Source organism: Mus caroli, unplaced genomic scaffold (assembly GCF_978045245.1).
Source record: "Mus caroli unplaced genomic scaffold, Mus_caroli_1 scaffold_20, whole genome shotgun sequence".
In the NCBI taxonomy this organism is placed as follows: Eukaryota; Metazoa; Chordata; class Mammalia; order Rodentia; family Muridae; genus Mus; species Mus caroli.
Genome location: NW_028227275.1, coordinates 40433987 through 40494934, shown reverse-complemented (window position 1 = coordinate 40494934; position 60948 = coordinate 40433987). Strand labels below are relative to the sequence as shown.

The 60948-nt window shown below is 38.0% G+C and overlaps 1 protein-coding gene across 1 annotated transcript; it reads left to right on the top strand.

The window, feature by feature from the left end:
- The first annotated feature begins 7954 nt into the window (after positions 1 to 7954).
- LOC110286084 (aldehyde dehydrogenase 1A1) lies at positions 7955 to 49277 on the top strand. Its single transcript, XM_021152543.3, has 13 exons — positions 7955 to 8230; positions 17081 to 17185; positions 23687 to 23827; positions 25770 to 25899; positions 27402 to 27463; positions 29049 to 29177; positions 30388 to 30501; positions 34661 to 34763; positions 36253 to 36437; positions 40102 to 40266; positions 42409 to 42566; positions 45898 to 45972; positions 48709 to 49277. Exons 1-13 carry the CDS (start codon positions 8165 to 8167, stop codon positions 48779 to 48781), a joined length of 1506 nt encoding a protein of 501 aa, XP_021008202.1. The 5' UTR covers positions 7955 to 8164; the 3' UTR covers positions 48782 to 49277.
- Positions 49278 to 60948: the final 11671 nt, after the last annotated feature.

Below are 60948 nucleotides of genomic sequence, written 5' to 3'. Positions count from 1 at the left end.
ATACCTTTTTTTAAAGAAAAGCACTGATTTCTCATTTGAGTTCCACAAGGCGAGTGAAAGCTTGATGAAATCGGGAGTATCTGTCCATAGCTGCTACTGCTCCTAATTCTTTGGGTCATCTGTTTACTTCTGTAGTACACACAATAACCAATAACTGCTCAAATTGTCTCACCTTCAAAACTGATAGCATACCTATAAGCAATTGCCTCAAATATACTGAAAGGCACCGAGGAATCTAATTTATACTCTCAATGAAATGATACCGGCTAAGGTCAGTCGTTCACCTGCTGCTTTCTGTAACCCTCCATGCAGGCAACAATAATTTAGTTTGAAAATGACTTTTTACCTTCCTGTTCATTTGTCTTCAGTCACAAATTCTAGAATGAACATTTAAATGTCTATATTTCAGGCTTAACTAATATAAGGATCTTCAAAAACAGATTCTTTAAAAACAAACACAAACAAACACAAAACAGGTACAGGGACTACCAGTAGACAGACATTGATCTCTATATATTAATGCCATAATTATAAATTAAAAATCACTCTAAAATATGTATATTCACATTAATACACACATGTTAAATCAGGCAAAATGATAAAAATAATATTAATATAATAACAGTGAGGATAATGATAATAATCTTAGTAAAAATGAGTTAAAACAGAATATTAAAAATAAACTTACCGCAGGTTTGCAAGTCAATTACTTTGAGAAAATTCTGGATTTAAGATTAATGTTTTTCCCTATACTGCTTCAGTCACAAAATGACACTTTAAAACGGGTGATATACGGGCGTGGTGGCGTACGCCTTTAATCCCAGCACTTGGGAGGCAGAGGCAGGCGGATTTCTGAGTTCGAGGCCAGCCTGGTCTACAAAGTGAGTGCTAGGACAGCCAGGGCTACACAGAAAAACCCTGTCTCAAAAAACCAAAAAAAAAAAAAAAAAAAAACGGGTGATATAAATTCAGCTATCTCTGATGAACATATCCAACACAATTACACTAAATCAGAATGTACCTGGTGGGAATATGATAAAACATTGCAGTCTTGGGCAGAGCATCATTTTAAAATGATACTAAATACCCTGAGTGGTTATTGTCAAACCAAGATATTTTATATTTTATGACTATTATGAAGGTGTATTTCCCTAATTTCTTTCTCAGTCCCTTTATCTTTTACGTAGAGGAAGGCTGCTGATTTGTTTGAGTTTTTTTATCCAGCCACTTTGCTGAGTTGTTTATCAGCTGTAGGAGTTCTCTGGTGGACTTTTTGGGGTTGCTTGTGTATACTATCATATCATCCACAAATAGTGATACCTTGACTTCTTCCTTTCCAATTCGTATCCCTTTGACCTCCTTCTGTTGTCTAATGGTTCTAAGCTAGAACTTCAAGTACTATATTGAATAAATAGGGAGAGAGTGGGCAGGCTTGTCTTGTGGATGGTTTTTAGTGGGGTTGCTTCAAGTTTCCCTCCATTTAATTCGATTCTGGCTACTAATTTGCTGTAAATTGCTTCAATTGTTTGGGTATGTGCCTTGAATTCCTGATCTTTCCAAGACTTTTAACATGAAGGAGTGTTATATTTTGTCAAAGGCTTTTTCAACATCTAATGAGATGATCACGTGGTTTTTTTCTTTGAGTTTGTTTAGATAGTGGATTATATTGATGGATTTCTGTATATTGAACCATCCCTGCACCTCTGGGATGAAGCCTACTTTATTATGGTGAATGATCATTTTGATGTGTTCTTGGATTTGGTTTGCAAGAATTTTATTGAGTATTTTTGCATCAATATTTATAAGGGAAACTGGTCTGAAATTTTCTTTCTTTGTTAGGTCTTTATGTGGTTTAGGTATCAGCCTAACTGTGTCTTCATTGAATGAACTAGATAGTGTTCCTTCTGTTTCTATTTTGTGGAATAGTTTGAGAAGTATTGGTATTAGGTCTTCTTTGAAGATCTAATATAATTCTGCACTAAAACCATCTGGTCCTGGGGATGTTTTGGTTGGGAGACTTTTAATGACTGCTTCTATTTCCTTAGGGGTTATGGGAATGTTTAGATTGTTTATCTGATCCTGATTTAACTTTGGTGCACGATATCTGTCTAGAAAATTATCCATTTCATCTAGATTTTCCAGTTTTGTTGAGTATAGGCTTTTGTAGTAGGATCTGCTGATTTTTTGAATTTCCTCAGTTTCTGTTGTTATGTCTCCTTTTTCATTCCTGTTTTTGTAAACTTGGATACTGTCGGTGTTAGTTAGTCTGGTTAACGGTTTGTCTATCTTGCTGATCGTCTCAAAGAACCAGCTTCTAGTTTTGTTGATTCTTTATATAGTTCTTTTTGTTTCTACTTGGTGGATTTCAGCCCCGAGTTTGATAGATGCCAGGGAAGTGAGAGGTTCTCAGGACTCAACAGGGATTATGTTAGCTGAAATACACAACAAAGGGCAGATACAACCTATAGAGACCACCTCCAGTAGATAGACACTGCCCCCAGTTGAGGAAAGAGGCTACCTACCCATTTCAAAATTTTTTAACCCAGAACTGTTCGTGTCTAAAGAAAATGCAGAGACAAAAAAATGGAGCAGAGACTCAAAGAAAATCCATCCAAAGACTGCCCCACCTAGGGATCCATCTGGTCTGCAGACAGCGAATTCCCACCCTTGCTGATGTTAAGAAGCACTTGCTGACATGACCCTTGTATAGCTGTCCCCTGAGAGGCTCTGCTAGCACCTGACTAATAGAGATACAGACAGTCACAGCCAAACATCTGACTGAGCCCAGGGACCCCAATGGAAGAGTTAGGGGAAGGACTGAAGGAGCCGAAGCAGATAGCAACCCCATAGGAAGAACAACAATATCAACTCTCCACACACACTCCTCCCCCCTCCCGCCCCCCCAGAGCTCCCAGGGACTAAACCATCAACCAAAGAATATACATGGATGGGTTCTGGCATCAATGGCACAAGAGGCCCTTGGTCCTGTGGAGGCCTGGTGCCCCAATGTAGGGAGATGATAGGGCAGTGAGGTGCAGGGGGGTGGCTGGCTGGAGGAGCACCCTCTTAGAGGCAAAGGGGAGGGGAAATTGGATGGCCGGGTTATGGAGTGAAGACTGGGAAGGAAGTCATTTAAGATGTAAATAAATAAAATAACCAATAAAAAAAGAAGAGATATGATAAGTAGAAAAAATCCTGAATGGTCATTTAGCCTGCACCTTTTTGTAAGAGTTCCTCTATTAGGAAGTGTGAAGCCGGAAGAACTTGAACCTGGGATTCTCTTTTCAAGCAGTAGAACATGAGAATAATCATACAACAAACAAACAAACAAACAAACGAGAATTGTGATAGATGTTCCTAACATACATGTATTTGATTGTTTTCATATAGTAACATTTTAAAGTGAGAGTATGTGGACCTAGAATCTGAGCAGATTGGCATTTTGTTTCTCCAGTCATATTGTTGTCTCCTGGCAAATACCACAGAACAAAAGTCAGTGCTCTGACTTTGTGAGTTCTCAGTGCTCGGCCTGGGAAACGTTACTTGACAGAAACACAAACTGTGTGCGCTATGCTTCCATTTTTTTTTTTTTTTTTTTTTTTTGCAGAATAACTTATTGTCCATTTGTGAGTTTGAGGACAGAGTTCTCTATGAAAACAAACAAAAAATAAAACAATGTTCCTGTAATAAAATTAACCAACAAAGTAACCTATACCCTGTAATTCCCTGAAGCAAATATTTGGATATTTATTTCATTGATGACAAGTTCAAATAATCAGGGATTAAATAATTGGATGAATTTGAGGTTAGAGTACAGGTAAGTTGAAAGAATAGAAAATGGTTTGTGATCCCGAGTGAGGACCTAGCACATTGTGATGCTCTGACATGTTTCCAGGTGCAAGTGGTGGCTATCTTCTTTTTCCCTCTTATAGCTCCTTGTTGAGCTGTATTCTCGTGGATTTTAAACGTTCTGTAAATGGCACATTTAACTGCTAAGGGTTTGGCAAATCATAAAGGAGGGAAAGACCCCCATTCCTAATCATTTCTTGAAACTTCAATTCTGATTCAATGCTCTGTTTCCTGGACTTCTGTGCCTTGCCCAGTGAAAGACTCACTATTCCACTCCAATGGCTGAGCCAATGGTACTTAAGTTATGAGTGCAAAAGTGGAGAAGGAGAATTATTTCTAGTAAAATGATGACCATGTTTTAGGGTCTTTTACGCATTACCTAAATGTAGGAATCATGGGGCAGCTACAAATAAAGTATCCCCGAGCAGGTGACCTGCTCAGTGCGTCTAGTGTTTTTATTTTATTTTTCTCTCTACTATTATGAAACAAAGTGGAAAGTACAGATAAGTCACCGAGTATCGTGAGGGCAAAGTCATTTTTAAGCCCATGCCAGCCAAGTTCCAGGACAGGAGATGGCCTTAGGCCACAGATTTACCAAGAACTTCTTAAGCTTAAATAATTATGTTATAAAGTCTTTAATCCACAGTTAATTTTAGAGACCTTACTATCCTGTAAGTGCCCAGGTTGTATCAGATACTAGACTTATGTGCCATAAAATAACTTAGTCACAAGAAACAAAAAGGAAAGCGGTGATAAAATATGTGAGGAGCCAGAGAAATCACAGGCAGTGAAATATGGTAAAATAGAGAATAGTTGAGTGACCAGAAATTATCCCACAAATTCGTAAAGTTTGTTTAATATGTGCTTTTTACCATCAGCTTCTTCATGAAGCACAAGCAAGGGCTATTTTTTTTACAATTTATTTAAGCCTAAACCCTCCATATGACCAAGAGTTATATTATATTGGACAAAATTATAGTCTTGCAATGTAGAGGTAGATACACCACAGGGTTAACTTAACCGTGCTGAAGCCAGCAGGGGCTCAAGAGGTGGCACGTGGGACCCATGAACCATCCAGAGCGAAACTCTGAGTTCCAGTTAGCCATCCAGGATCTTAAAATCAGACATCCTGAAAAAGAAAAAAAAAGTCATCCTAGTCTTTCTGGGCTACTGCAACAAAATTCTAAAACCTATAAACAAGAAAAAACTCTTTCTCAAAGATATGGAGGCCAGAAGTCCTCCATTAGAGTTCAGCATTGTCAGGTGGTAGCAGACTCCAGACTTCAACTTGGATCTTCACATAAAAGAAACTGGCAGAAGAGGCTGGAACTGTGTGTCACTGGTAGAGTGCTTGTCTGGTGTGCAGGATGTTATGGGGTCACTCTCTAGTACCACAAATGGGCTTCCCCTTCACCACCCTCTTCATCCCAAAGACCCCATGTCCTCACTCCTTGCCACTGCCCGTGAAAGTTCAGCATGTGTGCTTTAGGGGATGCAACTATTTTGCCTGTTGCAGAAAATTTCATTTTGACTAGAAGTTAATTTTTGTTACTTAATCTTATTTTAATTTGAATTATTTATATGAGTAAGATGCTCGGCTACTCCTGTAAGGAAGAGATTTTATCTTGTCAGGCACTAATGGAGCCATGGGCAGAAGTGCAGTTTGATGAGAGTGGTTTTAGCAACAGCAGATGTTGTAGTCTCTGACTGTACTGGTGTAAGAACATACTTCACAGGCTAAAGAGATGGCTCATTGGCTAATAGTGCACACTCCTCTGGCAAAAGGGTACGATCTCTATGTGTAGCTTCCATGTCAGATGACCTACAACCACCAAGAGCTCTGACACTCTCTGCCTATATTCATGAGCATATACCTTCCTCTCACACTTGCACATATTGTTTTTAACCGAAAAATAAATCTAAAAGCAAGACAGCCATGGGAAAAGTTGGTGGCAATCATGTAACTATCATCTTAATATCTTTTTTTATCTTCTGTGTGTGTATGTGTGCATGTGTGTATATATATATATATAATTTAGCTTGTCACAGGAAAGAAAATGATGAAAGATTCTTTACTGAGGTCCCCATGTTAAATGACTAGCTCTGGCATATGATGGAAATACCCAACTCCGACTTCAGTCTGAAAGTAGGCATACTTGGTACCCATCATCTTACCAAAAGCTAGTTTTTCATCTGTAAGGGAAAGAGGAAAGAAACAGTTTTTTACTTGTGTAACCATTCCCGGAAACAAACTTTTCTAAAAAACTAAGCCTCAGAAATACATCTGTCAGGCTTGTGGTTTCAGGTAAGAAAAGATCAGCTCAGCCAACAAAGAAAATTTGAAGAAGGACTGGTGAACTGGTTGGGAAATTAAATGGGCAGGCATAGTAACTGTCTCGAAAGTTTCCTTTAGCTACATGCATAATGCTTTGTTTGAAGAGCACATTATTACATAATTATCCAAGAAAATCCAATGAATGATGTGCCCATTCAGAGAATAAGGTGGTATGTCAAGTATGTTGTGCAGCCTCTGTTTTTTTCCTTCTAGACATCAAATGAACCAGTTTTGAATCCACAAACAACTGTGACTCTGCAAAACACAGCTGTTTGGGAATTGGCCTGAGCACCACTCTGTGTTATGTAACAGCTGTTGAGAAATTACACATTTAACTCAAAAAATATCTATGAAAGAGAAAACAATTCTTTTTTTTTTTTTTCAAAAAACAAGGGGGGTGGGAGAGAGAGAGAGAGAAGCAGGCTATTCCAGGATAGCTGAATCAAGAAAAAACAGTCAATGTCATGGATCTGGCTTGCCTCCCATTTTTTACATATACAATTCCATTAAAATGAGAATTCATATACCTGTTGTCTATTGTTTATTTTAATTAATATAGAACACTTTCAAACAGGACTGATATGTCCCAGGAAGATGAAGATATTTCCCATCTGTTTCATAAGAAAAAGTTTTCTATTCTTCCCTGTTAAGATGCATAAAAGGTTAACCATAATTTCCATGTGTGTAACTACTTACTGGAATATCCCAAACTGAGTTGGACCCTATATGGGGATCATATTATCCATATCAATGAAGGTCTGGAAAAGAGGAATAACATCTTGGGGTACATTGCCTGAGGCGAATTTCCAGCCTTATCTTTCAAGGCCTGTGACCAAAGCTGTATTCCTCTCTGTATTTACAAATTGAGAAGCTCAGTCAAGGCAAAAAGAGAAACACACTTCCCAGGTCCCTGTTCCTCCCCTAGCTAAGTCCAAATGCAGGGGAGGTGGCAATTTCACTACAAAGAAGTTATCACTAATTCTTATAACCAGAGCATCCTAAGAATGTTATCTTGTTCCTTCCATATCTTGTGCTGGAGCTTCAACACAGAGACGCATTGTATTCAAAATGAAAATGCTACAGTTCAAATTTGTCCTTTCCAAGTTCCCAGATGAAAACATTCAGAATTTAAACTCTTAGGAGGTGATATTTACATTCTTTCCTTCGACACTGCTTAGAGTAATGATTCACAAGTGCACGCACTTCCCCAATCAGACATTACTTTCGCTTTAAATGAGTTTTCACAGATAACTTCGGTGTAATACTCTATGAGGGTCTGAGAGTGACAAGGAACTCTGACTGAAAAGTCCCACATCGTTTTCTGTTCCCACCAAAAAGTACAAAGACAATTTGAAGATTCTGATATAACATGAGTTTGGTGGAATTTTTTTTTTCTTTTAAGCTTGGGAGACCGAGTGTAGAAAAAGGGCATCTCTCCCTAACAGCACCCTGATCTGCTGGAATACGGATGGATTTGCTGGTATCCATGTTAGGCAGATTTGTGGTTCTCTGTTCCATATCTCTTCGTGAGAACAGAGGTCTCTTTAGACTCCTCTTCATTTCAATGCCTTTGTTCCGGAGTCTGTTAGAGAAGAAAAAGTTACACAGTAGCATAACAAAGCAGGAAAAGGGAATGGAAAAAAAATAATAACTGGCTTCCAGTGTCTGGAGCAGCTGCACACACACCCTTAGCACAGGTTTGGCTTGGTAAATTAATTCATCTGTAAATAGTGAGCAGTCTCCAGATAGAACTTCAGGGCTGGGGTGCAGGTTCCTTAAGGATTTACATTTAAAGGCAAAGGCTTTCAGCCCTAGGTGTTACAAGTGAGTGGTGCCCTTCATGCCCTGCCCTGAGTCTGCCCATCCAATCACATCCCGCTATGCAAATAACCCTTAGTGCATGCAGATAAAAAGGAGCAAGGGCTCTTTCAGAACCAATTTGCTGAGCCTGTCACCTGTGTTCCAGGAGCCAAACCAGCAATGTCTTCGCCTGCACAACCTGCAGTCCCTGCCCCACTGGCCGACTTGAAGATTCAACATACCAAGGTGAGTCACTAGTGAACAGGGCTTTCTCTGGGGGGCCTGGTTAAAACCCAGGTCAACTGAAACCTCTGGAACAGCTGTTTGCACACTTGAAGACAAAAGGCTTGCATAGTTAGTGGCCTGATTCAGGGGTGAGTTCTAAACCATATCGGACAATATCATACAAGCTTATCCCTTGACATATGTCCAGGAAAGGGTTTTTCTTCTGTATTCAAGGTTCTTGGGCCAGAGTGCAGTGAACCATAGAGAGCGGTTCTAATTACTCTGTGGAGTGGGCACTTATGGTAAGGCCCACAGGGAACTTACTGAAAGGAAACAGACTTGTAGGATTTTTTTTTCATTCCTTTATTCTCTCTCTCTCTCTTTCCTTCTTTCTTCCTTTCTTTCTTCCATCCTTCATTCCTTCCGTTTTTTTTTTTTTTTCTAAAGTAGAAATAGCACACTGAAACAGTATTACATGACCCTGTTTGATTACACAGGGTTAAGGCTGGAGGACATGACTCTGAGCATCCCATGGCAACTATTGCCAAAACCCCAAAATGTACTTGAGTTATTTGAGGTAGAAAGTACATTTATTTATCTCTCCAAGAAAGTTTGTTGCTATTGGAGAACACATGTGTTTGTTAGCTGATAAATATTTAGAGACCCAAGACTTGAAATTTTTCAGGCAGGGAGAGTCAGAAATGATCAGGCTGGGTTTGTCCTAAGATGCTCTCTGAATTTTTCTTCCTCTGGAGTTTCATGCCTAGTTTATCTAGTTTATCACACATCCTAGGGTTTGATATTTAAGTAGTTCTCTCTCTCTCTCTCTCTCTCTCTCTCTCTCTCTCTCTCTCTCCTCTCTCTCTCTCTCTCTCTCTCTCTCTCTCTCTCTCTCTCTCTCTCTCTCTCTCACACACACACACACACACACATTAGAAAAACCTCTTGCCTCTTAAAGTTAGCTGGGTGGTATGATGCAAAGAGTAAAGTAAGAGATGAACTTTTCAATGCTGGGGAGAGCTATGTTGACTTCTATATTTGCTAATAAAAACCGAGAGTATTAACCTAGATGCTGAGGGACCAAATGCTGTCTCTTGTTCATTTATTGTCTTATGCACATACTTGTGTGGCTTTGAAACCCGGAAGCCTTTTGAGTTTTCCTAAGCACCTGAAGTGAAGGAGCTGCCTGGCTTATGGGCTCTTTCCTTGGGGGCAAGATCTGCAGAGAGGAGTGAACTTCGGTTCTGGCTGAGGAGCAGCTAGAAATACAGTAAGCCTTATTTCCCAAGTTTTGAGAAAAATGAAAATGCCTTTTGATTTAGATTTTCTTTTTCTTCTTTCTTTCCTTTTTCTCCCTCCCCCTCAAACTGGTAGCTGCAAACTGTAGGGAGTGCACATTCTCTCTCCAACAGCTCACAGATATAAAAAGTATGTGCAAACCAAATGTGAAACTCTCAGCATCACTTCTCATTTGGGAAAGATTCCTGTCAAAATCTATACAGCCAGTGTTTCCTGAAGATTGGAATTGTTGGCACTGGTTATATCATTACATTTTAATCACCAAGAAGATTTTCATTTAGATGATGCCAGCTGGAAATGGCTTTGGGTAGTTGGGATGCTCCACCATTCTTTACCTCAGTTGTATTTATTTGTATGTACGAATTTTACAAAGGTTTTGAGTTTGTGTGGATGTGGATCTCAAAGAAGTTTTTAAAGTTAACTATTTCCCCACTGGGTCAAATTTAATTTAATACTTATTAAGGAAGCATGCAAATGAAAGTTCTTGAAAAGGGGGGTGTTCCTTTAAGTCTCATATACAAACACAAGACCGGTAATCCCTTAACACAGACAGATGTTTGCAGATTGAAACCTCTTCAGTTTCAATGAATTAGATAATGGGCCCAAGTATTTCAGAGCCAAGAATGGATCTGTTTGGTGTTCACATACTTCTCTAGTTAATAATAAGCAGTGCTACATGGTGGACGCCAGTATTCCACCTATCTTCTATATACATCTGCTCTAGTCAGTAAGTACTATACTGTTTGATGTGCTGGCTACAGCATTTTCACACTTGGGAGGACACCAGTTATGTATGCAATTAAATCTCAATGGGGAGCTTTCTCTATGCCTGTGGCCACTCCTTTTACTGTGTCCCACTGAAGAGCAGTATTAGATTCATACTGCCTAGATGGAGTGAAAGCAATGGCTGCTAACTCCACTCCTGGTTGGAAACTTCAAAAGTCAGGGATTAAAAGTATATGTCACCTTGCCTCTTCTAACCACTGTCTCAATTTCTGTATTATTTTTCCTATTGATTTTTTTTATTTCATTATTGCAGAAATCAAGTTGGTGTTTCAGGGGATAGAGAAAAATAATAACTAAAATACAAAGATTATCAACTATAGTCAAATGTCTGCGTACTCTTATTCTTCAGAGTGCTTCTCTCCAACCAGAGAACTCATTGATGTATCTATTTAGGATTTGTTCTCTAGTTTAGTTCCTCTTTGATGCTGGAGATAAATTATCTTGTAAGGCAATGTAAAAGCCCCCATCACATCCCTGTCTTCATTACCCGCTCAGGAGTTCTGAGTAAATGGCACATGTTACCTCCATCCCTGCTAAGGAGCTTTTGCAAGAAGGGTTCTTCTGAAAGTTACAGGACTCCTTACTGACTCTATCATTTCCTCTATCATCTCTTCCAATTAATACAGGATAATGAGGAGTCCCATTTCCTGAGGAGGTACAAACTGTCTCCACATTTAATTGGCAAGAAGCAGTTGAGGCAGGCCCCAGCTCACAGGGAGTGTCTAGCATTAGCAATCCTGATCCTGTGTATTTCTTTGAAACCTTTCGAAGTTAGGTTTCCACAGGGTCAATCTCATCTCATTTTCTCATACTTCTTCTGTTAATCTGTCTTAGTAGCATTGCTCTACTCGACTACCAGGGTAAAGTTCCAAGGTTTACCCAGGTTTTCATGGTTCGAAGGTTTTTTTCCTCTTGTAGGATTTTTCTCACTCCAAGTTTTCTTTCTCATTCCACACACCTTGCTTTAAAAATAGATTATTAAGAAATCCAAGAAGATAAATGTTTCCACAAAGACTCAGATCCTTAATACTTAGAATAATTATTGAACTTAACTCCTTAATTTAAACATCTTTCATACACAGGAGACATTTACAGCTCCTAGTGATATTTCTTATTATGTAAATAATTACAACCAAAGAACTCTACAATATTTTCATTTATTGACTCACAGCAGCCTTATCGGAGCTCCGCTTTCTTTTAGATAGACAAGGGAAAGAAAGGGGCTGAGTAACGTAAACTTGCATAGCTTGAGGATGACTTTGAAGGCTGGCTGCCTGTCACCACGTGCTAACATGGCCCCTACCATGACTTAGGGACGTAGAATTCACATGCTGTGCAGTTGTCATTTTGGCTTTTATTTGCCCATTCCTGAATCCTGGAGGATGGTGAGTGAACTGTTCTGGATGCTTCTCTCAGGCCATGGGAAGATATTGGACACTAGTTTTGAGAGAAAGGAGAGAATAAGAAGGGCAGACACAATTTTGTTCACTAGACTGAAAAAAAAAACAAGAGAAATTATATTCTTAATGGATTTATAAGGCAGCAAACAAGCAGCTAGAATACATTAAATAGAAAATTCTGAAATATGCTTACAGGAAGAAAGCTGAAGGTATTTGTCAAAGGGATAGATGTGGGCTCTGAGGATGCCTTTTTGGGCCACATTGACTAATGGAATCTGGGGGAAGTCTTGAACATGCTTAAGGGAGGGCAGAACTACCTTTTGGACACCAGTTTTGAGAGAAAGGAGAGAATGGGGAGGGCAGACGCAGTTTTGCTCACTCGACTGAAAAAAAAAAAAAAACTGTGAGGAAGGAGTTGAGACACAGGTGCACGCTTTCCATGTGCACTGCATCAGTTCAAGTCCTGTGGGTTAAATTTTAGTTATAGCAGGAGATAAAGCTAACTGTGCCATGTCAGCCTTTATTTGGAGAAATCATTTCTAACTTCTAAGTAAAAAAACTATATTTATTTTCTCAAAGGTTGTAAACTGTTGAACAAATAGGTGAATTTCTGTGAGATGTAGCTGCTTAACGTACACAGACCTGAATTTGATTTCCAGAGTTCATACATATTTCATGACCTAACTTTGGCCAAGCTTCTAATCTATTTGTATTTAAGTTTTTCTGTCTGTGAATTAGCATGTAAGAAAGATACTACCTGGGAAAGTGGGTGTAAGAATTAACTCCCTCATTTGTGAAAAGCAGACAGTGTCTAACACTTGCCATGTGGTACTTTCCTGAACTATCCTTTCTGAGATGAATCCTAGAATCCTGAACTTGTTCAGCTTTCAAGGCTGGTAAAATCTGGACTTTATTACTTAAAACTGTGTGAAACTGACTTCAACTCTTTATCTCATTTGCTATTAATAAGTAACTAGTAGAAAAGAACTAGAAAATATTACCATAGTCCTATTTACAAACTCAGGAAGCTAAGCTCAGAGAACATGTTGACTTCTTCAAAGTTACCCAGCTCTCGTAGCATACAAAATCAGAGTATAAAAATGACAGATTATAGCATTTCGGGTGACAAGAGTTCTTTATGGCATCCTATTCTCACTGACTACTAATGATAGTGGCATTCCAGACTCTTTCAAGAATATCCCCTCAACACAAATCCTAAAGAAAATAGCAGAGACCCTTTGAAAGTTATCGTTTCCATTCCTTAAGGACTGCACGTTTACTTGGCTTTTCAAACATAGATGATAGCTATTGAATTTTTTCACTGACTCCTTTTCAGAATAAGAGGGCTATATGAGAAGCATTTAGAGAGTGTGAGGGACCCATTTGAAGAGTAGTCCAACTTGAGTCAATATCTCTGCTCTATACTGCTGTTTTCTTTAGAAGGAAGAGGACATAATACTATTAAAAAGAAAATATATACACAAGCTTTTTTAATACTTCTATAGATTAATTCTGATTCAGGACATATAAGATGTTCCGCTGTCATTTCGTCATCTATTGGACTTAGTGATAATGTACCTCAAGATAGATAGAAGTGCTTTTATTTGTCCTTGTCTGGCAAGGCTTTAATATAGGACAAATGACTATGCAGTTACTAGTTGAGGAGTAGTGTAAAGGAGACATATCACGAAGTCTACGTTTTTTTTTCCAATTCATTTTGGTTACTCTCATTTTGTTTCCGCATCCTGGACTGCAAATAGTATCCTACTATATATTATTTCCTGTTGCGTTCTCTTTCCCTTTTCAATTTTAATTCACAATATTTTGATTTGCTTCCTCAAGGCTTAAGCTTAAGAACAGTCATGAGAAGTCTAGCTATGATTATTTTTAATGTTTAAAACACCACTTGACATGTTCCATCTCCTAATATACTCCACCCTGTCTTTCATCTTCTTCTTTCAACCTTTTCCATAGTCTTGGCACCTTTTCAGTTGTTGAAGATGAGAAAACGTACACTTTATAGTATCTGTGGTTCCATGAGTGTTAGCACTGCCCCCTATCAGTCCCCAAACTGTGTCTCTGGCTTTCAGAGTTAGCAACACACACAGCTGTTCTGGTGAGAAATGACTTTAGCTTTTTTTACAGTAAGAATATCCTAAAACACTTTGTGCTTTGAAATTTTAATGTGTATACATTTTCAGCAACTATGAAACTATTGACTTGAATTATAAGGACCTTGAGCTGATAACTGGGTTGTGCAGAAATCATTTGAATTTAGGACATCTTGTTTGACAAAGTTAAGAACTGACAGGCTACCAAATTTTTTATCAACAGATAATAAGAGGAGTCATTTACTATGTCCATTAATAAACCTATTTTGATCTAAATCAGAAATATTTTGAAGAGATTTCTCATGTAGTAAAAATTGAAAATTTTATATGATATGAAGAAAAACAAGAATGTAGAAAATTTTTATTTAGAATTGTTTTTCATCAAATATATGAAGACTCAATAACTTTTGCACTGACCACTGAGCATGATCACTGATTTTTATAGCAATTACAAGCTGGGATGCTAAAATATGCCTGGAAAATAGGACAGAAGTATGCACATCATTTTTAATTTGATAAATGGAAAGTACAAAAGGCAGAAGTCAAATTTAAGCTCCCTACAAACTCTTACTGTTTTATGAGATGAAAACAAATACTAAAATAAAAATCTTTGATTTCTAAGATTGCAAATGATACCTTTAAAATTCCAGTGGTTTCTGTAACTTGGTGTTAATATCTATTGTACATAGTAGTCTAACGCACCCCAAGTGTATTTATAACTAGAACATAGTTAATGGTTGAGTGTGACAAAATATCTTATTTTAATAGTATCATCCCTGTACCCTAAATTGACAACAGCAAAAGGCAAATGGAATGTATTGTTCTCTCCATGAGAGAACATTTAATAGGCCTCAAATTGGTTTAATGATTAATAAACATTTGTTGCCCTAGATTATCCATTTAATAAAATTATAGGAAGGGTGGCTATTCAAATATATTTGCTCTTACAAATAGCTAGAAGGTAATAAAAACATAACTCTAAGAAACTTAAATAGGACAGAGAGAAAGACAGAGACAGCAAGAGAACAGAGTCAGACAGAGAAAAGAGAAATTAATTCGCTTTAACTAATAAATAAGAGGAAGGAAAGGATGTCATATGTTGAGTTCTGTCTTAATCCTGAAGTGTCTGATGGACAATGCATGTAATTTATTACTGTAAGACTACTGAGTCTTACCTCTTAGGCTATACTGTTTTTTGCTGTTCTGTAACCTTGTGCCTCATTGCTGGGTTGCTGAAGTAGCCTCTGGAGCAATTTTCTAGATCTGACTACTCCAGTTCATATCAACATTAGCTATTTGAATTATTTCCTAAAACAACCTTTTGGGTCTTCTCTCTGGGCATCAGAGTCTGCTAGATGCTGGCTTCATTTCTACTTGATTCTAGTGGAGCCCTTGCTGTGCTGTAAGTATCTTAAGATTGGCCCATGCTTTGTTCATAATTGGTCTATATTGTTCCAATCCCACACCCCTCTCTTTCACATGTCTTGCCACGAAATTTATTGATGAAAATACTACTTTGGTTATCTGACTCTTCAGTTTACTGGCTAATATTGATTAGAAATCCACTCTTTTAGAGTATGAAGCTCCAAGATCAAGGTACACTTAATATACTTTCCATTTTTCTCACAGCATTTTCCATTCGTATTTGGTCATTATTTTACAAAGTGATTTTCTGATCAAAGCTGTGACCATTTTTGCATGGCCAAGCCAAAGCAAGCCATGATCCTATAGTGACTGTAGCTTTATGAGACAACATGAAATTGTGCCTATGAATCAGTCATAGATCATAGAGGGGCTTTCTGGACCCTGAGCCTCTCTGGTAAACTACTGACTACTGATGGATTCTGGGGGTAGGAAGTAGGATCGTCATCATTTTTACTTGTATATCCATTGGTGACCCCACCAGGCTTCTAATGGATATTTCCAAATCCTTGGACACACAGTTGATCCTCATTAAATTCACATTTTAAATAAATAAACAATAAAATAGCGTGGAAGTCATGGATGTGAAAAAGGGTGCACAGAGAGCTTGAGAGAATAAATGGAGATGATAAAAGATTAGAGAAGTGAGCCATTGTGCTCATCAGGATACATTTTGTACTCATATAAAATTGCCAAGGGAAAAAACTTGATAAAAATTTTTAAGTGGTCATTCATGATTTGCTTATATAAAACTAAACAGTCACTGGATTCACAGTTGTCTCTAATATTAAAGATTAAATCTAAATCATGCAGAGCCCTGGGTACTCACAGCATGTTTCTCCAGTTTTCTAAAGCATACCAGATGAACTCCAATAATTCTAGTTTGACTCATTTCTCAGGCATCTACTGTGTTTAGGTTGAAGGAGCAGTGTTTAGTTTAGATGCATGATTCTTATGTCAAAATGACAAGAAATGTATTGTAGTGACTCTTGAACCAAAAAAGATCATGGGCCAGAAGTAACCCATGGCAGGCACTGAGAACTCAGTGAGTCAAGGATGTAAACCTAGACAGGAACTAGTTGGTTAGGTTAACAGCATAACAAAATGTGGGTAGCTTAGTGTTGAGTTATTTCTTAGTGAAAATAAGTGAAATTGTCAAAATAGGGCATGGAATTATGTCTATCTACATATTGAGGGATACTTGATCTCTTAGTTTACCCATCAAAAATCTGACATATAATGCAATTCCTATGGCAGAAATAAGGTAGAATTATTGAAAGTGAGTGAATTCTATGCTAATTTTAAGGCTAACTATAATGATTGGCTGGTTTTGACCTCACAGGTTGTGTATCTCTAACTTTCATACAGAGCAGAGCCTATTCATTTTGTAGTAGGAGGTTGGTGTGTTACTTTGGAACAAAAGAAATTTCATTCAGTTGGAGCAACTAGTGAACAGGTAATGAGGAGATGCTGATAAAACTAGATTGAAGTATTACAAGAAAATGCTGTGGGTCCAACTAAGAAACATATGAAGGAAAGGAAAACAGAAGGGAGCTTGGTAAGTAAGGCAGTGAATGGGGCAAGGGGGGGGTGTATGGGCTGAGCTCACGGACTGTGGGACCAAAGGTCAAGGTGAAAAAACACCTGGTACAGATTTTATTTTATTTTACTATGCACAAAGGAGTGCATATGTTTATTACATGATAAATACAACAAATGGTGGACATTTTGAGACAGGGCAAGACAAGCAATCTGTAAAAATAATATAGTACTTCAACACTACTTGAAAAAAAAAACCCTCAAACCTGTGCCATATTTAAGTGCTTTTCCTTGCTTTCTCTCTATCATCACAGATCTTCATAAACAATGAATGGCACAATTCAGTGAGTGGCAAGAAATTTCCAGTTCTTAACCCTGCAACTGAGGAGGTCATCTGCCATGTGGAAGAAGGGGACAAGGTAAGTTTTCCGACACCCACAAGAGTGTTTGTTTCTCACCGTTATGAGCTCACTCACTACGAGTTCAATGAAAGACATGAAAACATGGCTGCTTGGGTATTGGCTAAATGTTCTGTTGTCCAGCATTTTTCTTTTGTCAAGGACATGGCTCAATGTAAAAAGTACTTATTGAACAAGTCTGAGGGTCTGAGTTAGACCCTTACCACCCACAGAAAAGCCATTTATTTGTAATATCACTAGCTTATATGTAATAGTCAGCAAATATGGATTAGATGAAAATTCAATTTCTAGTTCAATTAATAACTTTCATTTTTAAATGGGGAGATTTCTTTCTAGATCCATCTAAAATATACTCAAAAATATTACACAAGTGAAATAATGAACATTTAAAATTACCAAGCTCTTTAGAAAGCACTGCAACTTATAGAATCACAAACTTTTTGAATTGATGGAATGTCTCATAGCATTTTTTATTTTGAATAGTCACAATTATAAATTATAGTACTATTTTATGTGACTAATTTGACAAAAATAAATAAATAAAATAATTTAAAAGGGTCAGAAAAAATGACAGAATTTGTAGCAAATGTCTATAAGCCCAGAGTGACGGAAGCGAAGATATCGGATACACCAGGCTTACTTACCAGCTGGTCTTGCTAAGTGGTGAGCAGCAGATTCAGTGGGACACAGTGTATCAAAGCATATAATAAAGAGATATTGAAGAGGACACCCAACATCCGCATCTAGATGTCACATGAATAGATACACAAGAATGCCAACACCCAAAGGTACTCAGAAGACAGGAATTATAAACTTAGTATTTATCAAACATGGCCAGTTCTAGTGATAGCATGATTCACCTCACGTTGGTTACACTGTAGCTAATAAAACAGAAAGGTTCCATTTTCTAGCTGAACTTACAGATGATAATAAAGTAGAGGAATAGCAAGGTTAAATACTTTACTCAAGTTGACAGTGTTAATAGCTCACAAAATCGGCACCACTATTATGATGAAGCTAAAGCCTGTGGCTGCAGAATTAGTGTTGTGGTGGGGATTAGTGTTTTCTAGTGTGTCACTATTTATTATAAAAATAATAGTGAAATGTCAAATGCTGAATAATAACAAGAACCAGAAAACCCTCAGAATCTTCATCTGAACACACATGTAATATATATATATATATATATATATATATATATATGCCTCCCAAGTCTATTTGAAAAATATTACTGCTCAGTAGCCACTGAGAAACATTAAGCTTTAAGTCTCTGTAACGTAAGATACAAAACGATGGAGTGAGCAAACCTGCGGATTATATGATTCCTGACACTGGACTCACTGGTAATCATGTGGCCTGCCTCTGTCCACACCTTATCAGCTCATTCCCTGTGAGCACAAATATTAAGGGATTTATGAAGCCACACAGCCATATTTCAGATAGCCATGGATCTTAGGTTTAGACTTTTGTAGGGTTTGTGGAGACAGAGGGTTCAGATTACAGTAATATGGTCACAAAGTTAAACCAGGACCTTCAAGGACAAGGTCTCAGAATGTAACATAGAACAAAAGATCAAGATATAAACAGAGAACAAGGATGGCCTTTGTGGGATGCTCTCTGAATCTGTTCTTCCCATGCACTAAAGACTTCAACCTGCCATCTCTTCCCTCCACTTCTCAGTGACTCAGGGGAAGTCCATTAAAAAGACCTTTATAATACTACACAACCTTTGTTTATGGCCTCATACTAGGCCACCTCATCAAAATGAGAATTTCAACTTCTGGCCAGTGTCCCACTTCTTCCCAGAAACAGCTTGATGGCTGTTCACTGCCTCAGTGCTTGTCCCCACTGTGGTGCTCGAAAATCGGTCCTGGCAAGCCACTCTGTAGTGAGAGTTCATGGGTTCCCCATTTGTATAATTCTCTTCTGTCGCCTATTTCATTTCACGTAAAATTAGGAAGTAGGAATTTCTTGGAGGGCTACATAAAACATCAGGTCACTGAGAACACCTTCATTTCCAGATCACTAATGTATCTACTTTTATAAAATCAGGTGCCGGTACACTAGGCATATCAAGGAAACATTTCTATTCCGGCAAGCTTTGAATTTTTATATAACCCATATGCCGTATATTGGGAATTTAGTATTTTTTCACAAAGTTATTGTCATAAGTAGAGATTCTGAGAATTGGTGGGCACAATAATTTCTAGAAAGCCTATAAAGCCCAGATTCTCTACCTTCCCAGAATACCTTTTCACATAAGAGTGAGCCTGGGAACTGGCATTCCAGAATATTTTTCAGTTACTGCTAAAGTCATTAGCTGAGGATGGAGTATCAAACAGAGTGCGAGAAACAATGATTATAAAACATAAAACAATTTGTGTTTTTTCCAAGGGTTTTCATTAACATTCAAATATGGGATGTATACTCTCAAAATTAGCACTCAGAAGGCAGAGGCTAGAGGATCTCTATGAGTTTGGGGTCAAGCCTGATCTACATAGTGAGCTTCAGAACATCCAGTACTGCATCAAGAGACCTCATCTCTCAAAATAAATAAGTAAATAAATAAATAAATAAATAAGCAAGCAAATAATAAACTAACAATTACATATACTTATGAGACAAAGCATAGTAATTCAATATATGTATACTATTTAAGATAATCAGATCAGGGTAATTACACTTCCGACTCCTCAGTCATTCTTCAGTTCTCTATGTTTGGAGCTATGACTAACAATCATTCGCACCCATTATTTACCTGTGATTGTTCTTCACATTATGCTCCTGTAACACAATGGTGTGCTTTTCTCCTTTGATATCTGTAGTTTGAATTTCACTCTGAGTTATCTCCAGAAAGAATGGCAAGAAACAGAAGAATAAGCCATACATACAGTAAGACATGCACATATATAAACTAAGAGCCCATCCACTGCCTATGCCTTCTCCGTGTAGATACAAGTTATACTCAAGGCTATGATCTGTAGATGCCAGTTAACGAAAGCTCTTGATGCTTTAATATTGAAACTTTGACTACTTAGCTCCTGTGGGCATCTTGTTTTTGTCAATAGGATTGCCTAGGTTCAGTAAAATCTTTGTGAGCCAGGCTGAGACTTTGCTGTGGTGGGCAGTGAGATCTACCTTCTTCCCAAGGTGCAGAAGGGAAAGCTGGTGACCAACCCAACAACCTTTCCCGTGAGCACTGTATTCTGTGCTTAGGGATAACTGCCCCTCCCACAGAAAAGATCAAAGAAACTAATTCAAGGCCAGCCAAGCTGCAAGTCATGTCACAGTGCCAGTCTGGTTGGCTGGACAAACGGTTCCTCTAAGGAAATTATCAGTGATAAGCAAGGGCTTGTTTCATGACCACATTCCTGTATCTGTATCCTGTTTTGGAATTATTTAACAACTTGCATTTTTAGAATAGTTGATGCTGAAGCAAGGTGAGGAATCTAATGTAGAGTGGCTAGCATGGCATAGTGGAAGGTCCTAACTTGGGAAAGTGCACAGTCACAAGAAACCAATTATGCTGAACTGACTTATTAGGTCACAGGCTAATGGTTGGTTTTGGACATTCCATTCACTACAGAATGGGGCTGCCAATGGGCCACATCCTGTCTTTCTTGGTATCACAAGGGTGGGGCAGGGGCCAGAGCAAAAGCACGTTAGAAAGTTAAGTGTGCCTATGAAGGGTGAAGGAAGGGTTTTCTTTTTCACTTCCTAAAGGAGCCACTGAGTAATTCTGGGGTGTGAGCTAATCAATAATTGGAGGGATAATAATACTAAATGGCCATTAAAGTAAGTGCTGGAGACAGGTGTGAAAGAAAACTGATCTGATTGCTAATTTTTTTCCATCTCTGATTGAAGTTAATATACAGGTATTCCAGGAAAGATGGAGGCACTTGGACCTTCACTAATTAGTCTTAGAGGCTCTCGCTTTCACAATCACACTGAAACTGCCTGTACACGCTCAGCCTTAAAATTGGAATATTTTACTTTCCCTAGACACCAGGATTTGATCATAGAAAATCCCAGTTAATATTGTTGTCTTAGTAATTTAAAAAAATCTTACAAATGCCAGTCCTTGAATTAAAATAAACTAAATGTCAACTATGAAATCATGAAAACCTATTTAAAACATTTTATATGATTAGTACATTGGTTAAGGCAAAGATTTTGTTACATAATGGAATCAGTTAAATATTATTATTATATAAATATTAGACATAAATTACATACAGCATAATGCATGCCTTTATATGATAATAACAACATGTTAGATTTATAAGAAAGCTAAAAATAACTAAATATGTGATGTATATTAAAAGAATTAAGAAGCCAGGCAGTGGTGACACATGTCTTTAATCCCAGCACTTGATAGGCTGAGGCAGACAGATTTCTGAAGCAAGAAGTCTTATAGTCTGTAATTCAGAGAAGAGTGACTCTGATACCCAAAGAAGCTTTGTTAGACTGTCTTGCTGAGATAGAAGCAGCTATGGAGGTCAGTCCTAGAATCAAAATTTGCCTCTGCTTTTTGCTGTGCTTCACAAGCATAAACTACTTACCTATAAAACAAGGTACCCAATGCTTAATTGTAATAGTAACAATGGGGCTATAAAGATCCTGCCTTTGTGCCTAGAGCCTAAAGGCCCTCTCTCTTAAATCACTTTATTGTAATGAAATCACAGAGAAAAACAGTGCACAGCTGGATTAAGTATGCCACTCAAATAAAAACTTGCCAGGTCCCAAACTATGCATCTCACTGAAGTTCCATATATTTAGAAGGGCCATTCTGAAGTCACAAACTTCCCTTGGGGTTTTACAGTTTCACAATCAACAGTATATTTTTTGTGGATTTATCCAATGCAAAAGACCATAACAGAGTTGAAACTAGAAAAAAAAAAAGTCAGCTGTTGTCCTTCATTATCCAAGTGTGCTTTTGCCTGGGATGCTGGTGGGGCTCTTCCTTAGCCACACAATACTATGACTGAGCCACCACAGCATACCGAATTCAACACATGAAACAACTCACTGTACCCAATCAATACTTGTTAAGGAAGATAGTCCCTTGCCCAGAAATCCTAACAGTCCTGCCTCTGACTCTGCCCAGGCATTGGCCACAGACAACTTCATTTACCAATCAAAACCAATTGCAGGTAGGGTTCCCTCAGTTTCTTCTGCAGATTCTCCTGCAATTTGGGGGACCAGATTAACATAATACAAGGGGCATTAGACCAAATCCACAACAAGAGTCAGCGTGCTAATTACTTTTCTTATCTACCATACAAAATAGCTGACCCTTGTTGTGAGTTATGCTGACCAAAGGATTTTCTGTGCAAGGGACTATCTTCCTTAACAAGTACTGGGTGCGGTGCGTTGTTTCAAGTGTTGAATTCAGTATGACCCAACAAGCAGCTGAAAGAATCAGATGCAGATATTTGTACCCAACCAATGGACAGAAGCCGCTGAACCCTGTTTTTGAATTAGGGAAGACTGAAAGAAGCTGAGGAGAAGGGGGATTCTGTAGGAGGACCAGCAGTCTCAATTAATCTGAACCCCTGAGATTAATCTCTCAAACACTGGACCACCAATCAGGCAGCATACACCAGCTGATATGAGGTTCCCCAACACACATACAGTAGAGGGCTTCTGGGTCTATGGCCATTCAGAGATGATGCACCTAACCCTCAAGAGACTGGAAGCCCCAGGAAGTTTAGAGGTCAGATGGTGTGGGTGTTGGGGACATCCACGTGGAGACAGGTGGGTGAGGAGGAAGTATGGGATGTGAAACATTTGGAGAGTGAATCAGTGTGGGGATCAATAAAATATGGAGTGTAAAAAATAAATCAATTAATAAAAGAAGATAAAAGAAAAGGGTGCAATTCCTCTTGATGGTCAAGGCAGGTGCTAGCATTCCTCCTGCTTCAGTGGACCAGAAATCACAGATCTCTGGACACTTGGATCCTGGTTATGACCCATGTGTCATGCTATGCCTAGATCTGCCTCTCAGTCCCTATGTCCATAAGGCTTTAAACCCCTCAAAACAGTGCTAACAGCTGTGTGACAACTGTTAAAACATTTCACATGCAAACTATGTAAATGATGAACCCTCATTTTTAATTGGGTACAATGTGAAAAGATACTTATTTGGGACTTTAGCTCTAATTTGGTAAGGAAGATAGTCGTCTTTATTCCTGAATCAAATGAGCTAATGTGTGTAGATTAACTAGAACATTATTTCAAATAAACAGTGTCCTGTTATAATAGGATAAAGTGACATCTATTAAAACATGGCATCTCTAGTCAATTAACTGGTTGATAGACAACTGGAGCTTGATCTAAATATTAATCAAGAGAAACTATTCCAACATAGTAGACTGTTAAGTGTGTAAATGTTCCGGACTTCTGTTTGTAAGAACTATCTCTAAGTTCATAAGGATGTGATGTTGTGCTTGCTCATCTAGTATTTTGAATATTCTGAATGGGCTGATCTGTGATATCCAGGCTGATGTTGACAAAGCTGTGAAGGCTGCAAGACAGGCTTTCCAGATTGGCTCCCCATGGCGCACCATGGATGCTTCAGAGAGGGGCCGCCTGCTGAACAAGCTGGCTGACTTAATGGAGAGAGATCGTCTGCTGCTAGCTGTGAGTACTAGCCAGTGCCAACAACAGATACTTAAGCGAACTCCCCAGAGCTCTCACTGCTTCAACTGTCCAGTCAGTCAGTTTGGTTAAGAGAACACACGGTCAACCATCTTGTGTTTTCGCTAGAACTTCTCAGAGTCCTTAGCATGGTAAATGTTCCTCTAGCAATCCCCTTGATTTCTCAGACTCACTAATCATAAAGTCTTTAGGGGAATATTTGTGAATCTCTTAAAAGTACCAAAATATTGCTCTAAAATAAATTGTATTATATTAAGCCAAAATATTTTTACGATGGCTCCTTCTCCTCCCAGATTTCTGTTCACAATATCGTGACAAAGTGATTTTTGTTGGTGTAAAAGAACTAACAAACAGAATGTAGGTTTAATGTTGAATAAAATCATACTTCTGTTTTAGATGCTATGCTTTTTTTTTCATTTCTGTGGATAGATATGTCAGTATGGACTACGGATGAGAACTTATTTTCTTGTCTTTTGAGTCCCTGCTTAATGAAGCCAACTGGAAACGGCATGGCCTCCAGTCAGGTTTCAAACTACATTTTGTTATCTTCATATTACTGAGAGCATTACCAATTATTTGTAAAGAATCATGCTTTTCTCAAATTTGCTGAATTGATCAAAATTGGGGGGAAAATACAATCAGTAGCTGTTGCAATAAAACCACAGCATCCTCTGTGTTATGTAGGAAGAAAGCAGAAAACATGGCTTCTCTCACTTCTCTGTGTATGAAACATGTTAACTGCCTCTGTCACCTTGAAAGGCTGAAGAGGATAAAAAACAGACCCAGAAAATTACATGGGTATAAATTCTGGGAGAGTGTACAATATAAACTGAAGAGATTGGGTGATCACCTCGGAGAATGTAGGATTCCAAGGAGACCTGTATAATCAGAATGAAAAGTGGAGGAAGGCAAGACATTACAAGGGCAGAATGTCTGGAACTTTAAAGTCTGGCTATTGAAATAGTTGTTACCATGTTGCCTACACATGAGGATTATCATTGAAAACCGCTGAGGAGAATTCGTGGAGAAAGTGGTAAGAGCTTCATTCGGATGAACAGATTTTTCTATCTTCGAGGAATCGGACAAGAATTGCTCAGGCGTTGAGAATTTGCCTACACTGAATTGTTTCTAGAGCTGGATGGCATGTGGGATCCTGTTATAACTCTTCTTATATGACAAGGAAATTCCGAGTCATATTCACAGCTATGTAACTGTGAAATTGTGTCTAGTGCTTTGACATTGCTTAGCTGGAAGGGACTCACAATGTGACAGAAAGAACACAAGGGTCAGCCAACCAGACTCTTACTACCTTCCCTACCAGGACCTTGATATGTTTTTAAAACAGGAGTTTAATCAAGATGATTTGAGATTCGTTATGATGACAAAGCTCTCTCTCATATTCAAATATTGACTACTGAAAATACTGACCATATATGTTTAATTTAATTTTTATTCTTATAACATTCCATAGACTTATAAAATAGATAATGATCATATTCATCCACAACTTCTTCTTACCAACTCCCTCTACTCCACCCCCCCATGCCACCTACTACTTCTTTCGCAGTCTCTCTTTACTCCTCTCAGTACACTTCTGACTCCAGTTATGCTGCTCATATATACATGAGTTTATGGTCATTCTTTTTATTTTAAATTATTTCTTGTGCATGGATGTTTGCCTTGCATGTGTGTCTACACACTATGTATGTGATCGCTGCTCTCAGAGGGCAGGAGGAGGCATAATACCACATGTAACTAGAGTTCTACATGATTGTAAGCTTCCATGCTGGGAAGTGAACTGGCTCTTATGGAACACCAACCCATCATCATAACCACTGAGCCATCTATGCCACTCCATGGAGCAGTTTTATTAATCTGATGTTCTGGTTGCAATTACTGACTGTGTTCTGTGTGGGTTTTTCAGACAATGGAGGCACTCAATGGTGGGAAAATCTTTGCCAATGCATACTTGATGGATTTAGGAGGCTGCATAAAAGCATTACAGTACTGTGCAGGCTGGGCTGACAAGATTCATGGTCAAACAATACCAAGTGGTAAGTATACTTGGAAAACTAATGGCAATTGTATCATAGGCCAGGCCACTATCACAATGATACTTTAAAATTCTGATGAAGATGTCAAACTGTAAGGCAAAAATTATTTTCTCCTTGATTTTGAATAAACTCCAAAGAAGGAACTTTTACTGAGAGTCATCATTTTCGAAGTTTAATCCACTAACTATGCTGAAAATAAAACTATGTAGTGTATAGACTGCATTAAAGTAAGACAATTATCATAGATTCAGTTAAAAATTCAAGTGAGGTGTCTAAGTGGTCAAACTGTACAAAGCTGCCTACTCAAATTAGTGATTTCTGCTTCATTTGCATAACATTGATGTCCTTCCTATAATATAGGGTTTTTTTTTTTTAACAAATGGTCCAGAAAGAGGCAAGTATGCTAATCTGTATCCTTTTAAACTCAGTGTATTGAGAACAAACTAATTTATATTAACATGTTTTAAAAACAACAAAGATGAGAGTATTTTTACTAGCTGAGTTAAGAAGTTTGCGTGGAAGTGATTGTGTAAGTATTACTCAGAACAGACACATGTAAAAGGTTTCAAGTGAAAGAAAATCAATTTGGGAATGGAGTAGAGGCTGAGTTTCACGTCTAAAACTGTAATGACTTTAGGAACTCAAAAAATCCACTTGCAGTTCTGTCCCTGATGGGCACTGCCAATCTAACTGGAGGATTCAATATGGAAGGTGGTCACCAGGAAGTTAGAAGATAAGGATGAGAACACACAGACACCATGAAGGGGGCTCTTTCTCCACTCTTAGGAAACTGTTTAAAGTGCCCGTGGTTTCTGACAGGAGCAGTACTTGCTATGGTAGCAGTAAGCTCCTGTGGAAGTCAGAACAAAACAAAACAGCAAAATCCCCAGGGTAACCACACGGCATTAGATTTGACCAAATCCAGGTGGGAAAGAACCACATTACTTCAAACATGTTTTGTTGTTGTTGTTGTTGTTGTTTGCTTATTTTTAATATGTTTCCCTTAGATTAAAAGACACTGCATTTGCATTCAATAGGTAGCAGTCGTAGCAGCAGCAACAACAGCAGTACACACACACAAACCCAACCATTTCAGGGCAGTAGAAACACTGCTTACATTTTTACTATTTTAAACCATTCACCATCTTCAAGGTTCATGATCCTAGGAAATTTGAGACACTGGAAACATTTGCACCTTACTGAGAGATGCTCTCATCTCCCAGTTCCTTTCTGTGCCACTCTATGAACTCAAGGCTGATGTAGAAGGCAGCCATTTTGAATATAAGGAATAATGAACTGCCTGTCAGATCTCCCTCCATCTTGCTACACATACCCCAGTTTTTAGAATGAAAATGCCATTTGAGGGCTCCATTGTTTACATTATTAGCCTTGTAAAATAGGATCTTTTGTTTCCCCTTTGCTGTCCCCTTTCACATCAACCTCATATTACCTTGCACAACCCATTTGCCTTTAATGAGTGGTGTGTTTGCTCTGTTTTCCAGATGGAGACTTTTTCACTTATACAAGACGTGAACCTATTGGAGTGTGTGGCCAAATCATCCCTGTAAGTTCTCTTTCATGACTCCCAATGGGGCAAAGAAAGGGCTAATTCCATTGATCTGATGATAAAGCACACTCCCACACAAGTGAAGCACATTTGATGGTTATGCATGAAGTAAATTCAACAAGCATGACTGCCTGAAGCTTATTGTCCTGTAACTGAGCTTCTTAGGTATGAGCTAGCTGGTCCTGAAACTCTTGGATGTACTGCTGTGCCCTTGGAAGGCATTTCAATGTTATCATATGACCTCTAAGTGTTGGCTGCATGGCTTGCTCTGGAAATTGTGCGATGCTCTGGTTTCATGAGCTGTGCCTTGTAAGTATATGGTAAAGGTTTATCATGGCTCATCTGTTCTGGGACTCCACTTCAGTGGGACACAGCAGGACTTACAACTTCCAGCACTCTGTCTCCTTGAAATGTCTCACCATGGATAGGAACTGCGGCAAGATTGCTAAAATATTAGAAAATGGCTTTTGACTTACGTAGAAGTAATGATCATCTGAAAAATTGGAAAAGTGTGTGACCTGCATTGTACCTTCGGAAATCAGGATTGGGGACGCAAAATTCTTCTGTCAGAAAATCAACTTCTGGATGGAACCAGAATGCCTCTAAACTTGACACACAGGACACTAACCATATACAGCTGATATAATTTAAAAGGCCAAATTAAAACATAATGAGGCATCCTACATTTTTTTGTGAAATGACAGTGACTCTTGTTTAGTGAGACTGAACATATCAATGTATTTAATAGAAGTGTTCTCTACTTCAAAGCCTAAAAAACTCAAGTCCATCTACATCATACTACCAGCGAGTAGCTTGAATAAATCTAAGCATTATCTTTAGCTGCTTTGTTCTGTTGCTCTGGGATCTAACCCTGGTCCTCACACAGGGCTGTGCTGTCCCCCAGCTTTCTTTCTCAATGGATTCAGAAGATATCCATTTAATGTAGCAAGGATTGTTTTCAGGACTCATGCTGGGTGAATGCATAAGCAGAGAAGTGGTCACATATCTCACTTCTTACAGCTGGCTAGAGGGTTTAATAAAGATCTGAACTCAAAGTACTCACCCTCTGGATGTGAACGTCCTTTGCCTTTAACATATCGTTTGTCCTGATCTGAACCTACCTCTCCATTGTGCAAAACAATTTCAACATATCCATGGCCTGGTTTCAGTCTCTAGACTCCAAAAAGTAAAAATCAAGTCTCCTGGCATTAAATATACTAAAAGGTATTATAATTAGGTAAATTCAAGAAAGGGACTCCAGGAAAATAGAGGGGAGATAATGTCAGATCATTTTAACATCTACTATGCTTATTTATATACAAAACTATAAAGTATTCTTCCTCGTAGAATAAGCATTCAAAATATCAGCACACAACTAAATTTAGGAGTGTTTTCCTGTCCCCTTCTATATGGTGAGTCCAGATCATGTGTTAGTTGCTTTTAACAGTGACTCTAAGTGAGATTTTTCAGATAAGTACTCAGAACTTAAAAGATTTTATTCAACATCTATCAAGGCAGGTTGTTCTAGAAACTGTGGTTTGAGACAATGTAAAGGGTCCGTTTTTTCAATTTTGCCTTCTAGTGGAATTTTCCAATGCTCATGTTCATTTGGAAGATAGGCCCTGCCCTTAGCTGTGGGAACACCGTGGTTGTCAAGCCAGCAGAGCAAACTCCTCTCACGGCTCTTCACCTGGCATCTTTAATAAAAGAGGTGAGTTTCCTGAGTTTAAACATGCAGGCAGATTCTGAGTCCCTGCTTTCCCTTACAGGCTGTGTTCATATGTACTGTGAGCTTCACTGTTCACACATGGCTCCTGCTCAGTCATGCAGATAAATGCAGCTGAGCTAAGGGCTGGGATGTTGTCGGTCAGCACGAATGTATCTCCACCTAAATAATGACAGGAAGCCAGACTCAGAGGCTTGCAACCAGTCACCCTGTAATCTGTCACTTACATTGTTCAAGTCTCGTGAACAGAATCCAGGAGGAAAGAAAATGTTCTTTCAAATGCTGAAGTACTTGTTTGACACTGCCACATTTATAACTGGCCTGGTTGCTTCTGTAAATTCTTTCATTTAGTTTAGTTTTAATATGGCTAAAGATTGGAGGCAACTGTGGTAATATACTTGTTTAAATATTGGGCCATAATATGCAAAGAATATAGCCAGTGTTCATATTCATCTTCATTATCTTTCCTGTTTAAAGTGCAGTCAACATGACACCTTTATATAATTAACCAAAATGTATGATTTCACCTCTTTAAAACACTACTGGTTTTCATCCTTAATATTACATCAAAAGTTCAACTTAGAATTTCAAAATGCAAAACAATATCTTTAAGATGTTTTTTATTTCAAGCTAAAATGGACAAAAAGTTTGTTAAAATGAGGCTTCTTTTATTCGAAAAGCATGGACTTTTAATGTGCCCATCAAGGCTCTGACATTGATGCTGTCGATAGGACACTTTATACTTTATAAAGAGGCTTTGCCTATGTGCTGTTTTACTGATCAAACAATCCCACTCGGGATTTGTAACTTAGCTGTTCTCATGAAAAGTCAACATTGGAAAACTGAAAACATGACCTCTAGGTTTCTAGCCTTGCTGATCTCACCAAATGATTTCTTTCTGTCTATGTAGTGCATTATACTTTTGTGGATCCTAGGAGTTCCCTCTTCTGACATTTGGCACAGCTAATCATTAGAACTATGATCCGATCCATTAATGGGGTTTGGGGTTTTGAAAGAAAAAAAATATCCCCTTTGAGTATGTCTTCATATAAACTAAGAAAGAGTCATAATAAAGAATAAATATGTAAGTGGAAATTTCTTGGAAGAAAAACTTGTAAGGTTAGACTAAGAACACAGCTTCAGTAACGTACCCAACTCTTATGAATTTAATTCTCCATCTGTTGGCTGCTTGTAGGCAGGTTTTCCTCCTGGCGTGGTGAACATTGTCCCTGGTTATGGGCCAACTGCAGGGGCAGCCATCTCCTCTCACATGGATGTCGACAAGGTGGCCTTCACTGGATCAACACAGGTAGGGCCAATCTATGAATGTCTCATCTCCTACGAGAGCAAACATCTTTTCTGCAGCTATTTCTCAGCCAATGCTTTTTAGAACAAAAGTTACTTTGATGATTTGTCACTTATTCAATTCTTGAAAATATGTTTATAAAGCACAGCTGGATGAATTTCGGATCAAAGAAGATACCTGTTGCTAATTCAGAAAGATTACAATGTTCAGTGTGTTTATTACTATATATCTCTTAGAAATTTAACCCCTGACTCTCTCAGACGACTGGTAATATGTATGATATAAATAATATAAATTAGAGCACAATGATTTACATGAATAAATGTAAATGCAGCCTCTAGATTTTGAAAATTAAATAGTAGAGTTTCACCCTTAGCGTTTTTCAGGGACTGTCTATCCAGCATATTCTGAAAAGCAGACAAATTCTGCTTCCTTCCATATTTCTGCTGGAGAGCCTCAGTTTTCAGTGTGTCTGGCTTCACTATGGATAAACACAAAGTGGAAAAATAGTCAACATCCCTATTAAGAAGAGGCAGGTGGAGGGTGAGCAAAAGGCTTGGAAGATAGAATTCTGTATATTTCATGAGTTTCTGTCATAAACCAAATCTATAACTTAATTCCATTTCCAGCAAAGCCATGTTTGAGACACCCTACTTGACTATCACGTTATTATTAGCTATTCAACCTGAAAAGAGACTGACTGCATGCCTCATTGACATGTGTGAAAAGTAAGCTGCCAATACCTGCAAGAAAGAAATAGGATTGAGAAGGTGGTCAGCTATGTACAGGAGACCAAGGAAAGGAAAGCTCACCTGAAGCTAGATGGGTGCTGGAGATTGATGGAGAGGCTGACAAGTGGTTTTAACTCCTGGAGGACTGAGAAGCAGGAAGACCATTCTCCATAGCAAGCTGGGGTTGATTTGATTTTTCTTAGTTAGTTGCTTCAGTATTTCATTAAACGCCACAGAGAATTGAACTGATAAAACATTAAATTCTCTTTTTATTCTATTTTGACCTTCTAAAGTATATTCTCTTTGTTTTTCATGGATAGTAGAAAGATAGTACAAGGTGGAAAAATCTCCAACTGAGATATGATTAAAAACAAAACCAACAAAAAGCAGCAACCCAAAAAAAAAATGCATTCAGCATTTCTCATGGAGGTAAAAGAAGATGGGAGGATGTCCATGACACACTGATAACTTCCATTATGATGGTGCTAAAGGTTGATATCATAGCAGGGAAAGGCAGACAGATAGAATCCTGGGCTTTCCCACCCTCTGCGACATTTCTGGGTCCAAAACCTATGTTCATTTCTCTAGTCCATCCTTCCTGAAGGCTTCTGGTCCTGATCCCAGCAGCAGTGCAAATGCTTAACTGTCTTGACTGACCCTGAGCTATGTAGCATTTTGAGACCACTTTAAATGACCCCTACCTCCGAATAAAACACATAAATAAGAAAACCACGCAACATATGGGTTCAAATTCCAATCTAAACCTTTAAGTCCTATACTTCTAAAATATTAATTGTCTTTGCCAAATTTTAATTTCTTTATCTGAAAAGCATAGGGACCCTAATATCTGTTTTACTCGGTTTTACACAGTACAGGTGAGAACTAGTAGAATAAGATATCTAGCAGCCCTCTGAGAGTCACTAAGTGGCCTTGGTTGCTACCTTTCACTTTCCCAGGATTGGGGTTATATGTGGACATCAGTTTCTCACACCTGACCCCCCACCCCGTGTCCCCACACTGCCTGGGTGCTCTTATCTGAAGTTCTCAGAAATCCTGAACTCAACAGTCTTTCTATCTGTGTTCCCGCTGTCTGAGACGCATAATCATGAGCATGTGTATCCTTGAGGAGTTATCTCACTCTCTTGCCTCAAGGCTAGTCTCAAGGCTCTTTTGTTCAAGGTTAGCCACAGAATGGTACGCAACTATTTCTAAATAGCAAAATGATAATAACCTGATTCCAGAAGCCCCAGTGAGGAAAAACGTAGCATTCATTCAGCACACATACTCTGGAAACTTATTTATACTTTTTTCTTAGCATCTGTTAACTGACTTATAGTAGAGATCCTGAACCATTTTTAACACACAGGCAAATGCATTTCTCACAGTTACAAGCCACACAGTTTGTAAGAAATATTTTCCAAACACTGGATATCTCTGCTTCACACGGAATGCAACAAGAAGATGAACAGTTCATATCTTTGCCTTTCTCGTAATCCTCTCTGGGAAACTCAGGTTTTATCTCTTCAAAGTAAGGGAATAGAATTACGGGATAAAACTTATGTGATTGGTTTCTGAGAAATTTCAAGCAAGCTTTAAATTGTCTGCTTGAATTTGAAATATATATACAATCTTTATTCCTCACTTATATTTCCTTTTTATTTTATTATACTGTTTATTTATTCATTTTATAATATACAAACATTTTATCTACATATATTACAGAAGAGAGTATTAAATCATATTATAGATTGTTGTTAGTCACCATATGGACTTCAACTGAAGACCTCTGGAAGAGCAGCCAGTGCTTTTATCCACTGAGCCGTCTCTCTAGCCCTTCACGTTCATATTTCTAACCAGCTTTTCTATTCATTCTTTTGTCATATGTAGATTTAGAAAATGTATTCTGGTCATACTCCATTAACCAAGACGAAAGTTACCTATGTTAGGAGAAGTTTTCTACTAAGCTGACTGGGGAACTCAAATGATAACATTAGTTATATAGAAAATAAAAATTTCTTAAAGGAAAATAATCACAAAGTCTGTACTCCAGAGTTTCAGCATGGTGCAACACACGACGACAACTTGGGAAGAGAAGCAGGAGGGTCACAAGGTTGAAACCAGACTGAGCTACATGGGGATTCACTCTCAAAAATATAAGACAGAACAGAAAAGAAGGAAGACGGTAACATGAAAGGCAGGCAGGGAAGGTGAACTTGAGGCAGGGCTTCTCCAGGACATTACTGTTTTTTTTATTTATTTCTATTCATCTACTATCAGGAGTTAAAGTTAGAATCGCAAAATTGTTAATAAAAGGGAAGCTTTAGTAAAATGATGACCTTTTCCATAATGCAGTGCAGAATAATATCAATAATAGCAATGTAGTATCAACATAGAAATTATCTCAACACTCTGATGCAAGAGAAACTTTTCATTAAAATCCAACATCTAGAATAGCACAAGAAACCCAGAGGATTAAAGACGCATAATATGATGTGTGCCTCTAGTCACCAAGGTAAAGATCTTTTCAATAGAATGTGGTCTTCGTGTACAAGTCATTATAAGAGCTGGATTTAGAGATGGAAAGCAAGAAGTGTCATTTAGAAAACAACCTTTAATTAAATGGATCCAGGTGCAGCCAGTAAAGTAAAATGAAGGCAATGTCTTGTTTTAGACGAAGGGACAAGAGTAAAGAAGTGACTCGAATGGCAGGATTCCAGCGAAGGGCAAGAGGAACACAGAGCTGAGAGTCAGTCTCTTTCTGTGCAGTGACAAGTGTAGGAGAAACAGAAGCACAGCACCAAGGAACTAAAAGGGAAAGGGCTCTTTCCCTCTTAGAGATCCACTAACAATGAGTGACCATACCATGATAAACACACAGAGAAGGAGAAAAGGACAGTCTGTTGGGAAAGTTTTTATAGATATGTAGGATCCCATTTGAGGAATTCTAGGTGTCCTTCTTTGGGAGACCAAGGAAAGAGAATCCTGTTCATTTATAGTCATCAGAGAAGAGTGCAAGAAAAATCTGTGCTAAAAGATGAGCCCAAACCAAGGAAGTACAGAGTTCTCTGAATGTCACTAGAAGGATGAGAAGTCAATACCTGAGGTGCCCATGGGTATTTCTGATCAAACACACAGAGAGGATATTTTGGTGAATATGAAAAATAATTCTCATCTGCCCTCTCATGCAAGTCAAGTCTCTAGGTAATTGTCTGCTCACCTGGCCATGGCCATTTTCTGATATGTCTCATGTTTGCATACTTGATGATGGAAGCTTTTACATCTGAGGGTGCCAGATCTTGAATAACACCGTTTAATGTTTCCTCCAAATGAAATGAAATGGTGGGGCACATGTTCTGTAAATTGAAAGTATGAAATGAATCTATCTACCTGAGAACATGCTAAGCCTCCTCCTTTGTGATGTTTGATTTCAGGTTGGCAAGTTAATCAAGGAAGCTGCAGGGAAAAGCAATCTGAAGAGAGTCACTCTGGAGCTTGGGGGAAAGAGCCCTTGCATTGTGTTTGCAGATGCTGACTGTGAGTACAGGTCCTTTGTTAGCATCTCATCATCTTCCTCCTGATGCCTGATCCTGTCACACAGTCACCTAGAGTCTTACAAATGACTTTCCTTCAAGGGGAAAAGGGTTAACTAGCAACTGTGGTAACTCTGGGAAGCTTTTAAATTGTCCCATAATGTAGATAAATTAAGCACAGATATGATTTTGTCCTGGGTTGGAATAGATGGTTACTTCCTGGTGTCAATCTGAGATCGTATCTGAGGTCTGCATCTAGAATATAGGATCTGTTTTTTGATATTTTATATGTTTGATTCTGTTGAATGCATGGGATACTTGAGACATTTGGAGCCAGAAACGAGTCTGGCTATCAGTAATTTCATATTTTCTTTCTCTCTTCACTTAGTATATGGGGATAGCCAGAAGAATATTGGACCTTCCTTAAATATTTTTTTTCATTTCTAACTTAACGTTAGTAAATTGAAATGTGTGAAATTGTCATTTGGATTTGACTGCCATCCATAATATTCCAAATCATTCTGGCATATAACAAGTGAAATCCCGAGTTACTTCCTAACCAGGCTGATCCCATGGAGATTCATGGTCCAGCACTCTTGTACCTCTTCCTTCAATACGATTTAGAAAAACAAATGATGCATGGAATTTGCTGTTGTCGCTCTTGTGATTCTTACACAGATTTTAGAACTTACTTTCTGTTTACCATTCAATACATGGCAAAGTCCCCAGTTTATCAATCTGGAAAATCTCCTCATTACAACTGAAGCCGTTATAATTGGCTCACAGATGACAGCCTATTTCTGCAATATTGAACAGAATCTTCCTCATTTATAAAACTCTCTCTCTGTCACACACACACACACACACACACACACACACACACACACACACTTTTCTTTTCACTAGAATCAACAATATTCCAATGAAAGCCATACACACACTGTACTGCATAAACTAATCAATGAGTTGGTAGGTATGTATAAGGTTCTCATGGTCTGTGATGATTCTAAGTACTAATGGGTTTCGCCGAGTATCTTCAGAAAGATAATTTTTTTCATTGATCGAAGTATATGAATGTTTTGAAATTATTTAGTCAATGAATAATGCAGGTTTCATTTTTTAATTCAGTTAAAACTTGATCCTTAGAAAGAATTATAAAGTTATTTGCATTGCTATTTGTTCTTATAACCAAATCTATGTTCTTAGTAAGGTCTATGTAAAAGCTGTACAAGCACCTCTTCCCAGATTCTTTTCATTTTTAATATTTCTTTGTAAATAAAAAGATCACTAAGATTATTTTGTCACCTGGCTTTTAAGACTCGGAATTATATTGAATCTGTGATTCTCCCTTTTGCCATATCACCATTTTTCATCTGAAAACAAATAGATTTTTAAATTTTACTTTGATTTAGACATGTGTGAGTATGCGCACATACATACATATGTGTGCTTTAGAAACTATCTCTTCTCTAATATAAGTGTTTTCTCTGCAGTGGACATTGCTGTTGAGTTTGCACACCATGGAGTGTTTTATCATCAAGGCCAATGTTGCGTTGCAGCATCCCGGATTTTTGTTGAGGAGTCAATTTATGATGAGTTTGTGAAAAGGAGTGTTGAGCGAGCTAAGAAATATGTTCTTGGAAACCCTCTGACCCCAGGAATAAATCAAGGCCCTCAGGCAAGTATACAACAATAAGACAATCATTTCCAATACAAGAATAAATAATCTTACTTAAAACTAGTAGTTAACTTTACTTCTTAGTTATGCATTTTGCAGAATGAATTCTTTATTATTGGGAATTATCTCTTTCATTAATGAGATATTTCTCAATAATAAAGAACTCATTCTCTTTTGTATTGACCAGACTGTTTATATGTCTAGATATAGTTTAGGAAGCATGAGGAGAATTAAACATGGAAAGGTCTGAGGAGGAGATGTTCCAGTGGATAAAGCACTGGACATGTAAGTGTGAAGTTCAGAGTTCAAATTCCAGAACTCTCATGAAAAAAATGAATGTGTGTGGTAGCCAATATTTAACCCCAAAGTTCAGGAGATAAGATAGGGATTTCCCAAGGCAAGGTAACTGGCAAGGGTAGTCAAACTCATAAGTTCTGGGTTCAGAGAGACAGTTTATTTAGATAAATGACAGGGGTAGAAAGTGATAGTAAAATACACCTAATGTCAGCCTCTGAATTCCATACACATTGCACTGTCGTGAACACCACATAGACAAAAGAAAAAAGAAAAATTAGACAATATTATCAATTGTTTGCTTTCTTCAATCTGTATGCTTTTGATTCCTATTACAATTCTTAGACCTCTTGGAAATCCATATATATTTCTCTCATTTCTCCTTTGTAATCAGTCTTCCACCTCAGCCATCATTCTATGAGTCTAAGCAGGAAAGCAGACCTGAGTGCTCAGCAGTGTCCTCATTCTCTCTGACATATGAGGTCATCAATGGTTCTTGCAAGTCCTGGTTATGGCACACTTCTGACAAGCTTCTCCCTTTAGTTATCAAAAGCTAGAGTTTCCCCAGGGGCTCTGGGTATTCTGTGTCATTAGATCTACTGTAAATATGAATGTCTTTGTCTTTCTCACTCAAGCCACATTTTCCTCTTACATAGCTTTTATTCATGGTCTGTTATAACCTGCTGTTCAAGATTTTGGTCCTGTGATTCTGAGTTCACTCCTAACTCTGGATCATGCTCTACAATAGTGATCCTCAACCTGAGGGCCTTCCCCACAGGAGATGTAGACTTTATCTGGAGATAGGTTAAGTTGTTATAACAAGATGGGGAACTGTGGGCCCATGTGGGTCTCTGGTAAGCAGAACAGACACTGCTGAACATTCCACAGTGAGCAGGAAAACATCCCAACAAAGACCTTACTGTCCCCAAGTGCTAGTAGAGCCACTACTGAGTGGGGTGCTCTAGGGACTGGACAATGACCTTGGCATCGTCACTCTTTCACATTAAATATGCTACAGTGTACCTCTTTATTTAGTTGGAACCAAACCTCATTGTTGAATTAGTTAATAAATATAAATCAAATTCAATTAGCAAAATTTTATGGGAAATTGCTACCAGCTATATCCTGAGAGAGGCCCTTGATTAAGCCCACATTCTAATTGACTACCACATGGCTTTACTTTGTGTCAGGGCATAGAGTTTAAAGAAAGTTTGTTCTGAATAAGAACAGGCAGGCAGGTTGGAACCTTAGTAGCAAAAGGTTGAGACACCAAGCTTTTCTTCTCTATCATTATGGTGGGGGTTTTCTCTGTCATTAAAAAGATATTATGAGAAGAGATACACATTAGCCAACCTTTGCCTAGTGCTTCACCCACTGCTGCATGAGTCACTGAAACGTTTGAAACTGAGTATGGGATTCATAACTATCCCAATAAAAAAAATAGTTATAGGGAAAATTAAAGTCAAATATATTTTAAGGGAAAACTTTACAATGGTCATTTTTCTCATTTTAAAGATGACAAACTTAAGGCATTTCAGTTTTAGAGATTATATTATATTATATTGTATATAATATTTATATATCTTATATGTAATATAGTATTATTTATATTGTGTTACATATGAATATTGATATACACATATTTTTTAACTTATAATGTTTATATTTGTCTTCATGGTCCCAAATACATACATAAAAGCTTAAACTGATCAGTATTTTCATTTGAAAAAAACTTCCCTCTGCTCAATTTCCTTGCCAATTAAATAGAGATAGTAGCATCACTCTGGAGAATTCCCTATATAGTGGTGTCAAATAAGCTCTGTGACACAATCAGCACATGATTACCTCAATGTGTTGTCATAAGTACCATTAAATGCTTCTATACATGATGACAATTATATAAAATAATAAATGATAATAATTCCATATGAAGTATAGACATTCCCGTCTTAAAAATAAGATATTTATATGTCTGTTCTCAATGTTCTTGTTGAGCACTAGTTTCTAAGTAAGGATATATGATTCCCATAGATGAACTTGTGTCTTTTTGGTTTATATGTTTTGATACATAAAATTAAAGGACTCAGAAAATTCACACACTTAACCAATCAAACCCTAAGTTTTAACACCATTATAATGGCATTGTGCATTTGTTATTTCATAGACTGTGTGTTCTGATAACTGATAACTGTTATTAGCCCCATAATCTAGCAGAGTATATCTCAGCCTTCTCTTTTTCTAAAGCAAATATTCAAGAACTAGATTCCCCAGAATATATTCTCTGTTCAAGGACAGAGAAGCACTCTGAGTTGGGAAATACATCTTTAGAAAAAAAGAATTGAAGAATAGTGATTTTGAGGACATATTTCATGATTTAAAGAATAAGACAGCAAAGATTGGGGAATGCCAGGGCCAAAAGAATGGGAATGGGTGGGTAGGGAAGTGGGGGGCACTATGGGGGACTTTTGGGATAGCATTGGAAAAGTAATTGAGGAAAATATGTAATAAAAATATTAAAAATCAAAAAAAAAAGAAAAAAAAAGACAGCAAAGATTTTCATGAACATAAATATTTTTGACTACATGCCAACTCCAGAATATCTTAGTTAGACATACATAACACTGCAACTTAACCTGGCTCTATTTAGTATGGAGTAATATCAGTGCCTTCATTTTTAAACCAATCCCTGGAATTCCACATTAGACTACAAATAAAAAGATTATCATTGAGGAATTGGGGAAAAATTCCGTTACAGAACAGAAAGATGATGATCATTTCTTGTTAGAAACTGAAATTCAACCTACTGAATTGAATGGAGCAAGACCCCCAAACAGTGATCATATGTGGTGTGAAAGGGCAAGCAATCCAGTAGACCTAAGAATGGGCAGATTCCATCTGTAAAGAATACAGATCTTCTACGGTCAAAAGCACATCCACAGGTCATACCCATTAGACCTGAAACAAAGTCCTCTTCCCCATCACTCCTTTATTTCAGTTAGGACTAAAGTTCCTGGCATATGTGCTCAATCATTAACACACTTCTTTGAAAGAGAATAAATGATCAATGACAGTTGTGTAAAAGCTCCATTTTGCCAATTTCTGAGTTTATGTAACTGTACTTAGTGTACAAATTGTTAAGCTTTCTTCTTAAAAATTAACAGGAAAAAAAACCACACACACACACACACACACACACACATACACACACACACACACACCCAACCAAGAATGATCAGAATAAGCTGAACCAGTGTCCAGTGATTCAAAATATCAGACTTAACAGAGTGTCCTGGAGGTTGGAAGCCTCATCTTCATTACGTGTTTATGGTTTTCATTTCTTTTCCTTTTCCCTGTGGTTTCTTTCAACTAGATTGACAAGGAACAACATGATAAAATACTCGATCTCATTGAGAGTGGGAAGAAAGAAGGAGCCAAACTGGAGTGTGGTGGAGGACGCTGGGGGAACAAAGGCTTCTTTGTGCAGCCCACAGTCTTCTCCAACGTGACTGATGAGATGCGCATTGCCAAAGAGGAGGTAATGTTTCCACATGGTTCTGTTTATGGGCCTGCCGTGTTCTCTCTGTGTTTGATCTATGTCCCTCTAAAAATCTTCAGCTCCTTGACCAACATTACCAGGAAACACTTGGTGACAAGGTCTTAACTTATTTGTGATCCAAGCTAAACAGTAAGGAATCCAAGTGTCCTGTAAAGAGTTTCTGACAAACACAAACAGAAGTGTACAACAGATTTTACAGGGGCTTTTTTCACAGTCTTAACAGAATAAAAAATGGCCTTTTCATTTATAAAAACAGGAATAAATGTACATATATTGTGTTACATAGACCAGAAACAGAACAACGTATACTGAATGACCTCATTTCTAAAAAGAACATAAAAAGCTCAAACTCCTATAGACAAACTGGACTGGCTTTGTAGGGGAAGTAAAGATAAGAGCTGGGGAGTGCAATCTAAGTAGTATTAATAAAGATGGTACCCAGAAAAACAACATATAACTAAAAGGAACTAGTTTTCAGTTACTATGGTAACTAATATACATCTTGATTCTGAAGACTTTTACTATATGCAGAGTTACGAGCACATGCCTTAGACAATAAAAGTGTTATGTGGAATACTGCATAAGAAGATACCATGACTCAACTACACAGATTCATATTTTCCTCATGCAGTGAATTTATACTCATGTTTTTGATATAGCAGAAGACCTAAGAGGTTATTTTCTTTACCTCCACAATGTCAACAAATAAAGAGACAGGGAGGTTATTCAGCTTTGCAAGGAAAGGAAATAAGTATAAAGAATAGAATTAAATATTATATGTGGATCATCCAACATACTTAGGTTGTCTACATTATTTCACTTCTCAACTACACTTGAATTTCTGTACCTCTTGGCTGATCCTTCTTTGATTAGAACTAGTGTTCTTGGAGACTATGATTAACATGCATAGGAAGAACAATAAAGCAAAAAATAACCTTCATTCAAGGAAATGTTTATTGTGCTTCTATAGTGTGTGCACTAGAATAATTCATTTGCCGCTTCAGAACAGGAGCCTACACCGCATCAGCTAAGTTGCTTCAACCCTGAGCAAATCCTCCACAACCCTGTTCTATCTGCTTCCCATTTCCAATGTTCACAGTGTTGTGCTTCCTAGTTATAGGGTCACGATGGAGTTTAGAACCAACCCCAGGATCTGCCCCCAGCCTGTAGGGAGTGGCCACTAACTGCCCCATACCACTCACATTGACTTGGAACCAGCAAACCATATGAGCTCTAGAGGTTTCTGCCAACCCATGGTCACATTTCTTGGGAAAATATACTAACATCCCAAGAAACCTCTGTTTCATTTAATTTTGATAAATATATTTCCAAAGGCACAGAAGGTTAATATCTATAAGTAAACCAACTTTTTTTCTTCTAAGGTATGGGGGTGAGATATAAAGCTGTATGGGAACTTTCCTGACTAGATTCCCACAGAAATAAAAGACTGGCTCATACTGGAATAATCAAGTTGTGGTAATTGTCACTGCCAAGGACCTCAGACATTGGTTAGTGGGGGGTGGTTCCCGACTTAGGATTCTAGTAAAGAGTCATTTTGTTTGGTAATGGTGTATAGAATGGGTGACAAAAGAAATAAATATCTGTGCTATGTTATACAATATTTATAATTATGAAATGATCCAAATACAGGAGAATGGCTGATATTTAAATCAATAATACACGTACATTTAAAGGGTAAACACTGCTCTCAATCTGTCTATTTGTTACTCTTAGAGCAAAGGATTACCTTCTTGGTCTTCCTGTCCTGTTGTGTATTGTCTTGCACAATGAAAACTAGGCTTAAAGTTTAAAATGATTCCAAATATATCATGAACTTAGTGATTTCGTGTTTGGTCTTTATATTTTGGGCAGCTATCTCACAGCATCTAAGGAAAAAAAAAAAAACACTGTCATAATGATTGGCATTTGCTCCACAGATAATGTCACTCATGATCCCAGGCTGTTTCCATGTTTACTGTGTGTGGCCATCTGTTTTGATTCTTACCAATAGGTCTAACATGAGGGACAATACCTTAGCCAGTGTACAATATGGTTTCTAGGGAAACATATGTAGTATATTTAAAATATACAGTTAACCCATTTTTGTGTCATTCTGTATAGATATTTGGACCAGTGCAACAAATCATGAAATTTAAGTCTGTAGATGACGTGATCAAGAGAGCAAACAATACTATGTATGGCCTAGCAGCAGGAGTCTTCACTAAAGACCTGGATAGGGCCATCACTGTGTCATCTGCTCTGCAGGCTGGGGTGGTGTGGTAAGTGCCGCTGCAGTAAGATGTGCCCTTCCGATATCAGCAGGTAGAGTTAACCTCCTCCAGAGTTGAATATTCATTTGAAAGTCTCTGACCTACTAGAAAAGTAATTGTCTAGATTTTTTAATGTCAAAATAATTTTATTTATTTTTGTCAAACTACTTGTCTAAAACAATTTACAAATGTGTATTTTGTGCACTGTTAGGATGTACAAGGTAATGTCAAGGTACTTAGCACTATTTTGAGCAATGATGGTAAAGGAAGAATTGTTTTCTTCCGGTTGAATCACGTTAGAGAAAGTGTTGGTGCCTCACGGATGCTGGATGTTATTATTGTTGATGTCGTTATCATCTTCTATAATGAACCTTAGACCTAGTAACTCTCACATTCTAGGCAAGTGCTTGGTCCTTCACCCCTATCTCAAGCTTTATTATATATTTAAAATGCTAGACTTGAACTGGTGCACATTAGTCTTGAACTTGTCATTTTCCTGCACCAGGCTCAAGAGTAGCTGGAACCCTAGGCAAGGTGCTTATAAAGCTTTGATATTAGAATCTTACTCCAGGATTTTCTTTTCTGTTAGAGATCTAAATTTTTTTTTTAGGAGAGCATAACAAATTTTGCAAAGCAATTTTCTCTCACCTTAGACTCAGTGTATTCTTTGATTTTATAATTTAACGTAGAAGAGTCTCGGGCTGTCCCTCTCAAAGTAAGGCTTTGTCTAGCCTATTCCATTCCTGGACTCTTTCCTCAGAAGCCCCTTGTCTCATCAAGCCTCCCTTCCCTCAGTCTCAGGTACAGTATAAGCTATTTTCATTCTCTCATCTAGTCCAGCTAAAGAAAGAGAGGCACAGAAAAGACCCTAAGGGACACAGTCAGGCGATTCTGGGTCCTTTGATAGCCTGAAATTTTTTTTTCCTCCTAACAAAGTGATGAGAGTCAACAGTTAGTTACTCATAATGTTTTGATGTATTTCCTATCGTCATCATTTAAGCTTACTTGAAATCTACTATTTATTAACCCAAACCTTATCTTTGATGAAGCCAGGAACTTGCTAAGGATACATAACTTAATTGAGACCATGTAATGAATAGCAGAGTGAGAGCCAGGCCTCCAACACACTTAGTAAGACCTCTTACATTCTTTCAGGCACACAAACATACACAATAAAAAAAAAATAAATGAATAAAATAATAAGTAAATAAATACAAAAATACACAAATACCTTTTACAAAAATAGGAGAGTGGAGCTGGAGAGTTGGCTCATCAGTTAAGAGAACTTGCTGCTCTTTGCAGAAGACCCAAACTCAGCTCCCAACACTCAGATTGGGCAACTCCCAACCACCTGGAACTGAAAACCTGGTGGCCTGATTCCAGGTGACCTGATGTAGATTTTTGGCTTCTGCAGGTATCTCCCACCCAAGTGATATATGGGCATACACCCAAAAGTAGTCACATGCATATAAACATAATAGGAATAGTCAACCAATAAAATTGATGAGTGTTCCATAATCTGAAGACTTCAAAACTGAACTTCAGATAAGGGATACTTAACCTGTACCACCTGAGAGCTTGCCTACATACTTAACCTGAATCACCTGAGAGCTTGCCTACATACTTAACCTGAATCACCTGAGAGCTTGCCTGCATCTAACCTGAATCTGGTGTAATGACTCAACTAGGAAGCCCTGGGTGAGCAATCGTAAAAACCTGCATTCATATCCCCTGCAGCCATGTGATGGCAACATTGGTGATGGCTATAACTTCATCACTAGAAAGACAGAGGCAAGGGTTTCCCAGTAATTTGCTGGCCAGCCTATCCAACTGAATTGGTAAATTTCAGTCTCAGTGGGAGACTGTGTCTTAGAAAATAAGATTGAGAGATGATCTGTCTTTTCTAGCGCAAGGCTCCTGATTTGTTATCCAAATACAAAGAGACACATATTCACATATGACAATGCCAAATAGAATCGATAGGATATATTTATTTAAAGGGAGGGTAGAAATCATATGACCAGAGTACTCAAATGATATTCTCAAAGAATTAAAATTCACTTAAAAATTAATTTGAAAGTTAAACTTGAATTTTGTGTTATCCATGACTATTGCACAAAGGTAAAAAAAACAAAACTTAATTAATAAAGGATTAAGGCTGAAATTGTGGAACACATCCAGTTTCCCTCTGGCCTTCAAGTACAACTGCATGCACAGGAAAACCTATACTTGCTTGCATTCCACAAGATCGGTAAATAAATGAGTTAACAAATAAATACACATAACATGATTTGAACACAGGGAATGCTACTCAAACATTTTAATAATAATATATCTGGGAAATGACTCCGGGCATATATCTTGTATAGTTGTTAAACTTCCATATAATGCTATACAATTAGAATTAAGCACAAGAGTTAAAAGTCTGCTGCATCTTGTTTTCATTATGGCTATTTTCTGATACTTATTGAAATTTTTATCATATATTTTATATGATTATTGACTAATATAGATCTTTCCTTTAATAACCATACTATTAAATTCAGATATGCTATATCACACATATCCATCACCTACAATTACTGAAGGCTTACTTACTGTATACCATGTACTTCAAATAGCATGTTTACTACATGATCTGATAGAGTTCAACAGCCCCATAAAATACCATTTTCTCTAATAATAAAATAATTGTTTGCAGCCTGGAAAACTGTACTGTAGTCAACATTCCCCTCTTGTCTTGATCTTCTGTTGAGCCTCTCTTTAATTCTATGCATCTTCTGTTGAGCCTCTCCTTAATTCTATGCACGTTTTAATAATATGTTTCTGTATAGAAACATTTAGTATTTTTTAAACTAATTAAAATTGCTAATTAGATCTAATTTCTGCCAACAATTTTGTGTGAGCAATATATCGACCAATGAAGGAAAGGAGTGGACTGTGTATTATTGTTCTCATTGCAACTGCTAAAGAATATTGATTTTAGCCTGGTAAATACATAAGCATTACCAAGCTGCCTACTGAAGGACAGCAGACAAACCCCAGCCTCCAGAAAAATAAACACTTCTTGACATGGCACACCCCCTCTGTTGTGATTCAGACACACCTTGCTTTATGATTGTTCACACTTGTACTGGTACCATTGATCTATTTCCAGGTAGTATGTGTGTTTGCTTTCTGCACTGTAAGCCACAGCACTGTCCCCTCCCCCATCCCAATTAGTATATTATATTGAATGCTGGAGTTTTTAAAAAAGATCTCTGATTCTTTTTAGACCCAGTCTCAGAATTGTGAGATAAGTAAAGTGTTATTTACAAAGTCTTTCCCTTCTTTGTTTAAGGGTTAACTGCTATATGATGTTGTCAGCCCAGTGCCCCTTCGGTGGATTCAAGATGTCTGGAAATGGAAGAGAACTGTGAGTAAAGCTTCATATTACCAACATGTTTTTATAAAAAAGATTGCCACTACCAGAAGAATGCTCCATTTTCAATACCTTAAGTAAAGTATGCCTATGAGCTTCCTTTGACTTTTCTTACTACATAATAACATTTTAAATTTAAAAGTAGCCCTAACAGAAGGAATATACTTTATTAAGATGTTACTGTCCATAAAGGACCATGCTAACCACCTTACCTTGGTAGCTAATTGTTGTCTGCTTTTAGGATTGCCTATGACATAAGGGACTAGAACCCACTTGGGAAACATATTCAGAAAGTAAAGGGATAAACTGATAATCTAGAGATTCATTTACATAAATATAGAAACATTTTAGGCATTTTAATATAGCACTTAAATAAATTAAGGTTGCCTTATCCCAAATTAATAGGTTTCTGTTAAAACTACCAAAAAACTGGTGTAGGTATTAAACAAAGCACTTGCTGTAAAATGTCTCCAGAGAATTACTGAAGTGACCAACTCTAATACACCATAAGAATTAGATTGTACTAAAGTTGGAATTAACCTTAGTATTTGGGAGAGAGAGGAAGGAAGATTTCTGTGATTTCAAAGCCATCATGGCCTCTTTAGTGAGTTCAGGACATCCAGAATGACATAGTGAGTTAATATACAGACCCCACCCCCCAGGATTACACAGTGAAACCCTGTTTCTAAAAAGCCCAATAGAATTAAATCAGATTGGAAAAGGGCCTCCAAAATTAAGGATATGAAGTTCCCAATGTGTTCAGTGGTGCCCAAGCCTTAAATTCTGAATCTGTGATCAGTGCTGATACTGGAACAGGTTAAGTGGTCAAAATGGAGCTCTTCGGAATCCTACTCAGTTCTCAGTTGATAACTTAATAACATTTGGAAATGTTCCAATTTCAATTACTCTCTGTATTTCACATGGGTATCTTTTCTTCAGCCAAAAACAAAAAAAAGAAGCAAAATCAAAAACAAAAACAAAAAACAAAACAACAGTGAAAATAAAAAAAAAACAACAAAACAAGGAGCTATTCTTAGACATTGTGTTTTAAATGTCTCATCTAAGACAAGGACTAGAATGAATTTTTATTTGGTTGACTGTAATTACCAGTTTCAGCAGCTTCCCTGAGAACTTGTTAATTTCTAGCCACAGAAGGGAAGGTAGGCGTGGCTTGCTCCTCCTTCTCACATATTATGTGGTCTGTGATGAGACGTGTGAGCAGCACGCAAACGTTTCGGTGGAAATGCAGTCACAGACTGCATCCAGGGCTGCTTCATGAGAGTCTGCAGCACGGGAGGAAAGTCCAGTTGATTTGGTGATGAAAACTCAAAAGCATGGAGCTTTCTAATAAGGTGTGGAGTTCCTGAACTAGTGAGCAGTGTAAGCAGATGTTCCTGTGATTTGTCTCAGAAACTGTAAATGCCCAAGATCCCAGAGACTGTCAGCCTTGATGAGATTGTAACTACACGTGATTCTCCAGCGAATGTCCTTGTCACTCTAACTACAGTGGAAAGCAACTTGGCCAAGACCAGAGCTTAATTTTTCTAACTCTCTGAGGAAAAAAAAAAAAACACTTCTTAAAATACTATCTTTTAATAAAATTTAGAGCTGAGTTGAAACCTATTAATTACTGTGAGAAGCATTTTCATTGAATTGTTCAAGATGAATTTTCAACTTTAATTACCCACAAAATAATCAATATGAGTAGAGTTGTTTGTAGGGAGAATATGACATTTTCTACATACACTGGAGAAGAGCATCCGGAGCACCTTTGCTAAAGAAGACCAAAATCTTGCTCCTCTGCAAATATGTGTGCACATACATGTTGAGAACAGTCCTATGTGTATGTAATTTTATGTACTCACAAAAACAATGCAGAGTATAATGAGTGTGATCCTACTCATTAGATCATCCACCATGTGGAAAGAAACAATTTCCACAATTGGTGTGGGACAAACCCCTGATTGTATATACAGATGGGCTTTACTCAGCTGCTGTTCACTTGCAGTTGACTTGGAGATTTCCTAAGTGTGTTATAGCAAATTGCTAACTAGAGAAAGTCAATCTCTGCTAAACACCCCCCTCAAACTCAAATCAGAACAATCTTTAGGTTCTCTCCTCCTTAAAATTATATATAATGAATCCCAGAGATAGAAAAATCCACCACGAAAGATTAGGTGGTTCTTTTGCCCAGAATCAAAAGATCCTGCTAAAACTCTAGCTTTGGAACGCCCTGAATGAACGAGGATTGTGCCCATTCTCTACCTGCTTAGCACTACCACTTCTGTGACAGGCGGATGGTAAACGCAGGCTCCAGTGAAGCTGGTGGTTTATCCTGTTGCTCTCCAGTGGCCATACAGTGCAATATGACCCGCACCTCCCTTAGTTATAGGTCTGATAAAATCACATAAGGTTGAGTTATGATTTGGGTTATTAGTAATATTGTCAAATAGAGTGATATAAATAATAGATATTTTCTGTGAAAATGAATAGGATGCATAATCACTTAAAATCAAATATATGTTTTTAGAATATTGTTGTCCACTGGCAAGTGTAGGTTTGGCCATAAAGCTAGCAACTATATGAAGTAGCATGTTTTCAGGAAATATTTTTCTGTGTACCTGGTCAGATAAGCAAAGAAAACGTGCATCAATCAAATCATTAGGGACTATATTTGACTTACAATGCTGTGTGCAATCATATTTATCAGCAATTTTCTTCCCCCTTTAGGGGTGAACATGGTCTTTATGAATACACTGAGCTCAAGACAGTCGCAATGAAGATATCTCAGAAGAACTCCTAAAGACGCCAGCAGAGTAAAGAGAAACTCTCAGCAGTGGCTACACATCTCCTATAGTAACCAGCATAGTCATGTTTTATTATAATTTCTTCTTCAGTTGATTTCTTAAGCAAAAGGAATTCATCAGTGTTACTGTCACTCATAGAAAACATGTGGCTTAATCCAACAGATTCATTCACCTTCTAATATGTGACCCCAGTTCTTATCCAAGAATAAAGGGATAGATATAAGCGCAAGCTCTCTGTAACTCCATCATGACCAGGTGCTTTCCATTGTAGCTACTTCTATAACATACTCATTTGGTGAGGAGGACTAGTTGTGACTTAAGCTCTGTCCCTCAGTGACTCCTTGAAGTACTCACCACGCATAAGGACTGCAGAGTCAGCTGCTCTGTTCCCCAGGTGTTGTGAAATATTTTCTAGAATGTCATGCATGCTTGTCAAATGAAATACCTAGCTGTAATTAGAATGCAAAGCTTAATAAAGGCACCCTTGCATGATTTTGTTGGTCTATAATTATTTGGGAATCAACTAGGATTATGGCAATAAACTTTACTGATCAGTCAAAAGCCCTATTAAATTCAGTGAATGAATGCATTTCAAAAAAAAAATCTTATCTACTCCTCCTCAATGGGGTTGGAAAAATATACATTTAGAGTGATCTTTGAAGTGATTGGTACAAGTTTGAGTAACATAAGCATTACTGGATGCCTTCAGGGTTCTGAGAAGATGTGCTAGACACTATCACCCTTAATAATTGTTATCTCAAGGTGGTTCCTTTCTGGAAAACAAGCACATATTTGTAGGAGGGGGAGTTGCTTCCCTGATTGGTTCTTGATTTGGTCAATAAAGAAGGCAGAAGCCAATTTCTTGGCAAGAGCGAAAAGCAAACGCAGGGAGAGAAGAGGGGGCTCTTTGAGCCAGGCTTTGAAATGAATAGGACACAACAGCCATGTAAGGTCTTAGGACAACCAGAACCAGCAGCCTCTACCACCAACAGATGACTGATATAGGACAGCTGATAAGTTTAGGGCTAGCGATTTTCTTGCCCAGCAACTATGATATCTGGTTTCTTTATTGACCAAATCAAGAGCCAATTAGGGAAACAACACCTCCCCTTACACATACTCTCTGGTATGCCAAAAAGAATGAAGTAAAATGCATGATGGAAACGAGGCTTTTTGAAAACCTGTGTTTGGTAATGTGGGAAGAGATAGAAATGAAGTTCAAGGGAACCGGGAATAACTTCCTGAAGGAATAAACTAGATATGAACCTTAACAATAAGCCATACAGTTTTCAGTGCATAAAAAGAAAGAAATTTCATTTTGTTAGGACTATTCATTGGAAACAGAATGAAAACGTTGTGTACACGCTAGTCTTCTGTCCTTACAAGCTGCATACTGAACATGTGTAAATACAGGGAAATCCTCCTACTAGGTTTGGATTTATCATGACATTTTCCCAAATTTATTTTAGCAACGAGCCTTCTTTCTGTGTGCCTCATTTAACAGCAATGCACACACAGAAGGCCTTTTTGGAAGATGCTGTTCCTGCAATGGTCACAGTAGTGCTGGAGGAGGTGGAGGGTGCTCTGAAGATCAAAGAATCCTCTGGGGTGATGTCCCCTGTGTAAAACTCACAGCCCATGTCCCCATTGTGTCCTCCAGGTGGACCTTCTCATTCTGGCCTGGGCTCCCATGGGGAAAGCAAGGTGGGCTTAAATAAAAACAAAGAGATATCTGTGTGTTGACATATGTATTCTAAAATGTTCTTAGTCTGTTGACTTAAAATTTAAGGTTAGAAGTCTCTAGACCAGCACTTTCCAGATTCTGATTAGAAGTAAAACAGCTTATCATTGCCATACAGCAGAGACCCTGACAGTGATGCTGTGACACTTGAAGAGCTACCCTCACATAACACTATGAGAATCAACAAAAGCCCATGACTCCAGAGGCCTGAAGCAATTTGCAACTCCAATTTTGAGATCCTCAGACTTATATACACTTAACAGTTTTACCATCGTTAAAATTATACTGTAAGATTGGCAACATATTTACTGCTATTTTGCAATCTGGAGAAATTGCAGTCTTGAGAAAACTGAAATACATTTTGATCACTAAAGCAAAATAACTAGAAATGCAAAGGATGTTTTCATTTTCCTAAATGGAAAACAATTCTATTTTCTCAAGATGTGTTTGAGGCCTATGTCAGTATATCAGCAGGCAGACGTGTGAATACTGTGGCAATGTACCTCACCAGACACTTCTCATATAGCACAGAGAAGGTTGAGCATAGAATAAGACAAAAGCCAGAAGCAGGTTTCAATATTTGAAAATTAAACCTTCCTTATATAAATAAGATATTACAGGATTAAACAAAATCTTGCTGCTTTGTACTGGCTTCTCCTAAGTGTCTGGACTTTGTGTGCCATTAATTGTATGAAGACTACGCCAGCAATAATTCTTAAAATCTTGAAAAGTTACAGGTTTTCTTATTAACTCATGTGTGAGCAATTTTATAAAGGATTTAGCTGTGCTGTTATAAACATGACCTTGTCATCCACAGTGCCCATGCAACGAAGAGATTTTCATCTCCACACATACCAAACTAAGAGGCAAAAAACGAAATTTACTATCGAGGTAGCGGGAATGTCAGACCTCACATACAGGTTATTACATGCTTAGTCCTGGAGACATGTTTCCTCTTTTCCTTGTTGTGTTAAGGTAGTGAACTTATTATTTCTTAATATCAACATAAAACAGAACTGACTTAATGTCAAGATCTTAGCTGCTTTTCCCTATAATTCAGAAAAAAAAAATAAAGCCTTTCTAAAAAGGCAATATGTTTCTCCTCCCCATATTCTCTGCCTATTTTAATCTCATGAATCTGATAGCCTATTTCTCAAGGTGTCAGCCATTCCAAAGCAGTTCTAAAGCAAGGCTCTGAACCAGTTCTTCAATTCTGGTGTATCCTAGAGGGAAGTGGATCTCAGCCATAGTCATGTAGGAATTTACAATCACTGGACACTAGGATTTCTCAGCCCATGTAGTACCAACACCAAGGCAAGAGTAGAGCTCTGAACCTCTGCTCTGTGTGTTTCAACATTTTCTGAGAATGTGCCACATGAGTCTGATTTTCACAGAAGGCTGAATGGTGTCACCCAAGAAGTGTAAGAATTTTTGTTTGACTTCATTTTGGGATGTTATTTACTCGAAGATTCGTCAGCCTTGAGGAAATATTGAAAGGCACAGTACTGACTTAAGCTAGTAACTAATATTAAACTTATTTTTAAACAATTTCAAGCTTGTAAAGGAGAGACCAGGGTGGTGAAACAAGAACGCTTCTGCACCATTTTAAGTTTTTAAGTCTTGTCCAATCCCAGTCTCCATACAGAGACATATTTCCATTTAGGAACATTTTGTAGCTACCAGAAATTTAGCTCAAATTGCCACTTTGGTCCCCAAAGTATAACTGTTCTTTCACTAAATCACAACAGAATTATCTTACACTGAAATAACTGGACAATAATGGAGTACTAGCATCTAATACCCAGGCCTTCACCAAATTTGCATACTTATTCATCAAACCTTTATGAAAGACACATAATAGAGACTATTCATTGCATTTATCTACCATGGGTTACTTTGGTTTCGCTCTGCATTCTTGATAGGAACACAACTACAAAGCATACTTAATTCAGCCAGAAGTTGAGTAACTCAGAAGCTACTAAGAGAGAAAAGGCAAAGGTGATGGATGGTTTGAAGGGGAAAGCTATGTAAATTAAATGTTTGATTATTTGCTCTAATACAGACAACAAAATTCACATTAAAATGAAAAACATGTTTTTTTTCATGGACTATTGTAGAGAAAGCTATATTCCTTAGAGGACATCAGTGTCTGCACTTTGTATGTTCATGATAGAAGTCTCTCTTATTTTATTTTTTACCTTACTTATTTGAACTGTCCTTAGACCAGGAAACTAGTGATGAAGGACACAGCTCTCATCTCAAATGAACAAAAGAGATGGTACATTTTTGGACTGAATGTCCATGACTGTTGCACAGGAACACCAGATCAGTTCCCCACATAATATGCTTTAATAAGATAAAAATTTCATGAGCTTATTTATTGTAGCAAAAGAACAAAGGCAGTCACAAAAACCACCCTTTTCAAACATACTGATGGGTACAAAACGTAGGTTGGTTATCAAAAGTGGGGCAAGCTCTGCAATAGGTCTCTGATGCTGTCTGCCTTTCTATTTATCTCTTTGGTTAGTGAACACTGAAAGTCTATTCTATTATTATTATTATTATTATTTTTATTATTGGTTATTTTATTTATTTACATTTCAAATGTTATCTCACTTCCTAGTTTCCCCTCCACAAGTCCCCTACCCCATCTCCCCTCCCCCCTTCTTCCATGCAGGAGCCCACCCCACCCCCCACTCTCCCACTCCTACCTCACCACCCTAGCATTCCTGTGTGCTGGGGCATTGAGTCTCTACAGGACCAAGGTCTTCCCCTCTCATTGATGTCCAATAAGGCCATCCTCTGCTACATATGCAGCTGTTGCTATGGGTCCCTCCATGTGTACTCTTTGGTTGCTGGTTTAGTCCATGGGAGGTCTGGAGAGTCTGGCTGGTTGATATGTTGTTCTTGCTTTGGGGTTGCAAACCACTTCAGCTCCTTCAGTATTTCCCCTAACTCCTCCACTGGACTCCCCATGCTCAGTCTTAAGGTTGGCTGTGAGCATCTGTATTAGTCAGGCTCTGGCACAGCTTCTGAGGAGACAGCCATGCCAGGTTCCTGTCAGCAAGCACTTCTTGGCATTAGCAATAGTGTCTGGGTTTGGTGTCTGCAGAGGGGATGGATCCCTAGGTGGGACAGTCTCGGGATGCCCTTTTCTTTAGTCTCTGCTCCACTCTTTGTCCCTGCATTTCCTTTAGAGAGGAACAACTCTGTGTTTATATTTTTGAGATGGGTGGGTGGCCCCATCTCTTCAATCGGGGGCTGTGTCTACCTTCTAGATATGTCAGCCCAGGCGACTATACCCAAGAAAACTCTCAATTACCATAGATGGAGAAACCAAAATATTCTGTGACAAAACCAAATTTAAACAGTATCTTTCCATAAATCCAGTTCTACAAGGGATAATAGATGGAAAACTCCAACACAAGATGGGAAACTTCACCCCAGAAAAAGCAAGAAAGTAATCTTCTTACAACAAACCCAAATAAAGAGAGCCACACAAAAGTAATTCTACCTCTAACAACAAAAATAACAGGAAATGACAATCACTGGTTTTTAATATCTCTTAACATCAATGGACTCAATTCCCCAATTAAAAAAAAAAAAGAAGACTAACAGACTGGATATATAAACAGAACATAGGATTTTGCTGCATACAAGAAACATACATCAATGACAAAGACAGACAGTACCTCAGAATAAAAGGCTGGAAAAAATTTCCAAGTAAATGGTCCCAAGAAACAAGCTGGAATAACCATTCTAATATCAAATAAAATTGACTTTCAATGAAAAGTTATCAAAAAAGATGAAGAAGGAAACTTTATATTAATCAAAGGAAAAATCTACCAAAATAAACTCTTAATTCTGACTATTTATTCCCCAATTGCCAGGGCACCTACATTTGTAAAAGTAACTTTAGTAAAGCTCAACGCACACACTGAACCTCACACAATAATATTGGGAGATTCTCACCAATGGACAGATCATGGAAACAGAAACTAAACAGAGACACATGAAAACAACAAAAGTTATGAACCAAATGGATTTAACAGATACCTATAGAACATTTCTCCCTAAAACAAAAGAAGGCCTGTTCTTACATTCCAAAGGACTTAGCCAATGTTTACCAGAATGTTAGGTCATTTTCAGAGGAGGGCAAAATTGACTATTGGGCCTAAAGATGTTCCCAGATAATTTGTCTATGGACTTGCAACATTCCAATCTCTCAATATTGCTGACATTTTAATCAATCAGTCTTTACCATGGATTCTTTTCAGGAATTCTCCAGGTCACTGACTTTCTGGTGACATGATGAGATGCTGTCACTTAGACATAGGGAAATTTTATTGTCCTTTCAGAGTGAAGTTATAGACCAGGATAGTTGTTGATAGTCAGGAGGATCTTAGAGCCTAACTGCATGATTTAAATGAACTCTTCTGAACTCATTGAACATGGGATTAAAGAAACATTTTTCCACATTGATAAGCTAAATTCTATGTTTTATTAAAATGGATTATTGATAACTATGCACTTGGATTATTCTAGTAAATGAGATAGCTTTTGCACAGCAAGAACTTCAGATTACAAATGCTTAATGATTTTTAGTGTATACACTGATATACTTAATAAAAATCTAGACCTAATAATTACTCAACAAAAACAATAGTTACTCAGAGATGGCAAGCCTCCTCATAATCTTGGCATTGTATCTTTTTTTAAAAACTTGCTCATTTCTCAGCCTTTAAGTTGTTAGGCAAATTCAACTAAATCTCACTAGAATTGTACTTTATTTCTAAGTTCTTTTCTATTGACTTTTTTCTTAATTATTGTCCTCTGATAAAAGGTAAGATTAACTATCAAAGAAAGAACAGGGTGGAGAGGAATGTGAGCCCCAAAGTTGGCTGGGCACACTGTGTTCTAATAAGAGAACAGACACTGCCTTTCATCACAGTCATGGAGATTAATCTTTAAGCTAATAGAGACAAGAGGAGGAAGTGAACAGTCAAAGAGGAGGCTGGTTTCAAGTGCAACTAGCCACAGCAGCGATGCTAGTCACCTGTTGTTTAATTCAGACACTCAGACACATTAATTCAATGGTGGACAATTAGAGGACTGAAAGACAGATGGCTTATCATTTCTGCCCACTAGGACATAATCACTCACTCATGGAACCCTGTATGGCAGGCCTGGAAAGGAGCCTGATGTTCCTGTAACCAGTAACTTTCCTTTACAGAATCATGGATAAGTCAAGAAACATGCAAGTTACCAAAGTATGTGGGGCAAAATTTGATAAGACACCTGTTGGCTCTATTAGTCTCTTTGTCCCATGGATCCCTCTAAATACTTGAATAAATATGCAGCATCCATCTACATTTTATTTGTTTGTATTTTATTTTTATATTTTACTCATTTGTCTAGGAAAGGAAAAAGTTCTATAATGCTCACCTTTTTGTTTTACCTCAATGTATTTATTAATTATCACTTAATGATTTGTGCCTTAAAAAAGAAAAGCTTAAGTATAAACATTAGTCCATAAGTAATGCAATAAATTCCCAAATATTTTCATGGCACTTCTCCTAATTTAGTTACAAAAATTAAAGACACCATTCAATTTATTACATGGTTAATAATGAGTCAAAATAGAAGAAATCCTGAGCATTGCAGTAAAATGTTATCCCATGTGAGCTGGATAGCAAGTAACACTCAGTGGTTCTTCGCTTTGCACAATAATGAAAGACCCTGCATATACAAAGCTTTTTTCAGTCTATTAGAGAAGAACATAAGAACATGTATATTAAACTGTTTAATCATAGACAGGAAAACACAAAGTATCCTGTGCTTGCTAGTATAACAATTTACAACACTTCTCATGGAAGAAAACAGGCTGTTTTGTTGTGGGGTTTTTTGTTGTTGTTGATTCTATGGGAGATGAATCATAGCTGGCTTTGTATGCTGAGTATAATCCAAGCATGGGCAGCAGGTAAGACAGGAAGCAAGCTCTACCCAGGAAGTGAGGAATAAAGGTACATTTTATACAATAATTAACGTCCTATGCTTCTGGCCTTCAATGCTAGGTGGTCAGTTTGGGAAGACCAAAGAAGTCTTGTCTTCAAACCTAAATCATAAAGTTTAAAAACTGAGGGGGCAAAGGGTACTTTAAAATTAATGGAAATGTGTTGAAGTCAAATTTTATGATATTAATGAGCTCATGTAATGTAGATTAATGTGCATTTATCTTAAACAATAGAGGGACTACCACATCACATTATCTAGTTACCTCATGTGTAACAACTTACAAAACTCTGGCAGAATTTTTAAGTGAGACAGTGAAGTCCTCAAAGCCTAAGAGCGGAACAGCCCTAGTACAACATGGGTCCCTAGTGTTGGTTTTCAGGGACTCATCCTGTCCCTCATCCTCATATCCGAATGAGGACAGCAAAAGTAACCTTGTTTTGCGCTTGCAGTAAAGTTTCCTGAAAAGCCACTGGGTTTCTTTATGTCACAGAAATAAGTACTTTTTTGTATTGAGATATGTAATAGATTATATATGCTTGGCCCAGAGAATGGCACTATTAGGAGGTATGGCCCTGTTGGAGTAGGTGTGTCACTGTGGGTGTGAGCTATAAGACCCTCACCATAGCTGTCTAAAAGTCAGTCTTACACTAGCAGTCTTCAGATGAAGATGTAGAACTCTCAGCTCTGCCTGCACTATGCCTGCCTGGATGCTGCCCTCATCCTGCCTTGTTGAATATGGGCTGAATCTCCGAATCTGTGAGCCAACCCCAATTAAATGTTATTTTATAAGAACGGCATTGGTCATGGTGTCTGTTCACAGCAGTAAACACCTAACTAAGATAAGATCCAAGTCTTTCAAGCAGATATGCTTAATTATTAATGATCTCGAGTGGTAAAAAGATATTGAAGTACTGGCCACCATGGCAGGCAACTCTGGAGAAGTATGAAAGAAAGTTTTCAGCTTTCTCTAGTGCCACTTTCCATAAAGGACCCCAGTGAGATAGCCACTATCTCTCTTGTCATAGGCCTGAAGAGCCAAAGAATCCCTGTGTCCCTCATTTTATCACTGATCCCCAAGCCCAAGTGCCCAAGTCTTTCAAAGGCCAAAGAAGTGGCTATGGTGATTGCTATGATTTTCCAAAATTATTAGATTCCTCTGTGATGACTTCCCAAAGTAAAACTATTTTATTTTCTTGCATCTCCTTCTACAAAAAGGAGAATGCTATTTTTTAAGCAAAGAAACTTGAATAAAAATGTAAAGAGGATATGATAAAGTCCTTAGGGTTAATAATAATTTATTAATACAACAATTATGACTAATAGGCAAAATCAATGAAGGTTTTGGAAAAGTAAGGAATCAGGCACCAGACATTTGCATGCAGGTACTGAAAGGGGAGTAAGAAATGGAATCAATCAGGTATAGTGACAGCACTTTCCATCATTCATTTATTTAACATAAAGTGAGCCCATTTGGGAAATGCTTTCTGCAACCATGTTGGTGAGAATTTATGTGTGCAACTTCTGGCATTTCAAGGAGACACAATCTCTCAGGAAACTTTCTCTTCCTTTGACACTTACAATCTTTCCTCTCCCTCTTCTTTAATGATCCCTCAGCCTTAGGTTTGAGAGTTGTTTTGTAGATGAATCAGTTATGAATGGGCTCCACAATTCTTCATTTTGATCAGTTATGGTTGTCCATAATGCTCTCCACCTGTTGCAAAGAAAAGTCTCCTTGATGACAGTTGAGAATTACTCTTATCTGTGGGTATAAGGATAAACATTAAGAATGCAGTTAGAGACTGCTCTGGTTTAGTGGTTGTACATTCTCCTCCAAGATCCGTGACTTCACTAAGCCCTGGGAATTTGGCTAGATTTCCACTACCAGGTATTGCTGTTCAAACCTTAAGTCTTGCTGTTCAAACCTTAAGTCCGATTAGAAATCTGTTGATTACTGCCAAGGTGTACATGTCACTAAGGCACACTTAAGATTATGGTGCCAGGCAGGGAATTCTTAATGTCTGAGAGATACAGTGGCTTATCCAAGTTCACACAGGAATGGAGCAACAGGCAAAGGTTATGTTGAAATCTAATTGTATCACCTCAGGCTGCTAGGAGTATTCTTACACCTCCCATGTGACCATGTCTAGAAAAGAATGGTTCATGTCAAGCAACAGAAACTAGGGAGACTGCAGAAAGGAGAACACAGCTTTGCTCAGAGGCAAGTGGAAGGTGAGGCTTTAAAGGAGGAGTTTATGGGAAAGTAGCAGGTAATGCCACACCCAGGCTGCTATGAAGGGTGTGTCCCTCATTTCCAAAGGGGTGGCCAATTTGTATGTACTCTACTTACCATTCATACACTCATGCTTTGTCCTTCTAATGCTTGGGTTCCTCCCATATTAATACTAAACACAGCTCAGAGAAGGATAAGAAGAGACAGCACAGGAATTAAAGGGATAAGATGGGGAGGACAGCCTGTGTTGTTAGGTTCTGTCTTTGTGCATGAACCTAGTCTTGGGTACCCTTGCATCAAATGGATGAACTAAGGCATCACAAGCACACATAGTGAGGGGATAGAATGCCACATGGATTTCTGAGCCACATAAACAAACATTGGGATTTAAAAGAAAACACATTATTATTGATCGAAGAGTGCTTCCCCAATTAAGATTTAACAACTCTCATGTGGGTCCCTTAACAAGTAAAACTAGGCTGTCTCTGACTGTTGTGGATGTTTGGATCCCTTTCCCATAGCTCTGCTGCATAGACTGGACTCAGTGGAAAAGGATGAGCTTAGTCCTGCTGTGACTTTAAGGTACCAGGGTCGGAGGGTACGCATGGAGGGGCCTCCCTTTTTCTGAGGAATGAGAGGGAGGAGTGAGGGGAGTGGGTTCAAGAGTGGGACTGGGAGGAGTGGAGGGAAGGGCCTGTAAAGTGAATAAATATAAAGATTTATAACTCTGAACAGCCTGGAGGGAAGGGTTGCAACCTGGCAGACCAGGGAACAGTTAGCAGAGAAGCATGCCTCAACCAGCCTCCTTCAGAAAAGACTGGAGAGAGATAACAATATTTACTTATGAGCCACCTGGGAAAGGAATACATGTTCCAAAGGTCAGAAAGAAAGCAACAGGCAGAACTGCTTTGTCACTGAGGTAGGGGGAGGGACAGTGTGCAGAGATTCCTGACCTCTGAGTGGGGCAATAGGTGAAAAGTGACTGGGAAAGACCAGTGAGGATAGCAGGTCACCCTCTGCTGTGAGACAATAGTCACTTTTTCTTACTTTGCTGTTTTGAGTCCAATTTGATAGGGAACAAAATACTAGGTGTGATTTTTCACATAGATTAATGATGAAAATTAAGTGAGCAGTTTTGAAACAGCCAATGTACCATGCCTTTATGTCTAAGGTCTTTTAGAAGCCGCACAGTGTAAGCAGCTGTGACATCATGGGGTCCAGCATTTACCAGAGATGCACTGAAATCACTTGTTCAAGTCTTTCATTTGAGTTAAACTCCCAGAGCATTTTGCCTATGACAGGCTGTTTGTCATAGTGAGAGGTTAGAATAAACTGACTGTGAAGTTTAATGCCTCCCGCCAGAAATTGACAAGCTGTCTATGAAAGCTTAAGTTTATGAATGGGAAGACTGTTCATGTACATTTAGTTCAAAGCTATCATTGTACAGATATAGAGGCTCTTAGAAGATATGTAGACTGCTTGTTGTTATTTATCTATATTGCATCTATATTGTATTAACCATTATAAATAATCAAGATAGGATTTCAAGTGTGGCAGAAGATGTGTCCAAATCTCTCTCTCCCTCTCTCTCTCTCTCTCACACACACACACACACACACACACACACACACACACACACACATTTGAGTCCACACACAAAATGCCAATTTCTATAAAGGACTTGAAAACTGGTCTATTATATTATCTACAGGGTAAAGCTATATAAAATGGGTGACACCTGAAAGTTATGAAAATTGCTATCTACTAATTTCATTCACAGAGACGAAAATGGTCTTTATACTCAAAATTTAATATAATATTTAGATTTCAACTGCCATATTTTTTTACATAACGACACACCTTTCATCAAGGGAATAACTATTTGTCAAGTTCAAATAGGAGCTTAAGTCAAGTAAAGACAGAGAAACTCAGCTAAACTCATCAGTTAAATCTGGCATTTTCTTCTCTTTCTCTTTCCCTGACTACACCTTTATCTCTCCCCAGTTGACTGAGCCTTTCTCTCTTTTTTTTTCCTTTCATTTTTAGTTTGAAATCTGATGGAGAGATAGCCTTTGTGGAGGTTGGAGAAATAGTTTGTAGTTGTAAAATTCTCAGAAGGCTGAAGCTGTTGTGATCTGGCTTTCTGTGCTTTGAGTTCTACTGAGTGTACTTTTTTT

What these genes read in the sequence shown, in the direction of transcription:
- LOC110286084 (XM_021152543.3), top strand. Translation starts at nt 8,165, where the DNA reads ATGTCTTCGCCTGCACAACCTGCAGTCCCTGCCCCACTGGCCGACTTG. An exon ending in TGTGTGGCCAAATCATCCCT is followed by an intron (nt 27,464 to 29,048) that starts GTAAGTTCTCTT and finishes TTTGCCTTCTAG; the next exon opens with TGGAATTTTCCAATGCTCAT. An exon ending in TGCGCATTGCCAAAGAGGAG is followed by an intron (nt 40,267 to 42,408) that starts GTAATGTTTCCA and finishes CATTCTGTATAG; the next exon opens with ATATTTGGACCAGTGCAACA.